Here is a 72089-nt window from a genome sequence, read left to right as displayed (position 1 = left end):
TCCCCCCCCCCCCCAGTATTATCTATTTCTAATAGTAAGGACTTAGCTAGTTAGGACTAAACTATTAGGATGGGGTTGTCATTACACTAGAAGACTAATCTATAAATGCCCAATACAACCACTCAAGTTATAGTACACAGGAGGCAGTTAAGACATTGTCATGAACCCCAATGGGAGCTTTGAAATTTTTTCTAACAATCTCCCCCTCGGCATTACTCGAGGGTTTGAGGATTCAAACCTATTACCAAGTTATAATACCACTTATTAGAGTGGGGTTATTGTTGCACCAAAAGATTGATCTATCAATGCTCGATACAACCATTTAACTTATAGTACATAGGAGGCAGTTAAGCCCTTGTCAAAAATCCTAAGGGGAGTGCTAAAAAAATTTCTAACATAAACCTCCCTTTTTCACTAGGTTGGGCATTCATATTATTCTAATTTTCATAAAGAACTAAATCACCAACCAAAAAGGAACACTCTATTACTATTTTATATTTTCTTAGTAGATTAGTTATAATCCATAATATATTCTAAAGCATTAATATGTTTTTCACCTAAAATTTCTTGTAGTCATTATTCGCTAAAAGTATCCTTACCAATTATGCCTTTGAACAAAACTCACAAAGTGGGAATCTTTATCTCTAAAGGCATAATTTTGTATGTTCCATAAACAATATTGTAAGGTGATATTCATGTTTTAGTGTAGTCACTTGTTCTATAGGCCCATAAAACATAGGTTAACTATGTATGACAATCCCTATTGTGTTTATCAATTGTCTTCCTAAGGATTATTTTAATAACCTCATTAGAAGCTTTAGCTTGACCATTAAATTGGTAAAAATAAGGATCAAAAAAGTGTTTATGAATGTGGTATTGCTCAAGAAAAGTTTTACTTCTTTGTTCTTAAATGGGGTTTCATTATTAGAAATGATTGTCACGAGAATACCAAATCAAGTTATAATATTTTGAAGAATGAAATCACAAATAACCTAAATGATAATCAAACAAAGATGGACTAATTAAACCCATTTAGAAAAATAGTTGGTGGTTGTAAAAATATGGTGTGTCATTGAGAAGAAGGGGAAGATATCATAATGATGAGATCTAAACCCCATATACTAAAGGGCCAATAAGGAACTTGTGAAATTAACTCATAGGAAGGAGTGTGGATTAAATTTTTATGATGTTGTCACTACAAATACTTGCCAAAAGAAAATGAGTCTTGTTTCATAATTTTCCAATAGTATCCCATGTGAAGAAGCTTATTGACTAAAGACTTTCGACCAAAATTCCCCTTGTGAGATTTCACATGAAATTCTTGTAAAGCTATATGGATCTCATTTTTATTAATGCACCTAAGAAAAATACCATTGAAAGATAATTTGTAGAGGACATCAGTGAGGATGGTGTAATGAGTTGCAAGATTTTAGGTTATGTTCCTAGAATTCCTAGTTGTTGATTCATGAGATGAACCATCCTTAAAATAATGAAAGATGTGTGAATATGATTCATCAATATGTATGTTGAGACAATTAGTATCTAACAAAGTATTGTCAAAGATAACAATATTAAATGAGGTTTGAATAGTAAATTTAAAAATAATCATATTATTATGTAAATAAATAAGAGATGTCACACTCATGATAGAATCAACATGCTTGTTGTCCTTTATAAGTAATGGTTTAATAGAAGAATAAGAAGAAGAAAACATAATTTATAGAAAGGTCATGATACTTGGTCAATTTATCATTCCGTGCTTGATCATTTCCATTTATTTTTTGCATGGTCACTTGTGAATTGCCAAAGATTATAATATTATTGATTTGTACATATAAAGTTGCTTTCAATCTAGTGATTAGGGCCTCAGACTCAGCTATATTATTAGTGCAATGCAAATTAATTTTATAGGATAAGGGAATAGTCTTCTTAGATGGGGACATTAGAATGACACCCACACTAGACTTGGTCTGACATCTACATCCATCAAAGTATAATTCCCAAGTATTATAGTCCTCAATGGGTTAGATAAAATAATAAGGAAAATAAATGGGATCCAATGTGGAAGAAGATAAAGGAGCCTCAAATAAATGACTAGTTAAGAATTGACCTTTAAAATCTTTTTGAGAAATGAACTTCAAATCAATTTCTTTTATAATTTTGATCCATTTAGAAAGGTGCCCTAACATATTCAATTTTTTTAAAATAGGTTCTTTAAAGGGTCAACATTTAGATAAACTTTAACTTTTGTATTGAGCAAATAATGTCTAATTTTTTGGAAAGTAAAAACTAAAGAAAGTTATTATTTTTCAAATATGGCATATCATGTCTCACATTCAATCAATGTATGATTCATGTAATACACATGACATTCCTTACCATATTTATCATGTTGAACAAAAATAGTGCTCAACACCTTTGAAGAAGTAAAATGCATAGAAAAATGGTTTATTCGGTTGAGTAGGTTGCAAGAGAAGAGGAATAAATATATAAGTCTTGACTTTTTCAAAAGAGTGTTTACAATTTCCATTCCAAGAGAAAGTGATAGCTTTATTAAGTAAGGAAGTGAAAGGAACAATGTAATCTTCTAGGTATGAAATAAATCTACAAATAACATGTATCTTCTCTTGTAAGAAACAAAGTTGTGAGATATTTCATAGTGGAGGCATGTTAACAATATCATCAATTTTCTCAATGTAAATTTCCATGCCTATATTAGAAATTATGAAAGCAAAAACATTTCCACTATCACTCTCAAAGGCACACTTCTTTGGGTTTAAATTCATATTATACTTATATATCCTTTAAAATATTTGTCTAAGTGTAGGAACATGTTTGTTTCTTTACACATGTTTAGAAAGAATGTCATAATCTCCAAGATTTTTGAGAATGTTATCATGGAATAATAATGTCCTAGCTCATTGATAGGTAGCATCAAGATTCCTTAATCCAAAAGGCATAACAACCCAACAATAGGTTTTCCAAGGCATAATGAATGTATTATTATATTGATAATGAGTAGGAATGAAAATATAATTATATCCTAAAAATCCATCCATGAAGGAAAATATATTATGTCCTACCATGGAATCTATGATCATATTAATGTTAGGGAGAGGGAAATCATCCTTCAAGGATGTCCGACTTAAATTATGAAAGTTGGTACACATCCTAATTTTGTTCCCACCATTAGAAATAGCTACAATATTAGAGATCAAATGGGAATATCAATAGGACATATATGAATGTCATCCCAAAGTTTCTTTATTTCAAACTTGATAAGAAGAGTGTTGCTAGGTTTCATTATATGAATATTTTCATGAAAGGTTTAGAATTAGGAGAAATAAATATTTTATAAGTGATGATCTTGGGGTCAACTATAGGAGTACTTAAATACACCCAAGAAAAGATATTTGAGAGTTCAAGGAAAATATAAATAAGTTTCTTGCATTCATCCTTATCTAAGAAATTTCTAATTTTGGTAACCTTTTGAAGGTAGTTAGGATCCATATGTACATCTATATTATCATTGATTAAGAGGTTTCTTTTTTGAGTTTCATCCATATGCGGAGTGAGATCTAGACAATGTTAATGATCACTCCCTTCCAAGAAATATGAATTCATGTTCAAACAATATGGCTTTCTCTTATTGTGATGAAAAGAAGAAAACTAATCATATGCACCCTAAATAATTCATATATATCATCATTTAAGGAAAATTCATTTTAAGATAGTGTGATAAGATATGGATTCACAAGCTTAAGAGAATAAATACAAATGTGATTAACATTTGGAGGGAATGTAGGTTGTTTACAAGGATTAAATTCTAAACCATAAATATGTTCATGAACATCATTTTTTGGGGACATATGGGTGAGTGCACAAAGTTGTGGTACCAAAAAGGGGGTATGAGATGCCACTTTTTGCTGAAATTAGCAATTTTTGAACTTCAATGAGAATTTTAATATAGTTACACTAACAATTTCAACATATGACTAAAACAAAAGTTTTAGTCCTCTAAATGTAGTTGTAAAATACTAATTTATTTTTAAAATGGTGGATTTTAAGGTCCTAAAAAAAGGGGCCATAGAAAGTGGTACTTCATTTTTAGTAAAAACATAACATAGTGCAAAGTGTTGTCCCCATAATTTTTATTTTTATTTTGTTTAAATTCTTTAATCGCTCTAGTCAAGAGTTAGCTAACACCATGTAGTTTATTGCATATATTTGGGTAATTTTAATATATATATTTTTTATGAATTTTGTAAGCTAACACATCCCAAAACTATGAAATATATGTGTGCCCCCTAAAAATGATTTAGAACTGATAAAAAATTAAATCTTCTTTTCTTTAAAGTGTGTAGAATGAAGTACAGTTTCTAAAAAACTATGTTGCTGCAAAATTAGATGAAGGAGCTAAAATATAATCCTAAATACATCTTGGTTTTAGAGATAAAATGGACATATATTGGAAATAAATTATAGTTGAAAGGCTTAAAATAGTCCAAATTCAAAATAAATTATATGGTTACATAGCTAACATGGAGATCTACAATATCACGTAACTTGATTTTATCGGGATTCTAGAACAATGAAAGTTGATGAAGGGAACACAAGAAAAAGCATGCATTTTTTTTATGCTTACTAGAAATCATGTTTGAGACTAGTTTGAAATGATCAAACCTTTGGGTTGTATCTCCAATTTAAATCTAAGCCTTAGGTTTGGTGAATAAAATAATATTATATAGCTTACAAGAGCTATGTAAATAATAGTACAATTACCTTATAGTGCATATCCACTAGAGGGCATACATGGTACTAAGGATACTGTCATAGCCAAATGAGAATGAGGGAGGTAGAGAAGGTGATAGGAAGAGAGAGGTAACAAATAAATAGTATAAAAAGATGTAGACAGAGGATATGGGTGGGGGAGAGAGAGAGAGAGAGAGAGAGAGAGAGAGAGAGAGAGACTGGATACTCCATGTAGATAGGCATGGATAGGATGGAAAGAAAGAGAGCTCAAGGGGATAAGATGGAGAGAAAGTGAGAGAGAACAGTATAGGATGGTAATCTCGAGGGGATACAATAGAGAAAGAGAGTAGGAGATAGGATGAGAGAGGGGGATATAATAGAGAGAGAAGGGAGTAGGAAGAGATAGGGGATTCGATTGATATGAATATAGTTGGGGGAGAGAGAGAGAGAGAGAGAGAGAGAGAGAGAAAGAGAGAGAGAGAGAGAGAGAGAGAGAGAGAGAGAGAGAGAGAGAGAGAGAGAGAGAGAGAGAGAGAGGTTAGGATGGAAAGAAAGAGAGTAGGGATATAAAGATAAATTAAGGGGATAGGGTGGAGATAAAGTGTGAGAGAATGATATAGGATGGAAATCTTGAGGGGATACAACACAGAGAAGGAGAGTAGGAGATATGATAAGAGAGAGGGGATAGGATAGAAAGAAGTGGGTAGGAAGAGAAAGGGGATGTGATGGAAAGAAATAGAGTTGGGGATAGTGGGGGAGGGAGAGAAGAGAGAGAGAGAGAGAGAGAGAGAGAGAGAGAGAGAGAGAGAGAGAGAGAGAGAGAGAGAGATTGGATACTTCATGTAGATAGGAAGAGGTGTGGATAGGATGGAAATCTTGAGGAGATACAACAAATAGAAAAAGAGTATGAGATAGGAGGAGAGAAAGGGGATAAAATAGAGAGAGAAGGTGTAGGAAGAAAGAGGGGATATGATGGAGAGAAATAGAGTCAAGGATAGGAAGGGAGAGAAAGGATATGATGAAGAGAGTGGAAAAGAGTTATTGATAGATAGAGATAGAGAGAGTAGGGGATAGGAAGAAAGAGAGGGGATAGTATGGAGAGAGATGGAAAATGATAGTGGATAAGATGTAGAGAGATCTGAAGAGAGATTATAGGAAGGGAGGAGAGAGAGAGAGAGAGGAGAGAGAGAGAGAGAGAGAGAGAGAGAGAGAGAGAGAGAGAGAGAGAGAGAGAGAGAGAGAGATGGGGGTAGCATGAGGATAGGAAGATAGATATTTTGGGTAGGATGTCCAAATAAGAAGATAGAAAATGTATAGGATATAGAGAGAGTGACTAATAGAAAAAGAGATAAAGCATAGGATGGATATAGGAAAAAGAAGAGAGGAAAGGATGGGATAGAGAGTGGTATAGAAGGGCATGAGAGAGAGAGAGAGAGAGAGGTGCAAAGCACCAAGGCACTTGGTTTTTTGGTTTTCATGTTTTTTTAAACCTACTTAGGTTAGAATAAACAAACCTTGGATGAAAAGTCCATGGTTGTTAATGCAAGATACCATTTTGTATGTCTATGACACTTTATGCAATTTATAAGCAAAAGTTTCTCATTAGGAGAATTTTGTTTTTAAATGTTTTTGGTCAAGAATTCCTAGGGTTAGGTTTTTTTAGTTGGTTATAGGTATTTTGGAACCTTTTCCAATTCCTAGAAGTGGAATCAAGTGAAAAATGTTAAAATTGCACTTTTTTGCAAAGTTGCATTGTTAAAAGTTGTAAAAGTTGCTCAAAATTTCAACTTAATGGGAAATTGGTTATATCCATTAAAATCTTGGTTGTAACCATTTAAATGGACATGGGAGAGATAAATACCTCATTTGTGAGGTCTGGGGGGAATCAATGTATGGATTGGAAGAAGTTACAAGGAATAAAATTTAGTTTTGGAGTCAATTTATCTATTTTTTTGTGTGCTACACATATTGTACGGATTGTCAGACCAGATCTAATGGATTTTTGAGATAGATATTTGAATCATTTTTTATTTTCTTTTGGTATTGTCTTTCTAAGCGCTTTCTTTTTCAAGTTATTGCATTTTTAGTGAAGTAAGGTTTTTAGGACAACATTGGGGTTTGAGGCTTTATGCAAGTGTATGAGTCAAACTAATCATATAGTTTATGGTAATTAGGTTCCCTAAGATCATTTAACATCTTAGAACCCTTGGGACAAACTTGTAGGGTGTTTTCCTAGTATTGACCTAGTTGAGGGAGATTGGTGCAAAACCCATAAAGTGGGCAAGATTGGTTCTTTATCCTTGGATTCTTGGTGAAGTTGGAGAGTGTGTTTCTTTGATCCATTGAAGGATTGAAGGGTGCTAAAAACTTGTAAGAAGGTTGAAGATTTGATATCCATTTGATTAATTATAAGAGTGGGAAGCCCATTTGAAGCTTCTTAGTTGTGCTTTTTGTACTAGGTGGTATCAGAGCCACTAAGTATCTCTTGGGAAAGAAAAGATGGTTAAGGGAGAAGATATCCCTTTGAGGATAACTAAAATTGGGTTGGAAAAGATAGTAAAAGAAAAAATGGTTGAGAGCAGTGCAGTTAGAGAAGAAAATAGAGCAATGAAAAGAGAGATTGATAAGATGAAAGGGAAAGTAAGAAGAGGAGACCATGAGGAGTCTAAAGAAGAAGAATAATAAGAAGGAGACAACTTTCCTAACATGCCTGAAGATCAAAGGATCATGGTGGCAGCCCTACAGAGGATAGGAAGGAAAAACAAAGGGGATTTACCTATGTTTGATGGAAAGTTGGAACTTGAGCTTACATGGAATGGTTGGAGGCTCTTGAAAACCATTTTGAAGTAGAGGAGATACCTAAAAATTAGAGGGTAAAAGTGGAAAAATGCAAGTTAAAGGAACCATCCCTAAGTTGGTGGATCTTTCTCAAAAATGAAAGGGTAGAGGAAGAGAAGTAACCCTTTTCCACATGGAAGAGGATGATGGAAAAAATCTTAAAGCAATTTTTCCTAGAGGACTATGAAGTAATGCTCCACAAAAGGTTGCATAACCTCAAAAAAAAGGACATGGATGTAAATGCTTATACTTAAGAATTTCATACTTTGACTCTTGGAGCTAAGTTTTATGAAAATGAAAAGAAAAGGCTGCAAGGTATATAAGTGGGCTTAGATATAATATACAAGATGAACTAACCTTGGTGATAGTAGAATTAGTCCATAAATGTTATCAGCTTGCCTTAGGACTAAGGAGAAACAAAAATAAAAGATGAGAAAAGTAGTAGAGGAAGAGGAAATTCTTTTAGAAAAAGAGCTATATTTCAAGGAAGAGGAAACTACCCAAGAAACCAAGGAGAAGCTAGTAAAAAAGGTTCCTTTAGAGGAAGGAGACCTAATCAAAGAGGCAAATTTGGTGTCACCAATATTTTAGGTTTCAAGTGAAGCAAGGATCAATGAGTAGCCCAAGTGAAGAAGAATCAAATCATTACAAGATTAGGAGGTACAAAGTACAAGTTCTCATGCTAAGAAAACAAATCCAGAGATAGGAGAGTGCCTCATGCTAAAATAACTCTCTTGAAGGTACACATTGATAAGGAGCCACCACAAAGAAAGACATTGTTTAGAAACACATGCATGGTAAGTGGTAAAGTTTGTAAGTTATTGTTGATTCTGGTTCAACTAATAATTTGGCTCCTAAGGAGATAGTAGACAAGTTAGGATTGAAAACAATACCTCATCCTTGGTCCTATAGAGTGTCTTGGAGGCATTATCTCTTGCCCAAAGAATTTATTGTTTTTACTGACAATCAAGCTCTTAGCTTCTTGAATAGGTAGGAAAAGTTGAACCATGGTCACATGACATAGATGGAATTCATACAAGCTAACACTTTCTCCATAAAACACAAGAAGGGGACAACAAACAGAGTTGTAGACACCCTTAGCAGGAGGAATTTGAAAGTAAAAGAAATTCAAGTGAGTAGTGTTGATATTGAAGACATGAAGAACATGTATTCAGCATATGACGACTTCAAGGAGGCATAAGAGGTTTGTCAAACAATGAATGGAAGGTATAGTACTATTTTTTTTGAGTTTATATTGCAAGATGGGCTATTATTTAAAGGTAATCAACTTTGAGTACCTAAAGGATTAGTTAGGGAGAACATTGTCAAAGAAACACATTATGGGAGCCTTGTAGGGAATTTTGGGAATGATAAGACACTAGATTAGGTTAGAAGGTTATTATATTGGCCAAAGATGCAGGTAGATATTATGAAGTTTGTAGAATGTTGCATGATATGTCAAAAGGCCAAAGGGAGATCATCAAATGCTGGACTGTATAATTCTTTACTTAAACCCACTAAGCCATGGGACTCCATCAATATGGACTTTTTCATGGGGTTTCCTAGGACTAAAAGTGGATTTGATAACATATTTGTTGTTGTTGACATGTTCTCTAAGATTTCTCATTTTCTACCTTGTTAATAAATTGATGATGCTTCTCACATAGTTGGTATCTTCTTTAAGGAAGTTGTTAGACTCCATGGATTACCATTGAACATTGTGTCTGATAGCAATTCTAAATTTCTTGGATATTTTTGGAGAACATTATGCGAGAGGCTGGACACATAACTATCATTTCTTTAGCATAACATCTCCAATCAGATGGCCAAACTAAAGTTATCAATAGATAATTAGGTAATCTATTGAGATGTCTAATTAAAGAACATGGAGTTGCTTGGGTTGTTGTTCTTCCACATGCTGAATTATCATATAATGATTCAATGAATAGAAGTACATGTTTAACTTCATTTTATATTGTATATGGAGGTCATCCAAGAGGAGTCTTGGAGTTGAGAGACTTGGGAGATAGTCACAAGAGGAGTGCACGAGCTGAAGATTTTGTAGAGATTATGAAGGATATCCATCAATAAGTTAAGGATAAGTTGGACCTTTCAGCAAGCAAGTACAAGTCACATTCTAATAAGAAGAGAAGGGATTTATATTTTCAAGTAGGGGATCTAGTAATGATTCACCTAAAGAAGGAGATAATTCCAAGGGAGAAGTCTACTAAGTTAATGATGAAGAAGAGAGGACCTTTCAAAATTCTAAAGAAATGTGGCAAAAATGCCTATCACATTGACTTGCCTATTGATTTAGGGATCTCTCATATCTTTGATGTGGAAGATATCTATGCATTCAAGGGTCCAAATGATAATGAGGAAGTTGAGGTAGTGCACCAACAAGATGAATCTAATTTACTACAAGAACTACCAGAAGTGCCTAAACCTACCATTGAAGCCATTTTGGGAAAAAGGAAAACACAAAAGACAAGAATGAAGGATATTATGACTACCTAGTTAACTGGGAAAATAAACCAATAGAGGATGCAAGTTGGCTTTCAAAGAAAGACATCATCAAGCTTGGGAGCAAGCTTGAGGATATTACAACTCAAGAGACTTGAGTTTCTTTTCACCAAGAGAGTATGGTGTAGAGCACCAAGACACTTGGTTTATATTTTGATTTTCATGTTTTCTTTCACCCAATTAGGCTAGAATAAACAAATCTTGGATGAAAAGTCCATGGTTGTCAATGCAAGATACCATTTTGTATGTCTATGGCACTTTATGCAATTTATAAGCAATATTTGCCCATTAGGAAAATTTGGGTTTTTTAATGTTTTTTATCAAGAAGGCCTAGGATTATGTGGTTTTAGTTGGTTTTAGGTATTTTGGAACCTTTTCTAAGTCCTAGAAGTGGAATCAAGTGAAAAATATAAAAATTTCACTTTTTGTGCAAAGTTGAATTGTTGAAAATTGTAAAAGTTGCTCAAAATTGCAACTTAGTGGAAAATGGGTTATAACCATTCAAATATTGGTTGTAACCATTGAAATAGGAATGAAATAGATAAATACCTTGTTTGTGATGTCTGAGGGGTATTACTATACAAGTTAGAAGAAGTTACAAGGAATAAAATTTAGTTTTGGAGTCATTTTCTCTATTTTTTTGCATGTTGTGTGTACTATATGGACTATCAAAGAAGATATGATGGATTTTTGAGATAAATATTTGAACCATATTTCATTTTCTTCTAGTTTCTTCTTTATAAGTACTTTCTTGTTGAAGTTATTGCATTTTTAGTGAAGCAAGGTTTTTAGGACAACATTTTTGTGCATTCAACAAGGATGGGCCTCTAATTGCAATTTTCTTGGTTAGAATTTTATGGCCACTTAGAAAATGGTAGTTAGTAGGATCCTCTTGAAGATTATATGGTTCCAAAACTAGAGGATGTATTTTGTGATTTTTCCAACCAAGCTCTAGGTCAAGTGCCTTGAGGGATTTGACCTTTTGCAATGTGTTGATTTGTTAATGTAAGGAGTTTGGGACTTGGTGAAGGGCTGAGAGTTTGGAAATAAGTTATTTTAGTGTTTTCAATCATTCTTGAGTATTGAGTTAATTTCTTAGACTCCATTTACTATTAGTTGCTTTGTAAACCAAGCCTATCTTGATCAAGTAGGTCTGTGTTGCCTAGTAAAGGAAAATGAATGTTGGAGTGGGACTAGAACTTTGTGCTTTGGGGTTTGAAGTAACTTTGAAATGGGTATTGAAAAACCTATTTTTTTGGGGTCTTCTTTAGAACTTTGTGAATTTATATTCAAAAAGCCATTTCAGGAGGGCTAAAAGGGGCTCATAGGGATACTAGGCCAAATTGGGGTTTGAGGCTTTGTGCAAGTGTATGATTCAAACTAGTGGTGTATTCTATAGTAATTAGGTTCCCTAATAAAATTTATTATCTTAGAACCCTTGGGAAAAACTTGTAGGGTATTTTCCTAGTATTGACCTAGTTGAGGGAGATTAGTGCAAAATCCATAAAGTGGGTAAGATTGGTTCTTTATCCTTGGATTCTTGGTGAAGTTGGAGAGTGTGTTTCTTTGATCCATTTGAGGATTGAAGGGTTCTGAAACCTTTTAAAAAGGTTGAAGAGTTGATAGCCAGTTGGTTGATTGTAAGAGTGGGAAGCCCATTTGATGCTTCTTAGTTGTGCTCTCTGCATCTGAGAGAGAGAGAGAGAGAGAGAGAGAGATCCAAGTACAAGTGTACAATGAAAACAAATAAAAGAGGAGCTAAATGGTCATAAATTTATGTTCTTATAATTTAAGATGGTAAACCTATACTTCTCTAGATTTGGAGAAGGGAGAACATTAAAATGCTCTATCCCATTGGTAGATGAGATAGGCAAGCAAGTAGCCTATGGTGTACAAATAGGAAGTTTCCCTCATAGACCATGATGTGGAGGATGTAGAATATAAGAGGGAGATTATTATTATTAATAGGAATGACATCATATGAAGACCTTAATTTTTAGTAGTATTGTGGTTGGAAGATAAGATAAGGGACAAATCTCATTTTCTATAATACCTACATATATATTTAAGAGATGGATGTTGAGATAGATAACATGAGAAGATAAAAAGGACAATTGGCATTACCTAACCATTTCTTATATTAGAAAGGTACATGATTATCAGATGGTTTCTATTGACAAAAATCATTGATTGGTGAGAGCTAAGTTGGTCATATAGGTATGTGCAAGATCATGGTGGGCCAAACTGTACCCTTAAGTGGTAGTGTAATATCAACAAGTCAAGTTTATGTCAACTTGACATGCAATTTTGAACTAGTTATTAAGTTTACATTGAAAGGTTGTAAGAATACAATCTATAGGAAATTGAATTTAGTTTCTAAACTACTAGGTCTTATTTGAAAATAAATTAATCTGATTGGTCAAAATTTCATATATTAATATAGTTTTACAAAAAAAATTGGAAAAAAATAAGAAGTAGATGTATGTTTGACCACCTTAATCATAATCAAATAGGGCCAGTCCAAGAAGTTGGGTCTCACTTTTGGCCAAAAAGTGGAAGTGTTTTTCCTGTTTTTAAAATTTTTTGTCAATTGATATCAAAATTTGAGGTATTTAGAGATTGAATATTAAAAAACTCCAGAAATGAAATTTTTAGTGTTCGGAATCTAGTTTTTGAATATGTAATTTATTTGTGCACCCATATGATAGATTATTTTTTTGGTATGGATCTTTAAAAACTACTTTTTCAAAATGCCTATTTTAGGACCATACCATGCTCGTGTACGAACACCATAATTTGACACAAATAAATGAATTTTTAAAAATCCTTTTAAAGGGAGTTACCTAATACACCTAAGATTGATGACAATATTTTTTCTTTATTTTTATTGAATATTTTTATTATTATTAATTATTAATTGGCTATAAAGGTAAATTTTAAAACCTCTCATGTACAGACCACATAATTTGATCAAAATCTCACTTTTTTCAAAAAAAATTTTAACATATAAATTAATTTAAGAAAAATTATAAAATAAAAAAGTTATTAAAGTTTTAGTGAATGTCACTTTTTAATGTTTAGGAGATAGTTTTGATTAATAAATAATGGAAAAATAGAAAATAAACTAATAACACATAAAATTTACATTTTTGAAATTAGAACAGCAAGACCTATAATGGGTTTTTGTCTCGTCAAAAAATTCAATAGGAATGACTATAAAAAAATTACGACAATACCAGAAATTGTTGATTAAATGCCTTAGGAAAAAAAAAGGAGCACAAAGGCATGGTTTGGTGGGACCAAGCCTATGCCATGCCTATCCCCAAGGCAAAACCCCATGCAAAATTTGGGAGCCATGCCAAATTCTCGCTCATGTCTCACCAATCAGGCACTAGATTTGTAATTCCCAAATCGGGTGCTCGATTGCTTTGAACCGTTATATCAACTTTTTAAAAATCGGGTACCTGATTTGTAAACGAGTACCAAATTTTTAAAAAATTGGGTGCCTAATTTTTAAGAAATCAGGTACCCATTGGGTCCCAAAAGCTGCCGCACTGACCCAATCTCAATGATTGAAATGATTGAACAATAGTTTCAACCTGCAACACCAAATTTCGTCACACTTATTCTATTTTCTTGTCCTCTTATACAATTTGCAGGTTACTGATTCAAATTCAAAATTGGTGCAAACATGGAATCAAAACAACGAAGAAAGAAGAAAGCAAGAGTTCTGACAGATGAGGAGATTGTAGCAAATAAAGAGAATGAAGCACAACGTCAACGAGAGAGAAGACAAAGAATTAGAGACTTGAATAATGTTTCAAAGGAGAAAGACATTGAAGATACCACGATGGATAAAGAAGTCAAAGAAGAGAACCCAATGCAAGAAAATTCAGGTGCACATTCTAATTATGCGTTCAATACAGGTGTGTCTCCAAACCCTCAAATTTTCTCTTGTGATGAAATTGGTGATTTTTAGAAGCAGGTTATGATTTAAACGATTTAGATTTTCTTCATGAGAAGTAATTGTCAAACGATCATGCACAAAACACTCCAATTGAAATGCCTACCCCAAAAGAAATGCCAAGAAAATTTGAAAATGATATTCAAATCCCAAATAACAATGAAAATAGTAAAGTGTCTAAAAATAAAAATTGCATGAATGTAGACATAGAAACACCAACTACTGAACAAACATGTCAGGATGATAGTAAAGTATTTGAACATAATTTTGATATTCCTAATGATGTGTTAGATAATCTTGAGGGATTGGTTTCATGGAGACAAATTAGGACACATGCTAATAGATTGTATAGGCATTTTTTTTATAATAAGAAATTTGGGTTTCAATGTCAGCTAATGTTGCAACTAATTAAAATGTCTAAAATGCGAAAAGTAATGAGAAGGTTGGGAATGTATGCAAAACCCAAGAATAAAAATGAGTCTTTAAAACAAGTTGTATCCACTGTTGCTAGTGCCTTTGATGTTATCGGAAAGAGAAGTTGATCTAAAGATAAGAATGCAACACAACGAGCAATAACAACAAATTTAGTTAACAAATCAACATCTAACAAAAGATTGATTACCAACATAAGTGGATATCTTAATGTGAATCGTAAGACTTTAGAAAGAGCTGTAAAGAGAAGGGTTAACTTTGAATGTGATCCAACAAATATTTTATGGACTTCTAGTGGTAGACTCTCGAGATGTGATATGAAACTTACTAGTGAAATCAAAAGTTTGATTGAAAATTTTTGGCCTGATAATACAAGAGTATCACCTAATTCAAGAGATGTTCTTAAATTGAGAATTGGGTCAAAAATACGTGATCCACATCCTTAACACCTTTTGGACATGACTCAAATTGAATTGTTTAAAAAATTTGTAGACGGTAAGGTATTAAATATTACCATTAGTCAAAGATCTTTTGAAAAGTGTAAACCATGGTATGTAAGAATTAACAAGGAAAGAATCACATGTTGTTGTAAAAATCATATTCAATTTTGTTACCATTATGATGTATTTCAATCTATACGTGGTACCATGCATAGTAAAGAAATGTTGCAAGAATGTGGTATAAAAATACCACCTCAAACTATAAAAGATTTCATATCAGGTTTGTTTTGTAAGCCACCTAATGATCAATACTTTCTTTTCAATGCATGTCTTTCTAGTACATGTGATATGTGCGGCAATCTTTCTTTGTTAGATGAATGTTTGCATGAAAATGCTTTGACTACTTTTGGACAACAATTAGTTGGGGTAAAAATATTCAAAACTATTGAATATCCATTGAAGGATGGGAAGTTTGGAAGAAGGTGTGATCTAGTTACAGATAAAGTTAGTTGTCATGCATTTATGGACGAGTTTAAGAGTGTGATCATACCAAAATATGTTAAACACTCTCAATATTTTAGATGGCTTGATGGACAATTTCACATATGTAAGAATACATTTCCAATTGGTACTATACTTTTAGTTGTTGACTTTGCAGAGAACTACACGCTTGCACCGCAAGAAGAGGTACAACCACAATATTACAATTCAGTGCAAGTAACAATTTATATTCATATAGTTTATAGGCATGCACCTAATAGTATAGATGATGATCAAAAAATGTTGAGAGAGTACCATTTTTATTTAAGTGATAATAAACTCCATTTATCTGAGTTTGTCCAATATTGTCTCAAGGTCTTTTATGATAATTTAAAAGAGAGACAAATTCAAATGATACAACATTGGATATGGTCAAATAATTGAATAGGACAATTCAAGAATGCTAGAATGTTCTATTGGTTGAGTAGGACACATAAGCAAACTAGCATCCAACATGTGTGGAGTTTTTTTGAGGTTGGACATGGTAAAGGAGAACATGATGGTGCTGGTGCATGTGTAAAGAGAGCCCTTAGTAAAGAGCAATTAAAATTTGAGGAAAGAGCTAAATTCAAAAATGCACATGAGATTGTTGAATGGTGTAACAAATATGTATACACGGGATCAAGTCAAAACTCTACAATAAAAAATTTCTTCTACCTAGTTGAAGAAAATAATATCCCTTCAAGATATGATTGTGATACAATTAGTGGTTCAACTAAATGGCATTCATTTAGGAGTTTAGATTCTAACACTTGGACTATATGGATTAGGAAGCTTGCTTATTTTTGTCAATTTGTCTTGCAGGTGAATGGGAAGAATGTGAGAATACAAAATGGGTTGAAGATTGGCAACAAAGATCATTAGCACCTACTGACACACATTTTGAAGATGATATAGTAAATGAAGGCTAGAATGTTACTTTTGCATGAGAAGACTATGATCGTATTTCAAACCTCATAGAACCTGGTATGCACAATTTAATTAGATTTTTTTGTGATCTCATGCTTCAATTTATATACTTTGCTTCAATTTATATACTTTGCATATGTACATGAGTGATTAAAGTGTTTCTATACTTTATCTTATCTTGTAGGACATGTTTATGATGTTATTGCACCTAGTGATAATGATGAACAGACTGAGTATTGGCTAGCTATATGTGTGGAACCTAAGAAAAAAATGACATGTCTTCAAGTAGATGATGATGGTTCTGAGTATCCAATCGGGCCTATTATTGTAGCTGGCACCTGGCTACGTAGATACCTAACAAGAAGAAATGGTTTGCCAGCATTTGAAGACTACCAAACTGAAAAGAAGATTTTACTCTATTCTCATTTGGTTGTGCCAACAAATATCAAATTAGAAAGATATCAAGGGAGACCCGCCAATAAGGTATTATGGACAATTTCAATGGACGAGCATGAGACAATCATAGATGCATTGCAAAAGAGAGAGAATGCAGTTGGTACAGTGGGATGACTACATTTAAATCAAACACATGTAAGTTTTTTCATTATTGTATTATTTTTATATATATGTACTTACATAATTTAATTACATGTATGTTTGTGTTGTCAATACCAATTTAGAGAACTTATATACCTCTTATTCAGGTCTCAATTACAATTTATGCAAATTTAAATATTAAAGTGGATCGAACATCAACATCTTGTGCAATTTCACATAGTAAGTACATACAAATTACACATATATATTTACATAGTTCAGATACCTTGGATATTAATTTATGTGTTTATTAACATGTGTGTTTTTCTTTTACATTTTTATTTTACAGGACCTCATTTGAAGAGATGTGTTCAACCAATTTTATGTTTCAAATGAGTTTAGTGAACTATAAATATATCATTGACATTGTCTTACATATATTGTGAAATATGTTGTACAAACTAATTAAAAAATGAGAGTTTACTTCTATTTGAAAGTTAAAGGTATGTGCACTTGATAAATTATTATAAATTAATTGTGAATTTAAGTAATGACCTCCTATTTTGTTCCATTACTTTTACATTCAAGCATGTTTAAATTAATGTTTGTTTGAAGTTTCAAATTACTATTAATTGTAATATTAAAAACAAGTCACTTGCACATGGTAATTTAAAGATCATTACTCATTGTATTCATTATATCTTTCATTACCAAACAACACATTAAGATCACTTATGATGTACATTGTTAGGTACGTTATCCATACATGTGTGTCTTAAGGGGACATGGGAGTCCTAATAAGTCATTATGTCTATTATACGTTATGATAGGTATTCATATGTTTACTACCACATAATAGGTCTTATTAGGTGATAATGAGTCTTACATTACCAAACAACACATTAAGATCACTTATGATACATTGTTAGGTACGTTATCAATACATTTTTTAATTGAGTAGTTCAATTTTATTTGTATGAATCTCAATGCATAAATTTGATATGATATTTATCCAATAATGCTCTATAGATAGTTAAAATTATTGTTCATCTTGCATATATACTTACAAAATGTGTCATATGTTCATGAATAAAATATGTCAGAATAAAGAAAATGGTTTGAATATACTTAAAACATGGTGAAACATAGTAATATATGTACTAAATATGCAAGCATGATAAGAAATCATAAAAAAATAGTACATGGTCTAACATACATCATAACATGATCTATGAAGTGAAAAAATACATGGTCTAACATATAGTTTTAACTATCCTAACACAAAGTGTAGATACATCATAAATAATATATATACATCATAAAAAAACAATCTATAGGTGCCAAAAAGACCTAATATATTTGATCAAATGTCCTCTTTTCTCCACGCAAAGAGGACTCAGATGGATCATCATGTGTAATATGAGTCGTCTCGTCATGTCGGACACCTTGTGAGGTAGATGTATCACCCTGTGTAACATGAGGCACATCTCATCATGTACTTGCTTAAGTGAAATTGGTCTCAAAATCTAGCTTGCAAATAAATTAAATATTCACTACATAATAAAATAAATTATACCACATGAGATGGGTGTCCCTCAGTAATAGGAGGAGGCGCATTGTCAAAACTACCAAATGCAGCAATGGTGAGGTCCTGTAATTTACAATACATACATTTTTTTAATTTGATTTTAGAGCATAATGAACTATAAGTTATGTACATAAATCATAATACTAACCTCAAATGACGATGTAGGTACCTCCATTTGGCTAAGTCCTGTGCTCTTAGCAACACTCATGGTGACATAGTCCTAGGATTATGGATACATAAATGTTTAGTCAAAATTAAATATACATGAATAATTACAAAGTACATAATTTGTACACTACATTTTTTATACACTATAGATTAAACATATATATATAATGTATATATCATACTTGAGTGGTAGCTAATTTCACATATGTGTCTACAAGTATGCTAGCACGATAATCATAAGATGGAGTCAAAAATAGACTATACCGAGGCCTGTATGGATGAGTATGATATCCATGCTCCTATTCGTAAAATAAAAACACATAAAATATATACATGTGAGTAAAAATTATTTAGATTATAAGTTAATAATAATGTACATACATAAAAATAATACAGATTATTTGTGTTCAATCAAAAGTTCATACCGCATGTATTTGAGGCTGTGCCTCAGTGGTAAATGGAGTAGGACTTGTACTAACATCAGTATGTGTAGATGTAGACAATCCCTACAAAATCAAATAAAAAGAACATATGAGAACATGTTATTAAATTCAAATTTGAATGTACATTTTTATAGTGTAATTCAAAGTGCATACCATATAAGGGACGCCAACATTTATAGGTCTTAGAAAAAGACTATAGTGCCTCCTAGGAGGAATAGTGTCATCCATCCTCTATTATTTGAAAAGTACAAATTAATATAGTTAATAAAATTACACATATATTTAGAAAGTAAATAATTATGTGCACTTTATATTTATATTGAAATTAAAATTTTACCTGCTGCTCATGACTCTCTCCAAGCTCTCCCTGCTGCATGAGGTCAACAAATGATGACACATCTATCTCGTCACTACCATTACCATGGGTAGCGTATACATCATCATCAAAATTTGCACCCTCAGCATAATGGCCATCGTGTGCTACACCAGGATCACTCTGGGGGCCTATGCATATGCCTCCACAACTAGTACAAGAATTTCCAAGTGGAGGAGCATGTACTGCCTGTGTCCATTGCTGTACTAAATTGCCCAAAAGGGCACTCAAATGGGTAAAAGAAGATGAAATTGCATGATGATGGTGAGGATTAGGCACAACAGGCGCATGAAGAGGTACAAGGGGCTCAGCTCGCCTATGGTTTCTTGTTCTGTCACTCAACTTTACCCCAGGCCTATCCTGAGGCATTCCTCTACCAACCCCCTGAAATGCTTTCATATCAAAATAGTTGGGTTTCAAACCCAACTCAAACTTAGCCCATAAATTCTTAAGGAAGTACATGGGCACCTCATGATTAGCATGTGGTGGATGGTCAAATACCATCCACCACCACTCCCAAAAATGTGCTGCTATGTGCAGATGTGTACACCACTTAATGGAAATGAGAGGCTTATTCTCACTAATTGGTTCACCCATCTTAGGGTTTACAAAATAATATTGGAAATTTCCTTTACCTATATGCAGGTTATAAACCTCTCTGTATGATAAGCCATCAGAGTAGAAGGCACGCATGCTTTCCCTCCATGATCTAAATGAATCGATGTCTACAAAATGATGAATGGAGTCAACCATGCCTTGCATGCTATCTGCAAGATGTAGTAGGTGAGGGGCGGGGGGGGGGGGGGGGGGGGGGGTGCCTCTCACGTCAGATAGCCTCTATATCAATCATGAGGTCATTGAGGTTATGCCTCATGGTCTCGCGGAGCTCACCCGTGGTGGGTGGTGGAGGTGTGGGTGGAGGTGGAGGTGGAGGTGGAGATGGAGATGGCAGAAGTGGGGGTATGGGAGGGGGAGGGGGTGGTGGTGGGTCCATCAAATATAATCTGCATATATATTTAAACAACATAAAACATAAAACACATCAAAAATACATCACAACAGAATACATGTATGACAAAATTGCTATTTAATAAAATTTAAATCTAAAATTTATCAACTAGATCTATATAAATGTGCATATCTTTATTAAAATCATATCAATTAAATAAATAAAGTTAAACTCTTAAGTCAAATTAAACATTAAATACTAAATTTTTAAGTATGAACTCATTATGGATTATACATGTTCATGTCTCAGGATGAAACAAAGTTAAGATTATGACAAGGTTATGGTTTACAATTTTTTTATGTTAACATTTTTCATGATGGCTAAGCTTAAGATTATTATAATGATTGTGATCCTTTAATGTTAGGGAACTTACCTAGGATTATGGTTTTAGTTAAAATTATATTTACCTGTATCGGATATTTATTATGGTCCTAAGATGAGAGTTAAGGTTACAATTATCTAATGAAATCTTAGAGATAGAATTATGATTTGATTAAAAAATATTTATGATTGTAGTTTGAATCCTAACTATTATCCACTTTTTAACATAAGTAGTTTTCTATCAACAATGACACATCCAACATAAAAAAACATTAAATACCAAGGAAAAAGGCAAAGACAATTATGCTATATAGAAAGGATAGAAAAAACTTCACAATTCTTCAAAGAATCTAAAATCTATCACATGAAATTATTGTTGTAAACTAGGTCATATGAAATTCTACAAAAAGCAGTTGGCTGATCAAAAATTGTTCTTGGAAAGGTGTCAAAAATGCTCTTGTCATAGAGCATTCAAAGGAGTTAACCTTCTATGCAATCATATGACCATATTACAAACATAATAGAATAGGGAGAAGAACAAAGAGAAAAATCTTGTGTGACACAAGTACAAATCTCAACACTTAAAATAGGCATCCCCATTAACTAAGTCACCTAGGGATGAGGGGAATTTTGGGGCTTTTGGGAATGAGGGGACAATTCTACTATATAGAAAGGATACAAAAAACTTCATGATTCTTCAAAGAATCAAAATCTAAAACTTAATGCATGCATTATTGTTGTAAACCTAGTCATATGAAGTTCTACAAAAAGTAGTTGGCTAATAAAAAATATTCTCTAGAAAGGTGTAAAAAATACTCATGTCATAGAGTACATGCTAACAATTTCTCCATTGTTGATCAGATGATGGAATTATCAACAGAAGTTTATATTACATTGCACACAAACAAGATGTTACAAGAAAACTGGGACAAGACAATGGCACTAATTCTAAAGGTATGTTTTGACTTCTTGTCACATTTTGGAATAACCATGTAAAATTCACCTTTGGCATTTACATTAGAAAGGGGGAAAAGATGTAAAGGTGAAAATATAAGAAGTTGCATATAATGTGTAAAGTATATTGAGTATATATGTATGGGGAAGCACCATCACATTATGTACATATACAAATATTGAGATAAACATCTCTTACAAAAGCAATTTCAAAAGATCTCAAAAATAGAGTATGGCACCAAGTTGAAAACCTTCTTGTAAAATATAAGTGTAGATCATGTCAAGTAATGAACTAATTTACATGTGAACCCTATCCCTAACCATATAATAATCCTAATTCTAATCATAATCCATAATTCATTACCTTATGAAGCTTTGGCTATCCATTTTATTGCCAAAGTAATCCCTTGGCTATCCACAAAATGGTCCTAATAGATTTTTATAGAAGACCAAATTGATTTAAATAAAATGAGCAGGAAGAAGACAAACTTACACCCAATATTCAAGGAGAGAATCTTTTAACATACTTGAATTCTACCAACCAAAGTGAGATAATTAGAGTTCCAGTTGTTGAGTTTTCCAAAGATTTTCTTGTTGATATAAAGACACATCTCATTTATATGTTAGCGTTTACTACAGATGGAATCCCTAGGTACCTAACCACTTAATTATGAAATATCCATCCAATACCATATTTACTACACAAGGTAGGGGACTCAATATTTATCCCCAATAAGATAGATGTAGAGACATAAATCTTACTACCCGATACAAAGAAAAGAGGTCCAATTTGATCATTAAATGACTCGTGTTGCACTCTTCTAGCTTAAAAAGAATACAAATATATTATCAAAAAACTATGTACATTAGATACTTATTAATTATTTGGAGAGTAGATCCTCTAACTTTTAGAGACAACTGGTTATCTCTAAGGAGATAATGTAATGAGTCAATGTTCAACAATAAAAATAAAGAGGATGCAAGAGGACACCCTTTCATAATTGATCTAGAGAGTCCTAAAAATTATGATCTAACCCCATTAATTTCTTTACTAAAACCTTGAAACCAATCATAAGAGAGGACACCATTTGACATTTAATAGTAGATGGAGGGCTTGCAACATCATCATAGTGAAACTCCATTCCACCCTTTTGTAGATATTTTCATAATCAATTACTTGAGCATGCCTACACTCTATCCTAGAAATGTTTCTCAATCCAAAGTCTTCCAATAGGCTATCAAGTTCTCCAATATGCATAAATTTCCTTAACAAAACACTTTTGTGTAGGGTTAATGATCTTGGGTAGGATATCTTCTAGTCTAGAGGCTAAGACCTTGGCAATAATTATTTTGTATGATATGCATTTAGGAGTGTCCTATCTCTAAATTTTAATGAGATTATTATCTCCCCTTGGGGATCAATTGATTACTTGACCTAGGGATTTTATGAGCCCTCTGTTGATCACTTGATCAATTTTATGAGCCCTCCATTGATTACTTGACGTACGGATTTCTCATTACTAATTTTTTGGATTGAGGAGTTGATTTATGATAGAAATGGGTTTATCACTTGGAATTATGTATCTTCATTCTAGGAATGATGGTTCTCATTTTATCCCTATCTTCTAAATCATTTTGAACTATCATCATCTTCTAACCAAAAAAATTGATAGTAAAATTAGGAAAAAGATCTTACTATATATATCACTAGGGGGTGGGTATTTCTTTTTATAGAATAAGGCAATATTTTGTTATGTGGCCTTCCATTTTGCAAAGGTAATAAAAATTTAAGCTACCCATCCAAGGGTCTAGTCTGGGCTCCTACTCGCACTGATGTGGACACCTCCACCTCTTGATGGTCAGGGAGGGTTACTTAATTAGATGCTTGATTTGTTCAAGTCTCTTCTAATTTTTTTATGATGTATCATTTTGAGACCTTGATATCAATGTTTAATTAGTTTTAGGATTAGGGTTCAATTTGGTTTGTACTGTTTGATTAGGTTTACATGCTTAGGTTTCAATTAGGACAAGAGTTAATAAATTGAATTAAGTTTTAAAGTGCTAAATTTGGTTTTAGATATAGAATTATAGTTGGAGCTTTTAGATTAAAAACCAAAATTAATTCAAAAAAGTTAGGTTTGAATTTTATTTTAAAGTGTTCAATATATTATTGAGTTCTAGTTTAGGGTGATTTGGTTTAGTCTTAAGGTCAACATTTAACTTGGTTCAATCTTCTAGGGTAATGGTTCAATTTGGTTAATGGTTGGGGAAAGGATTTTTAAGGTTAAATTCAAGGTTTCTACTCTTAAGTTGGGATATATAATTAGGTTTATGATCATGGTTTAATTCAATTTGGTTTATAAGTATAATATTAATTAGTTAAGGGCCAGGGTTACCTTTCAATCTTAGGGTTTGACATTTATAAAATTAGTACTCAAGGTAAGATAGGAAAGTTACTTAATTATTTATATATTACCTGATGTAGGTTTTAGAAAATTAAGATTACTTAGGTTAAGATGATAGTAAGGGTTATGATTAGAGTTAAATTCAATACAAATTGACATTATAGAACTAATCCTAAATGACGCCCAGCCAAGGGATCCAAAGAACTAATCAAAAGTTTTACTAAGAAAGCAATAACATACATACACTAATTTACATTAATAAAAAACATAAGAGATTGCATTCCTTAATGAGCACATTTATATTTCATTTTTAAATAATTATAAACTACTAAAAGTAAAATAAATAACACATCCACATGAAAGTTCATATTAACTACTTCAGTTCAATCCATTTAAATAATTTATATACATTTGTTCTGAATGCCACTTGGCAAATTAATTCAGAATGCACAATCATCCACTGTACATGTCACAGGGTATGAAAGGATGAAAGAATATACATTTATAAAATAGTTTACATCATCCATTTTTGATCCATGAAACAAAGTACAATACAATTTAAGTAAAATCATTTTAAATACTATAAGTTTTTTGTTTGGATCCCTTGGCGGGCTGTTAAGTGATTAAGTATTTTATATATGTTTAGGGTTTTATTTATATGGTTCGGTCGAGATTATAGTTTAAACAATGAATTTAGGTCGAGGTTATAGTTACAACAAGGTTGAGGTTATATGGTTTTAGGTCGAGGTTATATTTATTTGTAAAATTACATGTTTAAACAATAAATTTACATCTAATCTAATCATTCAACATTGTAATAAATACATAAATTAAATACATTTCAAAACATCTAAAATAATAATTTTTTAAATAAACATTTACGAAACTATATTTTAATTAACAAATACAAAAATTTAAACATTTAAGTTCATTAGCAATGTAAATTTACAATTTTACGTACATATTAAAAGTGGAAAACAATAAATTAACATACATATTAAATTGCCAATTGAAAAAAATAAAGTAAAATAGTATAAAACATATTAAAATACCTGTGTATCGAAAACTAGCAGCAAGGGGGTAGTCGGTAGGGCTGAAAAATGGGCTCCCGTATGCGTCTCTAATTGGGCTCCCATTTTTGAGGTCATGAAAATGACCCCAAAAATGCCAAAAAAGTCCTTATATAAACTTTTACAAATTGGGTACCCGATTTTTAAGCAATCGGGTACTCAATTTTTTAAAACTCGGGTACCCGATTCTTAAAAAGGTGGGCACCCGATAGTTAAGCGGTTTGGGCACCCGATCCATTTTAAATATCGTGTACTCGATTTTTAAAATTCAGCTCAGGTGCCCGAAGCATAATTATAGAAACGGGTACCCAATTTTTAAAAAATCGGGTACCTGTTTTTGAGAAGTACAATTCAGCGAATCTGACTTTCGTGGAATTGCGACCCAAGTTCTTGTGGTCACCCAATAATAATATTTTTCATAAGATTCTAGATATCAAAAGTATACTTATGCCTAGATGTGACACATATTTTAGGGTATTTATATTCCTAGGAAATAATTAATTATGAATTTGTTGCTACAAAATTATAAGGAAAAAAAGTCTTGCATTTGACCACCTTAACTAATTCAAAACATTACAAAATTTAATTTTTATTTTTTTAATTATATTAGGAGAAACATAGAATGTATCTTTTAGATTTTTAAAAAAATTACTATTTGAAAGTTATAGCTATTTTTTAATTAGTATGTAAATCAACATCTTATAAGTATCTACATTTTAAAATAAATAATAAATACTTATCAAAATAATATCTTGACAACAATTATATAGATTCAAAGATGAGAATATCCTCTATAGGTTCTTTTTGTTTTAGTGAATTCTATCAGATTAGAAGTCATCAAATACCTCATTGAAGTCTCAAACACCCCTAAATGCCGCAAACTCACATTTTTTGAGTTGACCAAGGAGGCTTGGTGATTACCAAGCCTAATAAGATATCCAATATATCAAGTATCCAAAATAGCTAATACTCGATAGTTTTCCACCAAAAAAGTCAAAAAAATCACATGAAAAATGGAGGGTGTGGATTTTTAAAGTTAAATAGAGGTCTAAATTGTCTCCTCCATGATCCATGTGATATACATATTGTGTCTTCTTTCTTGTTATAAATGAGGTCCTAATCAAACAATAATATGTAATCTTTTTAATTATGAATTATTGTATTTAATATATATATATAGTTTATAATATATATTATTATAACATACTATATAATATAATATAATATTATAATTTATTTTAATATATTCTATGATATAGTATATAGGATATAGAAATTAATTACTATAAGATATATAGTATACCCACTAAAGTAAATATAATATGTCCCTATAGCATATGTTATTATTAAATGGGCTCTAAGGGGTCCTATGATATCCTATGACCTTTTTTAATCCATTAGATGATAACATATGAAATCCCTAGGGACATATCTTATCATGGACTAGGATATAAGGGGTCATAGGGTATCCTATGACCCTTTTCAACCCATTAGGACAAATATAATATGTCCTTAGGGGTCCTATGACTCCTAGGAACATATATTATCATTGAATGGGTTGCTAGGGGTCATAGGGTACACTATGACCCTTTTGACTCATTAGAATGAATTTAATATGTCCCTAGTGGTCCTAGGACCCCTAGGGACATATGTTATCATTTAATGGGTTGCAAGGGATCATGGGGTACCCTATGACACCTTTCAACCCAATAGAAAGAATATATTATGTACCCCTAAGATCATATGTTATCATTGAATGGATCAAAATGGGTTATAAGGTACCGTGTAACCCTGTTTGACCCATTAAAATAAATATAATATGTCCCTAGGTGTTCTAGGATCCCTATGAACATATTCTATCATTGAATGGTTCAATCTTTCGACCCATTATAATGAATGAAATGTGACCCTAGGGCTCCTAGGACCCCTAGGGACATATATTATTGTTGAATGGGTCAAAAGGTGTCATAGGGTACCCTATGACCCCTTTCAACACATTAGAATGAATTTAATATGTCTCTAGGGGTCCTAGGACCCCTAGGGACATATCAATATGTTATTGTCTAATGGGTCATAAGGGGTTATAGGGTACCCTATGACCCCTTTCAACTCATTAGAAAAAATTTAATGTCTCTACGGATCCTAGGACCACTAGGGACATATGTTATTATTGAATGGGTCAAAAGGGATTATAAGGTACCCTATGGCTCCTTTCAACCTATTAGAACACATTTAATTTCCCTCTTGAAGTCCTACGACCCCTAGGGATATATGTTATTATTGAATGGGTCAACCCTATGACCCCTTTTGACCCATTAGAACAAATTTAATATGTCCCTAGCAGTTGTAGGACCCGTAGGGACATATTTTTATCATGGAATAGGTTAAAAGGCCCATTAGAACAAATTTAATTTATCTCTAGGGGTCCTAGGACCCCTAGGGACACATGTTATAGTTGAATGGGTCAAAAGAGGTCATAGGGTAACCTATGACCCCTTTCAACCCATTAGAATGAACATAATATGTCCCTATGGGTTCTATGACCCTCAGGAACATATGTTATTTTGAATGGGTTTTAAGGGGTCAAAGGGTATAGTATTATAATCACCTAAAAAGGGCCATCTAGATAATTATCTCCTTCTCACCACTTTTGCTAAAATTATCAAATCATTTACTTTGATCAAATCTTCTAAAATCAATTTATTTAATTATATCCTATAGTTTGACCCTTATATCCTAGGTTTTATTTAATTAAAAGGAACATTCCACCCTTTTTATTAAATAAAAGACCCCATTCATATCCTATCCTAAGTTGCACACATAAAAGCATTTTCCCATTTTAAAAATAAAAGAAAAGTTATTTTGTCTCACATGGAGATGCAAAAGTCAACTCTTTATGATTGGTGGAAGTGATTTTGCACATGGATCATGCAAAATTCAACTCCCCACCCTTGATTAGATCTTCTTGTTTCATGATCTCCATCATATTGACTTCCTTAAAAGGGAGGGCTCTCTCCTCATCTAAGGATCCACTCTTTTTTACACTATTGTTATGTTGTAGGTTTTTCTATAGGTACTCTTGGAGCTTTGGAAGATCTCATGGCCTCACTCTCACATTCTCATATCATAGTATCTTAATATCATATGGCATTAATATAGCTTCATCTATGCAATAGGGTAGACCATTTAGTTTAATTAGAAAGGCTATAACACTCTCAACTTGTTAGTTAGTTTTATTTTGCATAGCATCTCATATTGATTCTTGGACACTTGCATCCTTTCTCTTGTCTTAGAATCTCCCATTTCATGGTGTACTTGCAAGTGTATATGAGAAATATGTTAGCAAGTAATATAATCTATTAAAAAAAAAAAAGCATTAACTAGCATAAAAATTATAAAATATGAGATAGACAAAGTGAAACCCTCAAATGAGAATATGAGCCACGGAATGGCTCTCCCAATGAGGATGGTCACTTGATTTAAGGATGAGTCTAATTTGGATATGGATTTAGGATGTATGATCAAGGTTCTCAAACTATGCTTCAATGGAGATGGATGGGTAATGGAAAATTGGTAGCTTTGTGAGCTCTCAATTTGGCATTATAAAGGTATGGTTAAAGGCTTTGTTTCTCAAACTAGCATTATAACTTTAGCTCAAAGGTTTTGATGATATGGCTTGGGAGGGGATCCAATTTATAGGCTAAGGGATTGAAGGTTTGAGGGATAATATGCAAGGATGGGAAAAAGCTTATGGAGGGCTTAGATTGCATGAGAGGAGAGAACATGGATTGTGCTTCCTTACAGCCAATCAAGGAGTGACACATGTCATAGGGTGAGTGGATGGAGGAAAGGGCAATGATGATTCAACAAAGGAGGGTCAAGGCCTTTAAGACCCTCATAAATGGCTTTGTAAGAGCAATGAATGGGTTTGTAAGAGTCTTTATGGCCTTGTAAGAGCAATGAAGGCTTGGTGGTTGGGATATTTTGGAGGGAGTTGAGATTGTTGACTTTGCTTGGCTTAGGAAAGTCTCAAGCTTGCCTAGGGAATGTGACAAGGTTAGGGGGGGATTAGGCTTGGGTTAGGATTAGATTAAGGATGTTAGAGATGTGCAAGTGGATGGCATTCAATGAGGGTGGGTGAGTTAGTAGCTAAGCTTGGTTAGTATGGGTGGATGGGGTGGATTAGGCTAAAATGGAGGATTAGGGATAGGTTAGGGGTTATTAGATTTGAGGGATAGACTTACTAAATAGATTTATTTAATAAATGGGGATTTGGAATTAGATAGGAGAATAGGATTTAATTGATAAATAATAGGTTATTTGATTTATCAATTAGGACTATAGATGATTAATTAAATTAATCAGCTAGGGGATGGCAAAGGATTAATTAAATAGGAATTTAATTAATGATGCCTTTAGAGATAGCTAAATAGGATTACCGAAGCGGTGTAATTAGATTTAGGTGTCTACATTTTTCCTCTCTTTGACATAGTGTTGAGACAACACTATTTCAAAGAAGTTCGAACGAAGACAACACAAGGAAGATGTTTTAGCAACAAGGTTGCCCCAGTCTCGTATAAGAAGAGGAGAGACTAGACTTAGAGATTCCCCTCAAGAAGGCATCGAAGAGAGAAGATGAGGCTCAATGGCTTCTTGAAAAAATCAAGAATCTAGGATGGACAAGGAGACTCAGATTGGCAAAGAGAAGGGGCTGAATTAGCTCAATCTCTCACTATGGGAGAAAGATAAAGGGCTATTAGATGCACAAGAAGAAGCAAGCTTAAGACCTCAGGGGAAAGTGGAGGATTAAGGAGCGGAGCACTAAAAAAAGGAATCTAGGATAGGGAGATGGATGAGGGGATTCTAAAGTTGATGCAATAGGATTTCAAAGAGTCAGATTGGCAAAAGATGGGTTTCAGAGATCCCTAGGACTAGGATTGTGGATCTTGAAAGATAAGGCTTGGTGGATTGATTTGATTGGTGGATCCCTAAGACAAGGATTTGATTGGTGGATCCCTAAGACAAGGATTGTGGATCCCTAAAGCTAAAAGTGAAGATTGATTCAAAGAGATACTGATGCATAAGCTAGGGTAGGAGAGACAGATGCTGGATATGGATGGGGGATAATGGAGATGAAGGGAATCCATTGAAGCTTATTGAGTGGGGGGATACTTTAAAGAGAAGTACCACCATGTAGTTGAGCACTAGATTTGCTATAGGACTGTTGGTTAATTGCCAAGGTTACTAAGAACATCAAGGCCTTTTCAGCAACTTTCCAAAGGATTGATGAACTGACTCAAAACAAACACACAAGGATTGCCCCAGCATCACACATGAGTCTCAGAGGAAGTAGCATGGAACCGAAACTGGGTAACCCACAAGCAAAAAAGAAAAACAAATAAAAGACCTGGTCAAGACCTTATGCTCAGATTGCCCCATTCGCAGTATACCATGATATGGAAGATCGTGGGAACCTTGAGGAGGGAATAAAAAGATTGCTTGGAAAAGATAGTTCAAGACCCAAAAGGGAAGATTCCAAATCAAAAGAAAGAAAAAATCCAAAAGAGAACCATTTGCCAATGAGATGAGTAGGACGAGGTACTAATGGACCAAGATCAGATATGAGGAAACCTATATCCTACAAGGATCTATCGGAGAGCACCTAAGCTGATTGATATGGATGAGTGATGCATCTGACAAGCTGAACTAAGAAGGATAACATTTTGGTCATAGGAGATCTAGCTAAAGGATGCATTAGAATAGCTAACCAAGGGTTGTGCGATGTGTGCAAGATGCTGATCAAGGATGAACTAACACGAAAGCTAGATAGATACAATGGTACTAAGCTAAAGAGGATGTACAAGCTGACAGACCAAGATATGTTACAAATGTACAAGTTTTTTCATGTTTTGGTTTTGTGAGATGGAAATGTTTGTGAAGGGTAGGATGTTTGTAATAGTTGATAGGTGGATAAGTAGATGGTTTTTGAAAATCTTAAGTGAAAATGTGATTCTTTGTGTGCATGTGATAGGATACAAGCTAGGATACAAGCTTATTTACAAGCTGGAATATGGTACAAGCTTTGGACAAGATTTGGATATACAAGCTATGATACAAGATTTACAAGCTGGGGTACAAGATTTACAAGCTGAGGTACAAGATTATTTACAAGCTATACATGAGGTATTTACAAGCTTCATTAGATTTTGGATATTTGGTTGGAACACCAAGGGAACAAGCAGGTGTTTTATGGGATGGTGGGTGAATGGATGAGGGATAGGATAGTGATAGATAATAGATTAGTCTGAGTACACAAGGCACCTGAATTACCAAGTTTTCACCAAGGTACCTATCCAAGGTGCTTGAATTGCCAAGTTTTCACCATTGGACGCTTATTTCTCTTTACTATTTTTTTGTATTTTTCAAAAGCTGGGTATACCAAGGATCTTCAAGCATATAACTTCTTCTGATGAATGATGTTATTAGGATCATTCAAGAGTTCTCCTTCCAGTGTAGATAGCTGATAGGCTCCAAAGCCAAAGGATCCAGTGACAACATAAGGACCAAGCCAAGTAGGTTCAAACTTTCCTTTCTTTTCTCGATCAACTTGGACTTTCATGTTTTCTTTGAGGACCATGTCGCCTGGTTGAAAGTGTCATGGAAGCACCTTCTTGTTGAAATTCCTTTTGAGAAAATTTTGATAGACTGTGAGATGATCATAGGCTTTTTGTCGCTTCTTGTCTAAGAGATCTAGTTGGGTGAGTCTAGCTACTCTATATTCTTCATCTAATATTTGCCCTTGCAAAGATATGCGCGAGGAGGGAAGTTCAACCTCTATGGGTAGTACCGCTTTGGCATCATAAACTAGGGAGTATGGAGTTGTGCCTATGGATGTATAGAAGGAATTTCGATAGGCCCATAGGGCTAGATTTATTTGTAGGTGCCAATCACGACCGGAATCATTGACAACTTTCTTTAGGATTTTGAGGAGGGTTTTGTTAGTTTCCTCTGCCTAGCCATTACCTTGTGGGAAATATGGGCTAAAAAGGCGGTGATGGATGCGGAGGGAAGTGCATAATTCTTCCATGTTGAGATTTTCAAAGTTACCTCTGTGGTCAGTGAAGATGGTGGATGGGATGCCGAAGTGGCAAACAATGTGGTACAAGATGAACTTGGAGACTTGAACTCCTATAGCTGAGACTAGGGGGACTACTTCCACCCACTTAGCGAAATAGTCTATAGCTATTATTATCCATTTGTGTCCATCAAATGAGAGAGGTGTGATAGTTCCAACTAGATCAAGGCCCCAACAAGCAAAAGGCCAAGGTGGTGCAATAGGCTGTAGATCTTGTACTAGAGCGTGCACAAGATTTGCATGCTATTGACATGGGAGACATTTTTTGACAAAATCATAGGATTCTTCTTTGATGGTAGGCCAATAGTATTCAACTCTAAGGATTTTTTGTGCTAGGAAAATACCACTTGTGTGGGCACCACAAAGTCCAGAGTGTACTTCTTTTAACACCATCGCGGCCTCATTTTCATCTAAACATCGAGAGAGAGTATCATGATAACCTCGATGATATGGTGTACTGGCTATGATAACATAGAGGGATGATTTTCGGATGAGGTTTTGGCATTGGGTACGTGTGAGGTGAGGGGAGATGATACCATCTTTAAGGTAAGCATGAATCTCATGGTACCAATGGGATTGGGGACCAACCAAGATACAAACACGGTTTGAGTCATCATTCGTATAGGCAGGTGTGAGGAGCTTCTTGACTAAAAACTCATACTGTGTAACCACTTGGGGAACTTTCAAGAGTGAGCTGATAGTAGCCATAGCATCTGCTACTTTGTTCTGCATTCGAGGCACTTGTGTAAATTGAAGCTTTGTAAAATGCTAGGTTAGTTGATCAACTAGCTCTTTGTAGGGTAAGAGATTTTTGTCTTTGGTTTGATATTTATTTAAGACTTGCTTGATGATGAGTTGAGAATTGCCAAAGATTTGTAACTTAGTGATGTTCCATTCTGCAGCTATCTTTAATCTTGCTATGAGAGCCTCATATTCAGCTATATTGTTGGTGCTAGAGAATTGTAGCTTGAAGGCTTTTGGAATGTAATCTCCTTGAGGTGTGACCAACAATATTCCTGCCCCTAATCCATGAGATGTATATGAGCCATCAAAATAAAGTTTCCATGGGGGTTGTTCTTCAATTAGACAAATATGCTCATCTAGAAATTCTATGATCAAAGGATATGTATCTACTAGAGGTGCATCGGCTAGGTGATATGCTATAGCTTGCCCTTTGATTGCCTTTATGTCCACATATTGGATGTCAAATTCGCTAAGGAGCATAACCCATTTGGCCAAATAGCCTATAAGTGTTGTTCTAGAGAGCATATACTTGAGAGGGTCAATCTTGGAGATGAGTTGGATGGTATGAATTAGCATGTAGTGGTGAAGCTTTTGAGTTGAGAAAACAACTGCCAAACAAGCTTTTTCCACAGGAGTATAATTGAGTTCATAACCAACTAGGGTTCTACTAATGTAGTAGATGGCTCTTTCTCTGCTATAGTCATCGTGTTATGCTAGAAGTGCCCCTAGAGTAGTAGGCATTGCTGATATGTACAAGATCAAGGGACGACTAGGAATTGGTGGAACCAAGATAGGGGGATTGGCGAGATACTGCTTGAGATGATCAAAAGTACGTTGACATAAAGGATCCCACTTGAAGTTTTCATCCTTCTTCAGTGAATGTGTAAATGGCATACACTTATCTGCAAGCTGGGAGATGAAGCGCCAAATAGATTGGAGCTTTCCCTAAAGAGAGCGAAGCTGTCGCAGTGTCTGGGGAGGAGGCATGTCTAAGATAGCCTTGACCTTCTTGGGGTCAATCTCTATACCTTATTTAGAAACTATAAAGCCTAGAAGCTTGCCAGATGTGACCCCAAAGACACACTTCTTGGAATTCAACATGAGATGATATTTGGCTAACCTATCAAAGACTTTCTACAGGTCATCAAGATGATCCATGAAGGTATGAGATTTGACCAAGATATCATGCTATGGATGAGATCATGAAAAATGGTTGTCATAGCTCTTTGATAGGTAGCCCTTGCATTCTTTAGGCCAAAAGGCATCATGTTGTAACAAAAGGTTCCCCAAGGGGTAGTGAATGCTATCTTATGCTGATCCTCTTCTACAATCTTGATTTTATTATACCTAGAAAATCCAACCATGAGGGACAAAATTTCTTGTCCAGCTGTAAGGTCTACAATCATATCTATGTTGGGTAAGGAAAAATCATCTTTTGGACAAGCTTTGTTAAGATCTTTGAAATCAGTGCAAATTCTGATGTCACGTGAAGGCTTAGTAATGGGGACCATGTTGGAGATCCACTCTGAGTAGTCGATAGGTCAGATAACCTTAGCAGCTAACATTCTTTCTAATTTAGCTTTGACCAGTAATGCCACCTTGGGGTGCATTTTTCTAAGCTTTTGTCTGATGGGCTTGGTCTTTGGATTGACTGCAAGATGATGAACTACAAGCTTTGGATCAAGCCTTGGAATGTCTTGATATGACCATGTAAATTGGCCAATGTTCTCTCTTAAGACCTCAAAGAGGAGGTCAACTTGGTCTTGTGATAGGGATGCAGCAATGTGAACAAGTCTGGGGATCTTTGAAGAACCAATGTTGACTTCTCTAGTATCCTCAATTAGAATAGAAGACACCTTTGGTCGATTATCTTGAGGAGGTAATGCTAAATACTCATGTCCTACACATGACTCTAGATTTTCTTACTAAGGGGTTCTCTTTGCTGCCTTAGCTAGTCTCGAATTCACTTTAGTTCCAGTTTTGGGTGTATCGGAACTAGTATGGAGATTTTCTCCAAAATACCCCTTGGGATCTAGCTTATATATATAGGTAGAATCTGGCTTTATTTTCTTGTGAGGAGTTTCAGCTCCCATGAATCTCAGAAGTGCTTCCTCTGATGTGAACTCATTAATGTGTATGATGCTTGGTTAGTCCCAATCTATGAGTTGTGGATGGGTGAGTGGTAGGTCAATGAAATGGATGGATAGTTCTTGGAGAACAGAGTCTCCTAGGGAGATTTGGTCTGGGATATTTTTGTAGGCTCTCTTTTCTACTTCTTCAAGAATGTCTTCAATTTCAACAAAGTCGCAGTGAATGTTCCAAAAAGTGTGACCGTTCTCATTAGTGTCCCCAATTGTGGGTATGCCAAAGCCAAGACCTGACTTCATTTCCCACTTGTGTGCTTTGATGGGGCACTGCATGCCTCTTTCTTCTGGTCCTAGACCACCACCTTGATAGTTCCATTTATCAGTGATGAGCTTATGTTCTTGGGGATACTTTTGGCTAAAGTGATCAAGGCATGCTTGATTTCTTGGAGGTGCATCCTTATGTAACCAATTGTTGATATCTGTAGTGAGCACCTCATGAAGAGGGATTTTCGAGGATACAAAGGTTGTTGGGCCAAACTATTTGTAATGAGTAGGTGGAATCTCCTTAGCTTTGTGATATGTCGATCATCCATGGGAATGTGGATCAAGTGGGAGTGCCCCAACAACAAATGCATCAGACAAACTATATTCTCCACAGCCTTTGTTATTGATCTTCACGGTAGATAGGGTGGAGGCGAGGATGGTTTTTGGGTCATTACAAGTGTGGGATGAATTGGAAATGGTTGATCCAATATCAATTCTAGGGCAATGGTTTGCATATGAAGCTTCAACCACATTGCAGTAAGCAAAGGGTTCTGGATCGGCATGGGTGGTTACCTAAGTGCCCTGATGCAAAAATTTGATGCATTGATGGTAAGTGGATGGAACAACTTTCATGGCATGAATCCATGGGCGATTGAGGAGGATGTTAAATGGTAGGTTTAGATCAATAACATGGCAGAGTGTTTCTTGGATGATTGGCCCAACCTTGATTGGCAACAAAATAGTTCCTTATGTGGTTCTTTCCAAGTTGTCATAAGCTTTGATGGTGATAACCTCACTGATGATATCTGCCTTAGTATACCCAGCTTATTTTATGAATTTTAAGGTGCAAATATTCAAGGCTGATCCATTATCTATCATTACTCTTTTTATGAAAAAATTGGATACCATGATGGCCATGCGAAGCAGGATGGTGTGATCTGGCTTGACCACAAGTATGTCGGTGGGTTTAAATGATAGGGCACATGAGGATGAAAGGTGTCCAACAAGATTACAAAAATTAGTAGCATTGATATCTGAAGGGACATAGGATTCTATGAGAGCACTATCAAGGATGTTCTTATACATAGGACTAGTGCAGAGAAGGTCTAAAATGGAGATTTGGGCTGGCATGTTCCCAAGGTGTTCCAAGATATTGTACTGGCTTTTTGATGGAGCTAATGGTGCTAGTGAAACTGGTGGGCCTACAATGTTAAATCAGACTCTTTGAGTGGTGACTGCACGCTCATTGTTTGGTCCTTGGATATTGATAACATTGACAGAAGGCTCTTTCTCAGATATACAACCTATGAGGCTACCATAGTCTATATAGGATGAAGTGTGGTCATTGTTCTTTCCATGCTGTTGGTTTGGCTGGTAGTTGTTAGTGTTGTTGTTATTGGTTTGGATAGGTGCTTTTCTAAGATTTTGGTTGTTGTGAGGAGGAAAAGCATTGTGATAGATCTAAAAACCTACATTGGGAGAGCTTTGGGCACCAATGGTGATTTCTTTCTGATTAATGAGGTCCTGCACATAATTTTTCAGTTTCATGCATCTGAGGGTGGTGTGACCTTTTACCCTATGAAATTTGCAGTACTCATTATCCTTGTACCATGCAGCTTTGGATTGACCTGGGTCAATTTTCTAGGTAGGAGTAAATTTGATGAGGTTTTCCTTAGTCAATTTCTCAAAAATGACATCCAATGGCTCACTAAGGGGTGTATAATTTCTAGGTGTAGGTTGGAATCTAGGCTTTTGCCCTGCAACTACATTGATGGCATTAGCTTGATTGTTAGACCCATGAAATTTGGGTCTTGGATTGTGGTTTTGATAGCTTTGGTGGTTCTGTTGTTGGTAGTTGATAGCTTGTTGATTGTTTGGTTTATAAGGTGGGTTGGACTGATTTTGGGAAGGACCAACAATATTCACATGTCTCGTGTCAGTGACCCCATCTATTGCAATGTGCTTGTTTTTGTTCCAATACCTAGACTTGTCATTGGTATGTGATTGATTTTGGTTGGCCTCCTTGTAAATATTGACCACACCATCTTTAATGAGTCCTTGCTCAAGGAGCATTCCTTTTTCTTTGATATCTTTGTAGGTTTGCAAACAGTTCATGGTCATGTAGTGAGCCAAGCTGGGATGGGCATTATCAATAAACATTTTCACCAAATGGCACTCTAGCAAGGTGTAAGATATGTAGGTGGTAAGGGTTTTCCATCTTTGCAGATATTCGGGAAGGCTTTCTCCACCTTTTTTCTTAGTGTGGACAAGATCAACTACTAATAGCTCTGTTTCGACAAGATGGACATATTGGGCTACAAATGCCTCAGACAATTCAGAAAAGTTTTTAATTGTGCCATACGGGATTATATAAAACCATTCAAGAGCTGTTCTGGCCAAGCTTTTGGGAAAAAGGTGCAAGAGGAAGACATCACTGTATGCCACTTCTTGGTAGTGCATGTAGAATTCTTTGATTATTGTGATAGGGTCTCCTTTTCCTCTGAATTTGTCAAACTTGGGTATCTCAAAGTTTTTGGGAAATGGAGTCATAGTAATGGCTCCATCAAATGGGTAAGGATACACAGTCTCAAACTTGAAGGTTTTTGGATCATTTCCCTCCTAGATGTTCTTTAAAGCTGTCTTCATGGTTTCACATTCTGAATTAATGGGTGATGGCTGGGGTGCCCCCAATGTAGGATTACCCTAAGATAGGTATGTGCTAGATGGGGCAATGGAATATGGATGGCTATGAGGTATGGGCTGGTAGGGATTGTACATGGCTTGGGAAAATAAATGGTGGATGATGGGTTGCTGAGGTGGAGGTGGCACATATTGCTGCATGTGTTGCGAGGCTTGTTGCTGATATTGGATTTGAGGTTGGGATTGAGAAACATAAGCTGGTTGTGAGATAAATGGATTGCTTTGTGGAGGCAAGGTGTAAGATGGTTGTGAAGCTTGGGGAAAGGATCGGGGAGCTTGTGGAACTTGACTTTGGATTTGAGGAGTTTGACCAATATATGTGGCTTATGCCACCATTTGGGAAGGTATCTGCATGGCAAAAGAGGCCAAGTAATTGGTGGTTGGTGGTGGTGGATTTCATCCTAGAAGTGGCATAGAAAAATAGTTGGTAATAGGAGGTAATGGATTAGTTGGTGGTGGAGGTGGTGGGAATTGAAAGCTTGGGAATGGAACTGATGGGGTTTGATAGCTTGGTGGATGGATTTGAAAGCTTGGTAGAGTGGTGGCAAGAGCTTAGGTCACTTGAGAGCTTGGCAGAACATTGGTAGTAGCTTTTAGGGTTTGATAGCTTTGTGGAGTGAGGGTAGTAGCTTGTGGATTTGTGGTTGATGGCACTAAGCACCAAAGACCTAGTGGAAATGATGGAATTGTGCTCTGAGCTGAGGTAAACAAGCTGGGGGTGATGAAAGGTTGATTACTTGGCCCCATGGGTGGCATCCCTATTGTATATTACTGAGGTTGCCCAAAGAGGCTAGAACTGATTTGGGAGATGGGTGGATTTGGAAGGCTGGGTTGGAGAGCAGTAGCAACAATAGTGAAAGGAGTGAATGATGAGGTGTTTTGGGCGAAGGGGGTTTTGAGATGGAGTGGTATGGACCAATGGTGGAGTGGTGGTGGCTAGATTGGCTTGTGGAATGGAGATTTCAACTTGGGTGGAGGATGTTATGTTTGGGTCTATTGGATCAAAAGGAGTGGTTTGAGGATCTTCTTTTGGCACATATTGAGGATAATTTGAATCATAAGAGCCTATCGGGAGTGGTAGTTGCCCAAACAATGGGTGAGATGGTTCTGATAAGGGAGGAGGTCTTCCAAAGTCGAAGACTCCTATGTTTTCCCTTTGAAATTTAGCCATGATTGTTTCTTTGTTCTTGTCTATAATGGCATTCACCAATACTACATTTCTTGGTTGGTTCATGAAAGCTTCAATGTCAGTAGGTGATGGTATAGTGTTCTTTGGGCTGAAAAATGGTTGAGTGCTCAAGGGGAGCGATGCTATTCGATCCAAATGATAGAGCTCCATTGTTTCCTTCTTCTTCTTGGCTAAGTGAGTGACAGATGGCATGAAAATGCAGAATGTTCCTAGGGATGAGATGCAACAATGCTGATGGATGCAAAGGAGGAAGGCTTTTCTATGCAAATGATTTCCTAGGTTGAGGCAAAGCTATATGACAAACCTAAGGAGGATTGGGTTGGGGATTCTAACTTCAAAGATATGTTGCCAAAGCATGAAAGGTCTACTTTCCTATGTGCAAGCTTGGTGGTGATTGTGTCAACTTAAGGATAGACTGATGATCCTTCAGGAAGAACATGAGATTGACCACTTGTGGATCCCAACCTTTAGCTCAAGGTAATGAGGGATAACAAGTGACAAAGCTAGATTACCCTAGAAAAAGCTCTGTCAAAGGGATAACCTTGGTGAGATTGGTGGATTTGGAAGATGTTAGGAATGGAAAACTTTTGGCAAGGTGACAACAATTTTGAAGGCTTGGATGTGAAGTTTAAGCTTTTGGGATGCTAGCTAGGTTTGAGGGGATTGGTTTGGTTCTAAGGCAAAGACCTAGATGAGATGGATGAGCTAAAATGCTTAAGGGGATGACTAAGGATGGTTGGCTAGCTTACCTACAAAGATGACTCTAATGCAAAAGTGAAGCTTATGCAAGAAGATGTGGAGAAAAAGGGGGTCTAATCATAGAAATCATGCCTAGTTGGTAGTGCATAAGCAAGGTTAAGTCCTGGATGTTGGTTAAGGTGGATAGTGCGGTCTAACCAGGTGTCTTGAAGGGCTTCGTCGGTAGCCTTTTCCTCTACTTTATGGATTTTGGCAATTCGAGGGCTTGGTGTTATTTCTTTTCTCTTGGCTGAAAGTTCTTTGTATGCCTGAGATGGCTTGAGTTTTTCTTTGTGAAACTTCTTTTTGGGTTTGGGTTGTTCTGACATGAATTCTTGAATCTTCTTGGCTTTGAGATATCTTGGTTGTTTTGCTTCAACTTGTTCAACTTCTGAAATAGGCAGTGACTATGCTAAGTATGCCCTAAGCTAGGATTGACCAAGTTTGGAAAACATTCATTCAACAAATAAAAAATCAAGCAATAGATAGGAACAACCAGATAGAAGTTTTTGTTTCTCAGGATGTGATACTTGCACCAAGGAGTGTGTATGTTTTACAAATGTTTCGATCAGTCACTTCAAACACATTAACACCCTAGATGGTTGTCTGCAAGGCTGACAGTTGGTTTACCTAGGGAGTGCTTGATATACCCAAGGTACGTGAGGCCCAAATTCGTAGATGTAAACAAAAAGATGTCACACAACCGAGAGGAGTGGTAACCCACTTCTCCTCTTTCACTTCTCAAGGGTATAAAGTTCCTTGAGGCTTAGCTCGAGTGACAAAATCTTGATTCCAAGAGAGGTGTCATTGGATTCACCTCTCGATCTTTATACTCCGTCAGAATGCTGGAGTTGAGGTCATCCAAGGGGTGATGAAATCCCCAAGCAGGCCTCCTAAAAATTAAACAAGATTTTGGATCCTAATCTTATGCACCCAAGATGGCCTCAAAGGACAACAAGGGGAGAGAAGACTTGGATGATCTTGGGCTAAAAAACACGTTTGTTGGTATTCTTTTACCAAGTTACTCTTATGTGTGTCGATCTAGACTTTGCAAGCACTCATGTTTAAGATGTAAATGTTCAATTCCAACTTTGAAATGCACCAACAAAGAAAAATTGATTGAAGAATGCAAACAAGAAGAAGAGTTAGGGTCAACAAGAAAATAAACCCGCATGCTCGGAGGCCCTCCACATCAAGTATCAATTAATTTTCTTTAAGGCATTCAAGAGTTGGTGTGATTTTGTTTTAAGCCCAAAACAAAGATGTGTGAAACTCAATTGTCAAGTGTGCACCTGGAGGCCCTCCATGTTAAGATTTGTTCAATTTTTTTATGCCTAAATCAAGTGTTAGCGAGATTAATGCACATTCAAGGAATTTTCTAACTTAGAAAAACTAATAAAAACCCAAGTAAGTGGAGTTTGATTTTTGTGGAGCACTTAACACCCTCTTAGGTGGACCCATCCCAATAGATGGCACTAATATTGCAACCAATGGTTAGAATGATGGGTGATTAAAGAGGGTGAGTCCAACTACAAACTCACTCAAAGCATTTTTATTAGTTTTTATAACTTAGGAAATTACAAAAATGTGGATTTAGGTTCTTTTTATGCTCAAAAATTGAAGTGTGAGATATTGCAATGGTTAATTGATCCTTTGCATTCAAGATTGAGTTTGTTTATTTTAAGTATGCATTCCAAGAAAGATTGATTTTAATCCATGGTATTCAAGATTATGTTTGAGCAACATTCATTCAAAGAAAAAATGTTTAAACATTCAAGTTCATTTTAGCAACACGCATTCAAAGACAAGTGTTTAAACATTCAAGTTCATTTTCCAAGAGCAGTAAACCATGTAAGGGGAACCTACAAGAAACATGGTTAGTGTTTTCATATATGCTCTAACTTGTAATAGCCACAAAAACCAATTTGATTAGTCACCCAAAAAATCTCAAAAATTGAAGCTTAACTATGGGAAAAATAAAATCAAATTTTTTTGTTCTTTTTCTTAGGTGTAAAAATGCTTAGAAAAACCTCTACTCTATGGAGATGATAGTTCATCAGGCTGAGACACCAAATTGTAGAGATGTTGAACTGTGGAGACGAAAGAGAAAGAGGTGAAGATGACAGTTCAGTTTGCTGGTGCAGACAACAAAAAAATAGGTGGAGATGCTGAACTACAGAGAAGATAGTTTAGGTTAGCAGCGCAGACAAATAGAAAATAGGTAGAGATGCTGAACTATGGAGACGATAGTTTAGGTAGGTAGTGCAAACAAACGAAAACTAGGCAGAGATGCCAAACTTTGGAGAAGACGGTTGAGGTTTCAGAGATGATAGTTTGGTGGCGACGCAGCCAACAGTAGACTAGGTGGAGACACCAAAATTTGAAGATGATGGTTGAGGTTACGAAGATGATAGTTTGGTGGTGGCGTAGCCAATAGTAGACCAAGCGGAGACACCAAACTTCAAAGATGACAGTTGAGGTTGCGAAGACGACAGTTCACCAAGTGCAGATGCCAATCTGCAGAGACAACACTATGCGTGAATAAAACTTAAATGTGCGAGTTTTTCTAGAGATTTTTGATTTTTTTTATTATTATTTTTAAGTTTTAGAGGGCATGTCTTCTTCCCAAGTGCGCCCTTCAACTTGCAAAAACAAGGAAAACACCCTACAACCCACTCAAACAACAACAAGCATTAGAGGGTTAATTTATAAAAACAACATGTAGATTGAAATGGATAAATAAATGACCCATAGTGGGGTCCCACCGGGCATGCCAAAATGTATATGAGAAATATGTTAGCAAGTAATACTAATCTATTAAAAAACAAAAGCATTAACTAGCATAAAATCATAACATTTGAGATAGACAAAGTGAAACTCTCAAATGATTAAAAAGCGGCCACAGAATGGCTCTCCCATGAGGATGGTCACTTGATTTAAGGATGAGTTTAATTTGAATATGGATTTAGGATGTATGCTCAAGGTTCTCAAACTATGATTCAATGGAGATGGATGGGTAATGGGAAATTGGTAGCTTTGTGAGCTCTCAATTTGGCATTATAAGGGTATGGTTAATGGCTTTGTTTCTCAAACTAGCATTATAACTGTAGCTCAAAGGTTGTGATGATATGGCTTGGAAGGGGATCCAATTTATAGGCTAAGTGCTTGAGGTTTTGAGGGATAATATGCAAGGATGGGGAAAAGCTTATGGAGGGCTTAGATTGCATGAGAGGAGAGCACGTGGATTGTGCTTCCTTACAACCAATCAGGAAGTGACACATGTCACAGGGTGAGTGGATGGAGGAAAGGGAAAGGATGAGTCAACAAAAGAGGCTCAAGGCCTTAAAGACCCTCATAAATGGCTTTGTAAGAACAATGAATGGGCTTGTAAGAGTCTTTATGACCTTGTAAGAGAAATGAAGGTTTGGTGGTTGGGGTATTTTGGAGGGAGTTGAGATTGTTGACTTTGCTTGGCTTAGGAAAGTCTTAAGCTTGCTTAGGGAATGTGACAAGGTTAAGGGGGGGATTAGGCTTGGGTTAGGATTAGATTAAGGATGTTAGAGATGTGCAAGTGGATGGCATTCAATGAGGGTGGGTGAGTTAGTAGCTAAGCTTGGTTAGTATGGGTGGATGGGGTGGATTAGGCTAAAATGGAGGATTAGGGATAGGTTAGTGGTTATTAGATTTTAGGGATAGACTTATTAAATAGATTTATTTAATAAGTGTTGATTTGGAATTAGATAGGAGAATAGGATTTAATTGATAAATAATAAGTTATTTGATTTATCAATTAGGACTATAGATGATTAATTAAATTAATCAACTAGAGGATGGCAAAGGATTAATTAAATAGAAATTTAATTAATGATGCCTTTAGAGATAGCTAAATAGGATTACCAAAGTGGTGTAATCAAATTTAGGTGTCTATAGCAAGGGTCTACATTCTTATGCTCAGTTGAGAACCATTTTACTTCTATTTACATTACTTTGCACGTCATGACTAGGAAGCTCTAGGTCAATATTTGAGGCTCTCAATCCATGAGATACCTTGAATATAAGGACCTAAAGAAGTGCACATTTCTTTCAACCACTGTGGGGAAAAATATCTCTGTTTTTCCTTTCTCTTTGTATTTTTGTCACTTTCTTACTTATTGATTTCATCTATTTTCCTTTTTTACTGACAAAACTATTTTGCAATACTTTTTCAATATCACACAATATTTCATCCTATATATATACTCTAATTTACCAATTAAAAGTATCACATGTTGTTTAACATTCTTTCACATGTTAGCTCTATAAAATATCGCATCAAGCGACATAAAGTATCACCCAGTCCAATTGTACCACTTGGGTATACTAGGAAATGTCATATAATATTTTTGTAGTAGAAAGTATTGCCTAGTTCAGAACATAAAGTTGTTTCTATTTTTAATTAGCATTTTGACTTCTTGAAGCATCTTATTTTTGGGATATTTGGTTATTTATTGTTTGACCAGTGGTCTTTTCTAGGTTTATTACATTTGGCTAACCCTTTTGGGGTACTAATGCATTTTTTTTGTAAGGTTGCCTAAATCACTTACTAAATTTCTCATTAAAAGAATGCATGTCAAAGACTATATTTGCTAAAAAGGGCTACTAATCCTTTTGCAGAGCTTCACAAGAAAAGAAAGAAACAAAAAAACCAATGTGCTTGATGTTTTATTTTATTTACATGTGTGGCATCTGTAGACACCTAAAAACCTTTAGAAAATAAAGTATTTTTATTTTCTAAAAAATTCTTGATGACATCATCATTACTTAATTAATTAATTATTTAATTAATTTATTTATTTTTATGCCATTAAATCCCTTTATCTTAATTAAAAATATTTAATTAAGGAATCCCTCCCAAAAATGTTTAAATCTTATTTAAACATTATTTCCTTATTTATTAATTATTTAATTAATAAATTGACCAAAAAACCCAAAATAAATTAAAAATTTATTTTTTGCCCAAAGGTTGGCCAATTTCCTTAAGACCACTAACCTCTTCCAAAATCTTCTAATCCTTCTTTAATTTTTATTAAAGGCTAATCCCATTATTTCCTACCCTTAATCCCAACTCAAAATATTTAATTAAGATTAAATATTAATCCTCATGTTTATTAAAAAAAGTTTTAATAAATATCTCCTCAACCCAAACCCTTGAAATAAATAAAACTTTATTTATTTCCTAAAATCTAATTTATCCTCATCCTAAGAAGTTCTAGACTCTTCTAGAAAGTCTTCATCCTCATCCTAGGAAATTCTAGACTATTCTAGAAAGCCTTTATCCTCATCCAAAGTCTAGACTCTTCTAGAAGATGTCTTTAAACCTAATCCTAATCCCCTCCTAACCTTGTCACATTCTCTAAACATGGGTTAAGACTTACTAACCCAAGCCAAAGTTAACAAATATCTCCTCCTTCACCCACCCTCATTAAATGCCATCCACTTGCCTATCCCTAAGCTAATCCTAAACCATCCTAATCCATCCTCTAATCATTTGCACAATCCTAAGCAAGCTTAAAACCCTCCTAATCAAGCCCAAGTCAAAATTGCTCTCATCTCCCTCAAAATATCTCAACTATAAAACTTTATGAAGCCCATTAGGCCATAAATGACTCTTCCAAGCCCTTTTATTGCTCTTACAAGCCATTATGAGGGTCTTTATGAAGATTTTATCCCTTGAGCCTCCTTTGTTGACTCATCCTTCCCCTTTCCTCCATCCTCTCACCCTATGAAATGTGTCACTCCCTGATTGGCTGTAAGGAAGAACAATCCATGTGCTCTCCTCTCATGCAATCTGAGCCCTCCATGAGCTTTTTTCCATCCTTGCATCTTAGCCCTCAATCCCTTAAGCCTCTTGCCTATAAATTGGATCCTTCCCCTTTGAAAAACAACACAATCCATGAAGTAAAGTCATAATGCCATTTTAAGAAGCCATTTTACATCAAAACCATACACTCACACCCAAATTCCAACTCCATTTGAAGCCCTTTTTGAAGCATAAGCTTGAGCATACATCCCATATATTTAGACAAAGCCACTCAACAAGAGAGCTTCTTATTGAGAGAGCCCATTAATAGCTCATATTCTCAATTGAGAGCTCATCTTAGTCTATCTTGAAGTTTATGAATTTTGTTTAGTTTGTAGAAGCTTTATTTAAATTTGGTTTCTATTAGCATACTAACATTGCTCATATATATTTTGGCAATGCCCAGTGGAACCCCACATGGGTCATCTTCATTAGCTTTTTTAGTCAAGTTTTGTATGTCATTTGCTAATTTTGGCTAATTTTGCTTATTTTTGTGATTGGTAGGATTGTATAAATTGGTTTTGTAGGTCCACATGAGCATGAAGAAGAAAAAGGAACTCATAGTCTATCTCATAGTATTTGCAGATTTTTCAAGCTTATAGGTGGACAAAGCACTTGGAATTATTCTTCCTCTTCTTGTCTATATTCTTCTTATTCCATCTACTTCTTCTTCTTCTTCTTGTGGGAGATCTTGGCCATTTTTTTTTAAGGAAGAAAAATCATACACACTTCTTTTTAGTGCTTAAAATGAACCCCCAAATCATACTTAAATCCATTAAAAAATTAAAAATTTGCAAAAAAGAAAAAATATTTTAACAAGTGAAACTAAACCAATCCAATCATTTGCATCTTTGCAACATCAAGGTTTTAGATGCATTCATGCAAAGTTACGAACACTTCATTTTTAGGAATTTAAAAAGAACTTCAAGTTTCCATTTCAAAAGGTTCAAAATCAACACTAAGTGCACACTAAAATCTAAATTAAACTCAAAGCATCAATCAAGGATAAAATGAACCTTATTTGCAAATATTTTAAAGTTCTTTTTAAAATCTCATGAAAACTAAGAGTCCTAAATGGTTGCCAAAAATTGTCTTAAAAGCTTTGTTATTTGTTCCAAACAAATGTCTTGTTGCAAAATTTTGAATGTTTCTTAGGTTTTTCATGCATCAAAACAATCTAGGAATATCATTTTTTGGGCTTAAAATATGCAAACTAGAACACAAAATCTTGAATGACAACCAAAGTCCAAAGAGTCATTTTCACTTTTGAGTCCAAAAAAATCTTGAATGATCTAAGGTTAAAACAAAACACTTCAAAGTTCTTAAAACAACACACAAAATCTCAATCTTGAATGCTCAAAGGAAAAAACTTGAATGTTTAATCACTTGTCTTTGAATGCATGTCGCTAAAATCACTCTTGAGTGCCATGCATTAAAATCAAGTTTTTTTAATTTATGAATGCATGATTAAGACAACAAATCCAATCTTGAATGCCATAGATCAAATAATCATCTTTTGGGCATAAAAAGAATCCACATTTTTGAAATCTTCTAAGTTATAAAAACTAATAAAGACACTTTGAGTAAGTTTGTAGTTGGACTCACCCTCTTTAATCACCCATCAATTTAACCATTGGTTGCAATGTCAGCGCCATCTATGGGGATGGGTCTACCTAAGAGGGTGTTAAGTGCTCCACAAAGATCAAACTCCACTCACTTGGGTATTTAGTGGTTTTTCTAAGTTAGAAAATTCCTTGAATGCACAATAATCTCGCTCACACTTCATTTGGGCATAAAAATTGGACAAATCTTGACGTGGAGGGCCTCCGGGCGCGTGCTTGGCAATCGAGTTTCACACATCTTTGTTTTGGGCTTAAAAAAAACTCACACTCAATCTTGAATGCCTAACAATCAATGAACATTGCATGGTTTGGACACATTTTCAATGATGCTCGCATTTCTTATGTTGACGATCTCTCGACTTTCATTATGCTAACAATGCTGTCAAATTGGAATGAACATTGTATGCCATAATCACAAGTTTCTTCAATCATAGCTTACAAAATCTAAATAATCAATTGAAATAAACACGTGTCTTTTTAAGCTCAAGATCATGTATGTGGTCTTGTTTTACACTTTTTAGGAGGCCTGCTTGGGGATTTCATCACCCCTTGGGACGACCTCAACTCTAGCATTTCGATAAAGTATAAAAATTGGGAGGTGAATCCAGAGACACCTCTCTTGGAATCAAGATTTTTTCACTCGGGCTAAGCCTCAAGGAACTTTATACCCTTGAGAAGTGAAAGAGGAGAAGTGGGTTACTACTCCTCTCAGCTGTGTGACATCTTTTTGGTTTCATCTACAGATTTGGGCCTCATGTACCTTGCGTATATCGAGGACTCCCTAGCTATAACAAATTTCATCCTTGTAGAAAGCTTCCTAGGATGTTGGTGTGTTTGATGTGCTTGCTCCAAAATTTTGTCTGCTTGTTTATTCATAGCTTTTGAATGAATGTTTGCCAACTTTGGTCAAAATCTCAAAAAAGAAAAAATCTCCCAACTCAAGGCATACTTAGCGTAGTCATTGCCTCATCAGAAAATCATCCAAGCTCCCCTGTTGCAATCGAATCTATCTAGTTCCTTGCTTTAGGACAATCCCAAATCCAAAGTCTCTCCAACTCATCCCCCCCAGCCAACTAGCAACCCAATCCAAAATCACACCCAAGCTTTTAGAAGTTGTTGTCATTCTGCTAGAATTTGCTATCCAATCAATCTGACCAATCCACCAACCTCACCAAGGTTATCCCTTTGACAGAGTTTTGTCTAGGGTAATCTAGCTTTGTCACTTGTTATCCCTCATCACCTTGAGCTAAAGGTTGGGATGCACAAGTGGTCAATCTCATGTCATGCCCATAGGATCATTAGTCTATCCTTAAGTTGACACAATCTCCACCAATCCAGTGCATAGGAAAGCAAAACTCTCACTTTTTGACAGCATGCCCTTGAAGTCTTCCATCCACAGGAAAGCCAAAAAATCTCCAGCCAATCCTCCTTAGGTCTGTCATACAACTTTGACTCTCCCTAGGAAATCCTTCATCAGCCAATCCAAAATCTGCGCTTAATCCAAATCCAACCATGAGCTTCCGTGTTCATCCATATGCAAGATCCCATCCCCATCTGACTCATCATCAAAACATGAAATCCCAAACCTATCATGATGTGTTCGATCGTATTGCCCTTGCTCCTACCACCTCCTATTCCAATGATGATGAAAATCTTGTTGACTATGATGGGTATATTGAAAGCCTTGGAAACATTCCCCCAAGCATCTCACAAAATCCATGCATTCTTTCAAACTATCTAGTCATGCCATCTGATATCCCAGCTTCTCCCCTATCACCCAATCAACCAAGCTTCTAATCTTCCACCCCCATCACACTAGCTATTCCTGTCAATCCACCTCCACCTCCGACACACGTTTCTCCAAGGAATCTCCTAGAGGAAATACAAGAAAAGATGCCTCCAACAGTTGATAAGCCATGTCATCTAATCCAACCATGTGAAGTAGTCAGTAATGAAGCTTCCCCATCTATAATATCACCCCCATCTCCCATATCTATCATCCCCATGCCATCCATCAAGTTGCTTAAAATCCTTCCACTTCCCGCAAGCATCAAATTCCCACCACCCATCGAATCACTCCAAATCCCATCCACATCTCCTCCTCCAAGCATTATCCAAATCACATATAATGAACCTCATGCATCCACTCCCATCCATTCCTGTCAAGATCTTGTCCAAAAGCATGTTGAAATATCCTCTGACAGAATAGAAGATCCTGCCATCCCACTTATTCCCCTACATGGTCCACTTTTACCATCCCCTCCATATCTAAATCCTACCATCTTACTTACTCCATATCAAGATCCCTTTCCCTTAGCCCACCCAACTCAAGATCCTATCCTCCCATCTCCTCTGCTTCATGATCATACATCTCCCATAATCCATGATGATAGATCAATCGAAAAAGAACTAATTATCATATCTGAAGCTCCAACTCCTTCAGCTAGTAATGGACTCACATCTTGTGTTCCAAATAATGAACATCATATTGAAAAAAGAAATGAAAATGTATTTCTAGATGTTGGTATCCCCGCTATTCCTGCATGGTCCCAAGTCCTTCCATCTCCACCCCAAAGTTCTCATCCATCTTATTCCGCATCTATTTTGGGCCCTCATCCTACTCCTTATCTCCAACCCTCTATTTTGGGTCCATATATCCCTTATCTAAATCCCACACCCTTTCCATCCAGTTTGGGTCCTTACATACCTAATATGAATCCTTTATCCCCTCCATCTATTTTGGGACCTACACCTTCGTCGTTTCCATCTATTTTGGGCCCATATCCTTCCTTCCTTCCATCCATTTTGGGAAATTATATCCATCCATATCCTATGTTCCAATCTATCCTTCCATCCCCTCAAATCCACCAGCTAGATCATCAAAGGCACTCACCCTTGAATCCCTTCCTACCTTTAAACCCTATCACTCCATCAATTATCCCTCCATCTCCTCCATGCTCTTGTTCCCATCCCATGGCTAATAGAAGCATATTGGATGCCAAAATACAAAAGCATAAATCCAAAAATCCACAAAAATCCAAGTCTCAACATGTCCCTTCTAAAATACATGTTCAAAACAAGAAACATTTAATCCCAATCAAAGAAAAAGTCAAGAGGCCACAAAAGCCCAAGCTAAAAAAGTCAAAAATCATGTGGATACCCAAGATGCTCATAAAAGAAATGCATCTCAAAGAAAAATCTCAATTGGCATCCATTCATGCTACTCAAAAAGCCTCATCCATCCATCCTTCATCCAAATCCCCATATAAGCATCCTTCATCCCCCAATCCACTTTTAGTCCATATGCTTCTTATCCTAAATTTCCCATCCTCCATCTTCCAACTCTAGTTTTAGTCCTTATCTTTCTCTTCCTCCATTTTCTCCTCAACCTCACTCAAAACCATCTTTCCCACTACTTTATCACCTCTCAAGGTGTGTGCCAATGATGATCTTTCCATTTTCCTCATCCATTTACCCACAAGCCTTATGTCTTCACATCCATTATCTGTCAAACTCCCACCCACGATTCCACTTGTTCAATCCAATCCTTTTTCATCCATCCTACCAACATCTATGAGCCAAAAATAGCTGAAGAAAGCCAAAATCATTCCAGCTAAGTCCAAAGTCAAAAATTCAAAAAAAGGTAAAGAAAAATAAAGTGTCCACTGGTGAAAACTTGGCAATTCAAGTTCCTTGGACAAGTAGCATGATGAAAACTTGGCAAACAAGCGTCATGCATAATCCCACCATCCCCAGCTTAGCCTATCACCCTCATGCTTTTGGTAATCTCTTGACATCCAACTCCATCTTCCAATCTATCCACCTATCCTCCACCCTCCATCTTCCATCTCACACCATCCACTTATCTCCTGCATCTTCAACCAACCATCCCAGCTATCATCCATCTCCCTAGCCCCTTTAGCTTTTTCCATCCTAGCTTCAATCCTATCACATCCATCATAAGACCTCCTTTCGCATGTTATCTTCTGATTGGGGGCACTATATTCCTTAGAGATCTTGTCTTTTCCATCCTCCCTTGTCATTGATATCTAGCTCTAGGCTATCCTCATGCAAACCCAATGTCATCTCTTTATATCCATCATAATCCTAGCTATCTACCATCCTATCCAGCAATCTCATCTTGCTCCTCTAGCTATCCTTGGTCACAAAATCTCTCATCATCATTGGATGCATCTTACCAAATCCATATCTTTCATTATCACCCCACCCTTAGCTTTTACATCTTGCACAACATTGAACCATCCTGCTATCCTATCATCTTGAGCTTTTGCCTACTTGTAACTATCTTGGTCAGCTTTAGCTTGTAAATAATCTTGTATCGAATGCTTGTATCATACCTTGTATCATAGCTTGTATATCTAATCTTGTCCAAAACAACTTGTACATTTGTACTATATCTTGGTTTGTCAGCTTGTACATCCGCTTTAGCTTAGTACCATTGTATCCATCCAGTGTTCATGTCAGTTCGTCCTTGATCAACATCTTGCACCCATCACACATCTTGGTTAGCTATTCCAATGCATCCTTTAGCTAGATTTTCTGTCACAAAGTGTTATCTTTCTTAGTTCAGCTTGCGAGACACATCACTCATCCAGATCCACCAGCTTAGGTGCTCTCTGATAGATCCTTGTAGGATATAGCTTTCCTTATGTCTGATCTTGGTCCGTTAGTACCTTGTCCTACCCATCTTGTTGGCAAATGTTTCTCTTTTGGATTTTCACTTTCTTTTTATTTGGAATCTTTCCTTTTGGGTCTTGAAGTATCTTTTCCAAACAATCTTTTTGTTCCCTCCTCAAAGTTGCATTAAATCTTTCCAAACAATCTTCCATATCATGGTATACTGTGAATGGGGCAATCTGGGCATAAGGTCTTGATCAAGTCTTTTGTTTGTTTTTCTTTTCTGCTTGTGGGTTACCCAGTGTCAATTCCACACTGCTTCCTTTAGGAATCATGTGTGATGCTGGGGAAATCCTTGCGTGTTTTTTTTGAGTTAGTCCGTCAGTCCTCTGGACAGTTGGTAAAAAGGCCTTGATGTTCTTGGTAACCTTGGCAATTAACCAATAGTCCTATAGAAAATCTAGTGCTCAACTACATGGTGGTACTTCTCTTTGGAGTATCCCCCTGCTCAAAAAGCTTCAATGGTTTCCCTTCATCTCCATTATCCCCCATCCATATCCAACATCTATCTCTCCTACCCTAGCTTATGCATCAATATCTCTTTGAATCACTCCTCACCTTTAGCTTTAGGGATCCACAATCCTAGTCTTAGGGATACACCAATCCAAATCAATCCACCAAGCCTCATCTTTTGAGATCCACAATCCTAGTCCTAGGGATCTTTGAAACCCACCTTCTGCCAATCTAACTCTTTGAAATCTTGTTGCATCAGCTTTTTAATCCCCTCATCCATCTCCCCATCCTAGATTCCTTTTATAGTGCTCTGCTCCTTCATCCTCTGCAATCCTTGAGATTTTAAGCTTGCTTCCTCTTGTGCCTCTGATTCTCCCTTTATCATTCTCCCATAGTGAGAGTTTGAGCTAACTAAACCTCTTCTCATAAGCCAATCTAAGTCTTCTTGCTCATCTCGGATTCTTGTACTTTTCAAGAAGTCGTCGAGCCTCGCTTTCTCTCTCCGCCGCCTTCTTGAGGGGACATCTTGTAGTCCATTCTCTCCTCTTCTGCTCTAGCCTTGGGCATCTTATTTTCTTATCTTTGATGCCATGCCACTTGTGGCATCACATCAAAGAGGGGCAAAATGTAGACACCTAAAAACCTTTAGAAAATAAAGTATTTTTATTTTCTGAAAAATTCCTGATGACATCATTATTTATTAATTAATTAATTAATTAATTAATTTTTATGCCATTAAATCCCTTTATCTTAATTAAAAATATTTAATTAAGGAATCCCTCCCAAAAATGTTTAAATCTTATTTAAACATTATTTTCTTATTTATTAATTATTTAATTAATAAATTGACCAAAAAACCCAAAATAAATTAAAAATTTATTTTTTGCCCAAAACTTGGCCAATTTCCTTAAGACCACTAACCTCTTCCAAAATCTTCTAATCCTTCTTTAATTTTGATTAAAGGCTAATTCCATCATTTCCTACCCTTAATCCCAACTCAAAATATTTAATTAAGATTAAATATTAATCCTCATGTTTATTAAAAAAAGTTTTAATAAATATCTCCTCAACCCAAACCCTTGAAATAAATAAAACTTTATTTATTTCCTAAAATCTAATTTATCCTCATCCTAAGAAGTTCTAGACTCTTCTAGAAAGTCTTCATCCTCATCCTAGGAAATTCTAGACTATTCTAGAAAGTCTTTATCCTCATCCAAAGGCTAGACTCTTCTAGAAGATGTCTTTAAACCTAATCCTAATCCCCTCCTAACTTTTTCACATTCTGTAAACATGGGTTAAGACTTACTAACCCAAGCCAAAGTTAACAAATATCTCCTCCTTCACCCACCCTCATTAAATGCCATCCACTTGCCTATCCCTAAGCTAATCCTAAACCATCCTAATCCATTCTCTAATCATTTTCACAATCCTAATCAAGCTTAAAACCCTCCTAATCAAGCCCAAGTCGAAATTTCTCTCATCTCCCTCAAAATATCTCAACCATAAAACTTTATGAAGCCCACTAGGCCATAAATGACTCTTCCAAGCCCTTTTATTGCTCTTACAAGCCATTATGAGGGTCTTTATGAAGATTTTATCGCTTGAGCCTCCTTTGTTGACTCATCCTTCACCTTTCTTCCATCCTCTCACCTTGTGACATGTGTCACTCCCTGATTGGCTGTAAGAGAGCACAATCCATGTGCTCTCCTCTCATGCAATCTGAGCCCTCCATGAGCTTTTTTCCATCCTTGCATCTTAGCCCTCAATCCCTCAAGCCTCTTGCCTATAAATTGGATCCTTCCCCTTTGCCAAACAACACAATCCATGAAGTAAAGTCATAATGCCATTTTAAGAAGCCATTTTACATCAAAACCATACACTCACACCCAAATTCCAACTCCATTTGAAGCCCTTTTTGAAGCATAAGCTTGAGCATACATCCTATCTATTTAGACAAAGCCACTCAACAAGAGAGCTTCTTATTGAGAGAGCCCATTAATGGCTCATATTCTCAATTGAGAGCTCATCTTAGTCTATCTTGAAGTTTATGAATTTTGTTTAGTTTGTAGAAGCTTTATTTAAATTTGGTTTCTATTAGCATACTAACATCGCTCATATACAACATCTACTAGTTGTTTCCCTTCCTAGGCACATAAAAATTGCAAGTATGTCTCATTTTTGGTAGGTGAGTATGCTCTTCACTCTTGTGGTGAATCATAAATTTTGACCCTTCATTGAGTCTCAAAGATGAGTGGTATATTATACTTTTTAGTGGTATTAATTAATCTTCTTGGCATGTTTGGGGGAAGCACTAAGAATAGGAGAGCATGCTATTCACCCTTGGGGTGAATAAAAAATATTGACCTCTGTGGTGTGGATCCATTTTTCCTATCCCTAGTGAAATATCTCCTTTATAGGGCCTGCTAGTGGTGGAAAGATACCCATAGAAATGAACAAAATTAGGAAGGAGCACAACCCAACTAGCTTGACCCTCTATAATCACCAACCCCTTGAAAAGGGCCAAATCCTTGGGGGGCGTAACACTTATCTTCATTTAGTGGAAGTACTAATGGGATTGTGACCATTAGGAGAACACCAAGAGAGAATGCTTAAGGTACTCTTATGGTCGTGAATTCTATTAGTTTTCTCTAACAAGATGTCTTTTACTAGGTGCAAGAGGGGTGTTGCAAACATGACCTTTCCTAAACACCTTAGGATTACAAGTTACCTTTATTATTAGCTCAACATCTTGGTGCAAGGATCAATCATAGTGGAGTACCTAGATCACTCATTTTTTTTACTCACCATTTTTGTCCCTTTGGTTGTGCCAATGGAAACTCCATGAAAAATCCAACATCTATTCTAGGATACACCTTTTAGTGAAGGCAGGGGGCATCAAGTGTGGGCCAATTTGTTTAGTATTGGGTTGTGACCTTTAGGTAGTTCTTCTTGATGTGTTTTCAAAGCATTCATAGGGTTTAATTTTTGAGAAGTGCTTGTGTTGACAAGGTTTTGTTGTCCCTTGTTCAATTGTTTGAAGACATATGCTTATATCCCAAATTATTTTCAAACCTTTGTATCTACTATTGAAACTGAAATATTCCTATCTCACTACTATATTTTGGCCTAAAACACCTGAAACTCAAATTGAAATGTAGACATTTTAGGCATCAAGTCACATGTCATAGAGTTCACTAAACTTTTATCGCATGGTAGTACAAAGAAATATCGTGCGATACTTCTGAATTTCCATAATTATCGCACCACTTAAAGAATTTTGTCACCCTCCTATGTTATACTTTATCATTTGACCTACTATAAAGTATTGCCTACCTACAATGAAAACTATCATGCAACAAAAAGTGTTGATCTAATCTCCTAGTTCACTATAAACTATTGTCTAGTTTGTGATGCTTGCATAATTGAGTCTTGATTGTGTTTTAGTTGAAGTAGGAATGTTTTTACCTAGTCTTACCATGGTTTAGTCTAAGACCATCATGTCTAGTACTTTCTTAAGCTAAAAAGATGAGTTTTTCCTCTTGGATGTGAACTAATGTCTCCATTTCTAACTTGTCAAAAAATTACTTACTCTAATCTCGTGGCTATTTTATCAGTTTTCTTGCCCAAATATTAGCTAGAATTACTAGTGTTGTAAATTCTTGAGCACTTTTGATAAGATATTCACTTTTCTCTATCTTTTAACAAGTGAAAATTTTAACTATACAAGTTTTAATCCTTAACGGCTTTATGTTGTCTTACTATAGTAAAGGCTTACCCTTACATGTCGGTTGCAACTACACTCTAAGTTGGCCAAGGAAGTCATCCCTCTTATACTTTGCATAGCTATCAACTCCTACTATATGTCCTCATAAGAAATCTAGTGAGGAAGAACCTACCCTTGATAGGAAGGAAGAGACTAACACCACTACTTGGCACAACTCACTTTACCATTTTGATAGTTTCTTTGATACTCCCTTCGACACTCCTAGGGTTATGGATAGTGTTTCACTCACCATGAAACCTAAAGAGAGGAACCACTACCTATAATTCCTCTTTGCACTTAGAGAGGAGAGAACTAGGCTAGATAGTTGTTAGTTTTAGAATGGTTTTTGACATTTGAGTGCCAATACACTTAACCATTTTCTACATTGGAGCCAAGCACACTATGTATGCCGAGCCACAACATGAGCTGATTCAAGAAAGCCTTCAGGTGCTAAGTGATCCTCAAGTGCCGAGAAGCCTCCTAGTGCTGAGTGAAGATTAAGTGCCAAGTGACTTCAGGTGCCAAGCATTATACAATTTCTGAGTGATATTTAAGTGTCGAGTCATAGACAATGTCAAGCAATACAGAAATGCAACAGGAGCCGAGTAAGCCAGTTTGTTATAAGTGTTAAGCATCAGGAATCAGTAAGTGCCGAGTAACACAAAATGTACATATGAGTTTGTAACTTTACTGATTTAGATGTAAACCATTTTCATGGTCAACATCTGATGAATCTTGAAGGATTAAAATGATAAGATTGAATCTTTTGTATTTCCTATGCAATCTACATGCAACCAATAAGAAAAGTGCAAGGAACGAGCAAGAAATAGAGATTCAATATGGATCGTAGATCCATATCCAAACCTAAGTCTTCATATGTCTTTATAAGGAAGACAAAATTTCATTGTAAAAATTAAGATTAAGAAGTGTATGGAAACCTTATAGTGGATTTTAGAGTGAAGAGTAAAAAGACTTAGAGGAAGAGAGCAGCAGTGAAATATTCAGTTGATCAGAACCAAGCAAGGGATAAAAACAATTAGAGGATCAAAGATTAGAGTAAGTAGATCAAGTGCCTGTATTCAGAAATCAAAGGATTGTAAGCTATCAGGTTTATTATACCTAATACTCTCTACCAATTGTATTAGAAAGGAAACCCTATGGTGATAGGTTAGCTTAACAGCTATTTTGTAGATCCTTTAAATAGGTGATTAAATCCTTTAACAAGGTAACACTTCATTTAAAGTGTTTGTAAATCCTTTAACTAAGTCACTATTGACACAATGTAAAGCCTTTAATAGGGCGGGCCTTTAATAGGGAAGACCATCAGAAGTGGTCAAACATTATTACTACAGTGATTTTGTGGGTATCATCCCCAGCCTAGTTTTACCTTCTTATTCCTGGAGGGTTTCTAGGTTACCAAAATCTTAAGTGTTATGAGGTGGTACATATTTGGTTTTCCATGGTTGTTTGATATGTTTATATGCATGCAATCTATTTTTAGTTAAAAGGTTTTAAAGGTCAAAATGCAATACTTCTGATTCATCCCCCCCCCCCCCCCCCACTTCTCAGAATCATTAATCCTATTTGAATATTCAACAATTGGTATTAGAGCCGATTCCTCTCAAGAAGGAAGCCTAACAGCTTGGAGGAAAAGATCTAAAGATGGAAGTTTTCAAACTTGGAAAGATCATTGAGAACTAGGTGATAGATGTGCATCTCACTCTACACAACATAGAAGAAGCTAGAGTGGAATTAAGAACATCCTTAATAAGAAGGAAAGAGATAGCCATAGCTTAAAATTATATAAACTATATGGAGATTGATACCACACAAGTGGTTTCCATTGGAGACACTAAAGAATTTGATGCAGCAATAGCAAAACTGATGGAGAAAAACAAAGTTCAAGCAAAAGAGATAAGATCTCTCAAGATGGAACATGAATCACAGGCCATAATGTTATGTGAAATCACTGAACAAAAGAAAAGAGTAGTTGAGGATAGAGTCATGATGGAAGATGACAAAATAAATCTTGCAAACACACTTGAAGAAAAATGTACTGAATTAACAAGGATCTCAAACATGCAGATCGATACACTTGCCCAAATGATGAACCTTCATCATGAACACAATATTCAAGATATTGAGATCTCTACTTTGAAGATGTAGAATGAACAACTAAAAAATGAATTGAATAGAGAAAAAAGGTAGTAGAGAATCTCAACAAGTCAAGTGAAGCCATCAAATACTTTGAACAGTTGATGAAATTCCCAAGACCCACCCATGATACATCAAGACTTGGATACAATAGCACTGAAGTTAGAGAATCATCAAAGAATGGTGAGCAAAGAAGTGACAAAGGTAAGGATTCTAAACTCATTTGTCATTACTATAATAAAAGGGGGCATACTACTAATGTTTGCAGGAGTAGAAGAATCAATCAGCCAAACACACCCAAAAGCAAGGGTTACTGTCACAAGTGCAAAATGCAAGGACATATGACACAAGATTGTAGATACAAAGTCACAAGGACACAAAGATTTGATGGACATTGTCATAATTTTAAGAAGTATGGATATAGAGAATTTGAATGTAGATCAAAGCCTATGTGGACATCTAATCAACTAGCAAAAAAAAAAGGGAATGAAAGTCACTACCATTGGGATTACAACACCAGGTATAGCTATCATTATCGTCAGGAATATGGACATATACCCTAGAACTGCATAAGAACACATTTCAAAGGGAGCTATAAAAGATGGTTGAACCAAACCACATGTTTCAGTTGTCTGAAAACTGGTCATGTCAGTAGAAACTATCCTACAAGATCAAAGGCACCCAAGATTGAAGTAAACAAGGGAAAAGAAAGGATTGATGTGGAACACATCAGAACAAACATGAAGAAAACATGGTAGAAAAAGAATGAATCAAGTCACTTCACCCATAAGGTCAAGTGATCATTTCTCATTCAATTAATCAGAAGATGAGCCTAGGGGGCTGATACTTATAAGGAAGTATCATACATCAGCCCTAAACCATGAAGAAGCAATGCAAAGTATAAATTTGCATGAGAGAAGATGCCAAGAAAAAAATTTAAATGATGATGCTGAGCTGTCTTTGGATGCCGAGTAAAATTCTAGCAGATGTCGAGTTTCTAATAGCAACCGAATGGATAACTAATGCCAAGTTAAATAACTCCAATGAAAGCTGAGTGAAGTGGAAATATAGTGCAAGCCAAGTAATGTTAAAATTCCTTTAGAAGTCGAGTGGGCAGTTGAGCATTTAATGCAATGGAAATAGGGTATATTATCACGATTTTAATCATTCTTCCTCATTGCAACCAAGAAGCAAAGAAGAGAAAGAGAGCACAGTAAATTCATAGTAGAGAATCCAACATTACAAGCAAATTACAACCTCTTACAATGCATTTTCATCGATCTTGAGGTATTTTCATTTGTACCGAGCTACGCAATTTCATATTTCTGTGAAAAGGAAACCCTAGTTTGTACAAATGGCTTCAAGCTCTAAGAAAACCCATGACAAAGAGTTGTTTGAAGTCCAACTAGTATCTAATGAGGTTAAGCAGCCTAATTTTCATCCCATTCCTGAAGTTGCATACAAGAACGACCTAGCCGAAGCTCTTTCTCACATACCCCTGAAAGTTGTAATGGTCTAGGACGTATGATGATGCTAAAATTGTAAGATAGGAGCCATAGGAGATATGGAAATAAGAGAAGCCTATGAGAAGTTGTGTGTAGATAGAGTTTTGAAAGATGAATACAAAATTGTTGAAAGGAAGGGTTTAACCTGAATTTTGAGCTTTCCCACCATATTTAAGATAGAATGGATTAGACTTGTGCTAAGAAGAATTTATGATGGTAGTCTGTGGCTAGAAGATGTTCCTACCAAGATCACAAAAGGAATCATTCATAGGGTAACTAGATATCCTACCCTAGATCGGTACAAAACCTTGAGGAGTGAATCCAAGGAGGTTATTGAGAAACACATAGGTGCTCAGTGGAATAAAAGAGGAATGCTAATTCACACTATTCAAGATCCTCTTGTTGAATTTGTTGTTAGATTCATTGCCCATAAGTTCTATCAATCTAGTAGAATCAATAGTGTGCCATGTATTATAGTAGATGTAGGTTACAAATTGGTGAAAAAGGATCATACTTATGACCTTGCAGAATTGCAACTACAATAGATTAATGAAAACCTAGCTACCATAAGAAGGACAAAGGGTGCTCAATGCAAATTTGGAGCAATTATGGTTTGTGTATTCTTTTATGTTCAGAATGAATTTCCCTCTTTTGGAAAAGTTACATGGAGAAATGATAGAACTATCATATCCCAAATTAATGAATATATAGAACAAATGGGAGACAATTTTGATACACTGATGAAAAGCTATTTTGAGGATTTCAAGAAATCCATGAAGCAAAGGATAAGAATACCAGTTTCTTTAGTGGAAAAACATACTAATGATATATGCTTCTTAGTTGACATTGATTTTACCTTTATCCAAGTAGTAATTCCAAGGGTGAGATGGCTAAGGACATTTGGTTATGAGATCAACATTAATGAAGCATCTATAGCAATAACTACATTATTGGTAGAAGAGATAGATAAGAGTGCCCCACACTTTTGCACTTATGATGTGGTAAGGTCAAAGGTGAAAATGGAGTTGAAGACTACCTCCACAATAAACAAGAAAGATAAATTGATGAAGAAAATTAAGAAGAAATTTTGTGAAGGAATTGAGGCTGAAGTAGAAGAAGAAGAAGATGATGATGAGGAGGATGAACAAGAACAAGGCCAAATAGAATTAACTGAAGGCCTAGGTGAAGACAAGGATTAAGGTGTTGAGGAAGCACCAACCCAAGCCAAGCCAAAGAAAAGAAAGGCAACAGTACAGCCTCTAGCCCAACCCAAAACAAAGAAAGGTGCCAAGCCAACTCAAGCCAAGCCACAAATACCTATCACAAGGGCTACCACAACGGCATCTTCACAAAAGGAAAAGGAACAAATCAAAGAGAAGAAGAAGGCTATTGAATAGACTGGTGAAGTTCCAAGAAAAAGAAGAAAATATTTAGCTCAACCAAATTCTGAAGAGGAGGAAAGAACAAAGTCAGAAGATATTAGCCAATTCAGAGTGGTAAGTCACCCTCCCAAATCAACCTTAGATAAAAATGTGTAAAAATATTAAAAGTGCAGACTTTATTGATTTAAAAGGCATTGATTTCAACAAGCTTAGTAAAGAAGAGAAAAATAAAATAGAAGAACCAGTTTATGGAATGATGGTATAGTTCAAGTATACACCTCTTGAACTAGATGGTAAATTTCCAAATGAACTGTCTAAAATTGTGGAAGACAGATGGCATTTTTGTTTGAAAATGGAGAAGGAGATGAGAGAATCAACCCTAGCAAGCTTACTACTTGATTTGACTAAGGAGAAAATAGAGAAAGTAGTCAAAAGGCATAATACTAGGTTTACACCTAAGTACAAGGCATTCTTCATTCTCCAAAACAAAATGGAAGAAATTGTACAAAGAACAACAAAATCATAGAAGAATTTGTACAAAAAGGTTGAAGATTTTCTTGAAGAAGAATAAAAGGAAGAAGCTACTACTCAACAAGAAGAGAGAAGAAAAAAGAGAGAAGAGAAGACATAAGTAGAGAAAGGAGAAGAAGAAAAGAAGGAAGAAGAAAAGATAGAAGAAGAAGAGAAGAAGGGAGAAGAAAAGAAAGATGTAGAGGAGAAAGAAATAGAGGAGGAGGAGACACAAAAGCAAGATGAAATGGAAATAGCTAAGCATGAGCAAAAAAAAGACCAGAGTGTGCAAGACACACAATTGCCACCTTCTAGCCCTCCTCATGTACCCATCACACCTACATAAACTATAACTGTATAGGATGTTCTTGACACTTCTGCTCAGAACATCAATCCATTAACTATAGAGGATCTCAAAAGAATCCTTGACCAATCCACACAACAAGCAAAATTATGTATAGATCCAGTATTGGTCAGTGTGGATGAATTACAAAAATTAGTAGAAAACATAGTTAGAGATAAGGTGAATCCACAAGAACCACATTCCATCATCTTTATAGCTACTGGTGGTCAACTTCAAATGCAAACAGTTGTTTCATCAGGCATAGTTGACACCACAGTATAGAAGCCGAGTGAAGCAGGAGACAAAGAAGTAAAACAAATAGGACAGTCTATTACATCTGATCCTACAGCACAAACACAAGGTGCACTTCCTAAAATCTCTATAATTGATCAAGGTAGACAGTAGGAGGAGAAAGTAGAAGAAACCCCTAAAGAGTAGGAGGCAATACAAACATTGATAAATTTTCCTACCTCGGGAACCCCTTTACACTAGCCACTACAAATATCAGCACCAGGATCAAGTTCTACAAAAGTTGCAAGGGTACTTCACTATGGAGACCCTAAATTAGATGAGGAGATAGTCATACCAAGTTATGACTCAAAACAATAAGCATTGATCGAATCAATGAGGTGTAGGAAGCATTGAATAGAAGAAAGAGGCAGGAAATACTCAGGAAGGAGTATAAACAAAAGCAAACACTGCATGAGATTAAGGACATCTTTATGGATGCCTTTAGTTTGTAGTCACCAAAAGAGTCAAAGCATATCATGAAGCAATTATCAGATATTGTTAACCAGGTGACAAAAGAAGACCAAGAAACAAATTTAAAACTTATGGAATGGTCTGAAAGGAAATTTCAAAGGAAAGTAAATGAGAAAATATCTAGTGAAATTGCACTTTCACAGGTTGAATTGGAAAAAATGCTTGACAAGGTGAAAAAGGTACTTGAGGATATATTCTCATTGTACAACAAGCTATGTGACTTTTCCTACTTCACACAAGAGACAAGCCAAAGAATAATGAGGTTGGAGAGAAATCTGAAGATTTCAAGCACGCAACTACCCCAAGGTCCAACTCAAAGTGAGAAGCACTTTAATCAAACGCTTCACACTCTGAAAGAAGTAGTTGTGTTAACAACAGAAGAGGCCACCATCAAGGAAAAGCTGATACAACTCCAATCCTCCATTACCCCACATTTGGAAGTACTCCATAAAGAACAGGTCTATGATGAAATTGTTCTCAAGAAAGATACTAATCTTTCTACTTTAGATGGACTTGTTCACCTTGCTACAAAGAATACCATCCAGTACAAGTCATTGGAAATTTCTTTGCATAATTGGGATGCAGCTCTTAGGATGATTATGGAGGTAAACAACACATTTTTGGCTAAATATGGTCTAACCCTTAGTACTCTTTGACATAAGTGTCAAAAGGGGGAGATATTATAAGATGAATGGGGAGACAAAGAGACAAGTTAATAGGGGGAGACAAGATAAAAGGGGAGCATGCTATACAACATAAAAATTTTGTTACCAAGATAGCGCAGATAATGGAACAATCAACTCAGGGGGAGTTACAATAATTTTGAGGTATATATATATTGTAAATTACAAAATTTTGATCAAGTTTTCTTTAACATCTGTATATACTGAGCAGATTAGTGAATGTACTCATGAGGTCAGTTAAGTGTTTTTGTCACTCATGTCAAAGGGGGAGATTGTTATTTTTAGAATGGTTTTTGACATTTGAGTGCCAATACACTACGTATGTCGAGCCACAACACAAGACAAGTCAGGAAAGCCTTTAGGTGCCGAGTGAAGATCAAGTTCCAAGTGACTTCAGGTTCTGAGCATTATACAAGTGTCGAGTAATAGATGATGTTGAGCAAAACAAAAATGCAACAGGAGCCAAGTAAGCCAGTTTGTTATAAGTGTCGAGCATCAGGAATCAATAAGTGCCAAGTACCACAGAATGTACTTATGAGTTTGTAACTTTACTAATTCAAATGTAAACTATTTTTATGGCCGACATATGATGAATCTTGAAGGATTAAAATGATAAGATCGAATCTTTTTTTATTTCATATGCAATCTACATGCAACCAATAAGAAAAATGGAGAAGGCATGCAACCAATAAGAAAAGTGCAAGGAATGAGTGGGAAATAGAGATTCAATATGGATCGTAGATCCATATCCAACCCTAAGTCTTCAAATGTCTTTATAAGGAAGACAAAATTTCATTGTAAAAAGGAGGATGAAGAAGTGTATGGAAATGCTATAGTGGAGTTTAGAGTGAAGAGTAAAAAGACTTAGAGGAAGAGAGCAGCAGTGAAATATTTAGTTGATCATAACCAAGCAAGGGATAAAAATGAGTATCAAATCTCAAAGGATAAAAGATTAGAGTAAGCAGATCAAGTGCCTGTATTCAACAATCAAAGGATTGTAAGCTATCAGGTCTATTATACCTAATACTTTCTAGCAATTGTATTAGAAAGGAAACCCTATGGTGATAGGTTAGCTTAATAGCTATTTTGTAGATCCTTTAAATAGGTGGTTAAATCCTTTAACAAGGTAACACTTCATATAAAGTGTTTGTAAATCCTTTAACTAAGTCACTATTGACACAGTGTAAAGCCTTTAACAGGGCAGGCCTTTAATAGAGCAAACCATCAGAAGTGGTCAAACATTATTACTGCAGTGATTTTGTGGGTATCATCCCCACCCCAGTTTTACCTTCTTATTCTTGGAGGGTTTCTGGATTACCAAAATCTTAAGTGTTATGAGGTGGTACATATTTGGTTTTCCATGGTTGTTTGATATGTTTATATGCATGTAATCTATTTTTAGTTAAAAGGTCTTAAAGGTCAAAGTACAATACTTTTGATTCATCGCCTCACCCCTTCTCAGAAGCATTAATCCTATTTGAATATTCCAACAAGAGAAACATTAGATATAGAAACTACATTCTTATTCCAACTATAGCAACCCATTTATGAATAACCCATCTTGTGGAAACAATGGGAACAACACTCTCATGCCAAGATCTCCAAGGATGTACACTACAGGATGTTCCTCACCACTTAGACCCTCTCAATTACACCATGAGAGTGAGGTAGAAAATAATGCTACTAGTGAGGGCCTCATGAGATTCCAACCAGATGAGCTTCTCCAAAACCTTATGCTTAAAGCCTTAGAATATAACATAGACTAATATTTTAAATATATTATGATGGTCAAAGTATCATCTAGAAAAGAGATCCAACTTAAGCTATGATCCTAAGAGAATAAATGCAAGATCTAAGAAATCAACTTACCCAACTTCAAATGGCAAAAGAGAAACCCAAAACCTTCTTTATAGAAACCATATGTGCTCTCCCTTTTGATAGAAGTTTCTACATGGTGCCATTTCATTAGGATATAGAAGTTCCCAAGTATGAAAAATATGATGGAAATGGTGACCCACATGACCATGTATTAAATTTCTATGATCTTAGTATGGATTTCATGCATGAGGACACATACCTCACGAGGCTATTTCCTAGAAGCTTAAGCGAATAAACCACAGAATGGTCTACCAAGTTTTTTTTCCCCCCATTAAAACATTTGAAAAACTTGATGAGTGGTTCATCCAAAAATATTCATACAACATTCAACACCCTATCACTATGTTGGATCTATTCAACATAAAAAAATGACAAGGATAATTGTTTGCTATATACCTACAATTATGGAGATCATTACATTGTAGGTATCCCTAAAAAATTCCTAAGATTGAAAAGATTGACATATTTTTCAACACACTTGTGCATGAATTGTATTATGATATTAGGAAAAAACTATGTACTACATTAAATGACATGGTTGAAAGTTCCTATCACATCAAAGATGTTGCTGTCAAAAAGGGAGACATTGTCTTAAACAATGATAAACATGGCAATGGAAATGGGAAAGATAAAGGTAAGCCATGGAAAAGAAACATGTGTGTGGTCAATAATGGAGTTATAGATTCTCCTAAGACTAAGGAACTAACCTTTCACTTATCCAACACTATATATATTGCTAAGAAATAATATACCTCAAAACCACAATCTTTTGACAAGGCTAAGAAACCCTCTAAACCAAGACACTCTTACACACCAATGGTTGACTTAAATGAAGTGGTTTTGAAAAAAATTATCATGAATAATATTATCATGTTGTCCAATAATTCTTCATCCTCTGACCTATTAGCATGAATTTTGATGGTATTCATTTGGAGAAATATCCTAAGCATTGGAGAGATTGTGTGCATGATTGACACATTGCATTCATGACTATGTTTGTCATTGATGTCAACATAGTATTGTTTTTGTGAAGAATGGCATAGTAGAAGATAGAGAATGAGATCATAAAGACTATGTATTGATGATTAGGACATGCATAGTTGAGAATGTACTTTACATTGTGTACTAATGATGTGGAAAAGTGTGTGAATTAAGAACTAGAGACATAAAACAGTTATTTATAAATTATAGAAGACAATAAGAAGACAAACTACATGATAAATGGTTTCTGATGAGTGGATTGTATCTCTTAATTGGTATACAATAATGATGAGCATAGTTTGATAGTGATAATAGACATCATCATGATGAAATCAATAAGTGCATAAGGTCAACAGTTGTACATGTGAAAAGTTTTAAACATTGTGAGCTGACAGTGATTTGTAATTATGAAATTGATGTAGCAGAATCCTAGGGTTTTTAGCAATCCTACATGTTGGAGGTATTTTGGTTAGGAGTTATGGAATCAGTCACCAAATAGTGGTGCTTGATTGTTGAAGGGTATAGTTGTGGCCGATGAACTCAGTCATTGAAGGGGCTCAGTCATTGTTGGAGCTCGATGTCTTTTATATGATTGACATGTATTGGTTGCTTGGCATATGTTGGTTGCTCAATAGTCACTCTACTTAGCATGCACTACGAGATTAGTAATGTTGGTGGTCGAGCTAACGCTTGATTTGGTTTTCTTGGCACTCAGTTTGCTTTTGGTTCCTATACATGTCAAGTTATCAATAAGCTAACTTTTGGTGTTTAATTTGTTTTATAGCCAACTTGTGGCTCTATTAGATTGTGGTGATTGATCAGAAAAGTACTATACATACTTCATAAATTCCATAGAATTTTTTTTGGGCCCTATTTTATCAAGATTTTGGACTGACATGTAATTATTAATTATAACCATAAAGCAGTAAAAATACTTGTCTAAAAGAGCTTAGGGTTAGGGATTATTTAATAGTGGTGATGTGGAAATTGGTTCTTGCGGTGGTATTCAGTTGTAAGGGATTACATATTGTAATTAGGTTGTAATCACTGGATTATAATAATATCAGACTTGATGTTTGCTGGATGTAGCCTAGGGATTGGGTGAACCACGTTAAATCTTGGTGAAGCGAGGGGGCATCAAGTGTGGGCCAATTTTTTTAGTATTGGGTTGTGACCTTTAGGTAGTTCTTCTTGATGTGTTTTCAAATGTGCTAGACTCATGAAAACATTTTGAGCATACACATGATGTTAGCATTCATAGGGTTTAATTTTTGAGAAGTGCTTGTGTTGACAAGGTTTCGTTGTCCCTTGTTCAACTGTTTGAAGACATATGATTATATCCCAAATTATTTTCAAACCTTTGTATCTACTATTGAAAACTGAAATATTCCTGTGTCACTACTATATTTTGGCCTAAAACACGTGAAACTCAAATTAAAATGTAGACATTTTAGGCATCAAGTCACATGCCATAGAGTTTACTAAAATTTTATCGCATGGTAGTACTAAGAAATATCGTGCGATACTTCTGAATTTCCATAATTATCACACCAGTTAAATAAGTTTGTCACCCTCCTATGGTATACTTTATCATTTGACCTACTATAAAGTATTGCCTACCTACAATGAAAACTATCATACAACAAAAAGTGTTGATCTAATCTCCTAGTTCACTATAAACTATTGTCTAGTTTATGATGCTTGCATAATCAATTGTTGATTATGTGTTAGTTGAAGTAGGAACATTTTTACTTGGTCTTACCATGATTTGGTCTAAGACCTTCATGTCTAGTACTTTCTTAAGCTAAAAAGATGAGTTTTCCCTCTTGGATGTGAACTAATATCTCCATTGCTAACTTGTCAAAAAATTAGTTACTCTAATCTCTTGGCTATTTTCTATCCATCTTCTTGCCCAAATACTAGCTAGAATCACTAGTGTTTTAAATTCTTAAGCACTTTTGATAAGATATTCACTTTTCTCTATCTTTTGACAAGTGAACATTTTGACTATACAAGTTTCAACCCTGAAAGGCTTTATGTTGTCTTACTACACTAAAGGCTTACCCTTACATGTTGGTTGCAACTACACTCTAAGTTGGCCAAGGAAGTCATCCCTCTTTTACTTTGCACAGTTGTCCACTCCTACTAGATGTCCTCATAAGAAATACAGTGAGGAAGAACCTACCCTAGATAGGAAGTAAGAGACTAACACCACTACTTGCCATAACTCACTTCAGCATTTTCATAGTTTCTTTGATACTCCCTTCGACACTCCTAGGGTTATGTATAGTGTTTCACTCACCATGAAACCCGAAGAGAGGAACCACTACCTATAATGCCTCTTTGCACTTAGAGAGGAGAGAACTAGGCTCGATAGAGAAACATTAGAAGAAACATTATATAGAGAAACTACATTCTTATTCCAACTATAACAACCCATTTATGGATCACCCATCTTGTAGAAACAATGGGAACAACACTCTCATGCCAAGATCTCCAAGGATGCACACTATAGGATGTTTTTCACCACCTAGACCCTCTCAATTACACCATGAGAGTGAGGTAGAAAATGGTGTTACTAGCAAGGGCCTCATGAGATTCCAACAAGATGAGCTTCTCCAAAACCTTATGCTTAAAGCCTTAGAATATAATAGAGACCAATATTTTTAATATATGACTTCTCATGGATGGAAAATCCCTCATGATTATGATGGTCAAAGGATCATCTAGAAAAGAGATCCAACTTCTAAGAAAATAAATGCAAGATCTAAGAAATCAACTTACCCAACTACAAATGGCAAAAGAGAAACCCAAAGCCTTCTTTGTAGAAACCATACGTGCTCTCCTATTTGATAGAAGTTTCTACTGGTGCCATTTCATCGAGATATAGAAGTTCCCAAGTATGAAAAATATGATGGAAATGGTGACCCACATGACCATGTAAGAAATTTCTATGCTCTTAGTATGGATTTAATGCATGAGGACACTTACCTCATGCGAATATTTCCTAGAAGCTTAAAGGAATAAACCATAGAATAGTTTACCAAGTCTTTTTCCTCCTATTAAAACATTTGAAAAACCTATGTAGTGGTTCATCCAACAATATTCATACAAGATTCAACACCCTATCACTATGTTGGATCTGTTCAACATTAAAAAAAGAAGGAGAATTATTTGCTATGTACCTACAATGATTGAGATCATTACATTGTAGGTATCCCTAACAAATTCCTAAGAGTGAGAAGATTGACATATTTCTCAACACACTTGTGCATGAATTGTATTATGATCTTAGGAAACAACTATGTACTACATTAAATGACATGGTTGAAAGTGTCTATTGTCGAAGATGTTGCTGTCAACAAGGGAGACATTGTCTTAAACAAGGATAAAAATGACAATGGAAATTGGAAAGATAAAAGTAAGCCATGGAAAAAAAACAAGTATTTGGTCAATAATGGAGTTGTAGATTCTCCTAAGACTAAGGAACTAACCTTTCACTTATCCAACACTATATATAATTCTAAGAAACAATAGACCTCAAAGCCACAATCTTTTGACAAGGCTAAGAAACCCTCTAAACCAAGAAACTCTTACACACCAATGATTGACTCATATGAAGTAGTTTTGAAAAAAATTATCACGAATAATATTATCATGTTGTCCAATAATTCTTCACCCTATGACCCATTCGCATGAGTTTTGATGATATTCCTTTGGAGAAATATCCTAAGCATTGGAGAGATTGTGTACATGATTGACATGTTGCATTCATGACTATGTTTTTCATTGATGTCAACATAGTATTATTTTTGTAAAGAATGGCATAGTAGAAGATAGAGAATGAGGTCATAAATGCTATGTATGATGATTAGGACATGCATAGTTGAGGATGTATTTTACATTGTGTCCTAATGATATGGAAAAGTGTGTGAATTAAGAACTAGAGACCTACAAAAATTATTTATAAATTATATAAGATAGTAAGAAGACAAAGTACATGATAAATGGTTTTTGATGAGTGGATTGTATCTCTTAATTGGTATAGAATAATGATAAGCATAGTTTGATAGTGACAGCAAACATCATGATGATGAAATCAATATGTGTATAAGGTTAGCAGTTGTATGTCTAAAAAGTTGTAAAGACTATGAGCTGACAGTGATTTTTAATTATGAAATTGATGTAGGCACATACTAGGGTTTTGACTAATCCTACATGTTGGAAGTATTTTGGTTAGGAGTTGTGGACTTGTTCACCAAATAGTGGTGCTCAATTGTCGAAGGGTATAGTTGTGGCCGAGGAACTTAGTCATTGAAGGGGCTTGATCATTATTGGAGCTAGACATATTCTATATGATTGGCATGTATTGGTTGCTTGGCATATGTTGGTTGCTTGACAGTCATTGTGCTTAGCATGCACTGGAAGATTAGTAATCCTGGTGGTCTAGCTAATGCTCAACTTAGTTTTCTTGGGACTCAGTTTTCTTTTGGTGTCGAGTTATCAATGAGCTAAATTTTTGTAGTGCCTCTCCCATTTGACTTCTGTAAGTCATCCTAATGGATGCAACCTTGTTGACCTTTTGTTGGGATAGGATCATGATTGTGACCATGAGTGGTCTACACCATTGAGGTGATTGGATTTATGTTTCTGTATTAGTTGCTTTGATTATGCTTTTGACTAATCTATGAGATTATGTTTTGATTTATGGTTCACTGAGGTTTGTGCCAGTTCTTACCATGATCAATGTGGTATCATGAGGTTGTTTCATGATTACCTTGAGATGTGTGTATAGATTGTACTATGTACTTTTTACCATGCTACACTGGACTAGGTTCGTGTAGCAGTGATTAGTCATGTTTATGACTATGTTTGCTTATGTGTTTCAAGTGCCTTTTTAATGTTGTTTAAACAATCCTTATTAAATTCTTAAGTGATTAAAATGGATTGTTCACGTGGGATTATTTGGTTATGTGCTGCGTTCATTTACCTTCTGATATTTTGATCTGAGAGTTATGTGTTACTTATGTGATGCTTTACATTTGAGATGACCTGAGGGTCAGATGTTATACTTTGATTTTAGTATCATAGATTTTAGACTGCCATGCTATTCAGTTGATCATTTTTCATGACGATGCCATTTTGAGATGACAGTGTGTTTTTTGATGATATCTGGTTATTTGGTATTTGGACATACCTTTGATTATGTTAGTTGATCAATTTAATGCTATGGTTATTTACTTCACTCATGCATTGTTATGCTTTGTGTGAACGTGAGTGATGTAAATATATTATTTTAATATAATTAAATAAATGGTTAAATTAGGTGATTTAATGCATTTATTGCTTTGGCTATGTTATTATATGCAATTGCACTTGATCGTGTAGTTTAG

This window comes from Cupressus sempervirens, chromosome 10, assembly GCF_028749045.1.
Source record: "Cupressus sempervirens isolate cs-2001-9-10 chromosome 10, ASM2874904v1, whole genome shotgun sequence".
Lineage (NCBI taxonomy): Eukaryota > Viridiplantae > Streptophyta > Pinopsida > Cupressales > Cupressaceae > Cupressus > Cupressus sempervirens.
Note: the sequence above shows the minus strand (reverse complement) of the source record.